Source organism: Daphnia pulex, chromosome 8, assembly GCF_021134715.1.
Source record: "Daphnia pulex isolate KAP4 chromosome 8, ASM2113471v1".
NCBI lineage: Eukaryota > Metazoa > Arthropoda > Branchiopoda > Diplostraca > Daphniidae > Daphnia > Daphnia pulex.
Window position 1 is genome coordinate 8,796,173 of NC_060024.1, and position 60,948 is coordinate 8,857,120.

Sequence of the window (60,948 nt, forward strand, 5' to 3'; positions counted from 1 at the left end):
ATATTTTTTCCCGATATCGATCGCCGCATAATACCAGCATCAAAAATTTCTACAGTACAACAAAGTTATGCCCATCAGTTGATAGTGACACTTTCTTCCCAAATAAGTTCGTGTGTATAACATGTATGTAGGCTATATAGTAGGGGAGAGGGGGCTAGTTGGCAGGTGGGGTAAGTTGGCATTTTGCTAGTTAGACCCCTTACAGACCAAAACAAATCAAGCCTTTTACACCAAATATGAAAGACAACACCAAGATGGCTCATACAAAATTTCAAAAGTATACGACTTCCCAAACAGGAGTTATAGCAAAAAGAGAAAAAAAACGGCAAAAAGTTTTTTTTTTGGTCTCTCAGCACTTTTCATTTTTCGCATAGTATAAAACTCTAAGAGTGTCAGAAAACCCGAGCAAACAAGAATTAATGTTTGTCTTATTTTTAAAAGAAACCCAACATTTCTACATTAAAAAGTTATTTAGTTATCAATTTATTTGTTCGAAAAGCACCCTGTGGGGTTAGTTGGCAGAAATTTTAAGGGGCATGTTGGCATACAGATTTCTCACGAGATGCTGAGTTGCAAGTTTTCAAAATTCGACCTAGAAATTTTGGAGCAATGGAGAATCGTCAGCTGCCAACTTACCCCGTAGGTGGGGCAAGTTGGCAGACTTTTTTTTGCACTTTTTCTCAATTTCACAATTTCGTGTAAATGAACATTGTAAACAAATACAAATCCATAATATTCATAAAGAATTGAAATCTGAATCTGATTCATTCATTTAATTTGCAAAACGTGTGGTCAAAAAATTCAAACAAATTCACAAAAAATGACCCTGCCAACTAGCTCCCCTCTTCCTAGCAGTAAGTAGCCTAGTAGCAGCAGTAGCAGTAAATCTAACTTATATTTTATCATTATACTCCCCATCACTGCTTAATAGGTCTCTACTGTTAATATGTGCAGCTGAGTGAATTTGCATATCATGTAAATGATTACGATATATAAAGCTCGTACATTCCGTCTACACAGAGCACGGCGAACTGCTGATCAAACAAGAGTTCGGATGAAAAGAAAAGGCGACCCCGCCGTGCAACGTGCATATATACGTTGCTTGGGGTTCTATACTCTCGCTTCGCCAGCGCATATATATATATACATACATATATACATACACTGTGCGGCTATAGCAACGGAATAATAAAAAGCAGCATATAAAAAAAAGAGCGTGTTCATTTCAAATTCCAAAAGCCAGCGCGCTAGCAACGGAAAAGTGAAATAGGCAGTCCTTCCCGCGTATGTATGCGCGATGAATAGGCCCTCAATATATATAAAATATAATATACCTACTAGAGTAAATATATATATATCCTACAGCAGGCTATGTATTCGTACTCCGTAGCCTATAGCACAGCATATGAATAATATAAAGAGAGGATATAGCGCGGAACATCAAAGTCTATAATACAAAAACTATATGTAGACAGCATTTGTGCGTCAGATTTCATTTTTGACGCGATAGCCTATAGCGGGCGGGCGACGTGGGCGCGCGTGCTGTCGATATGTTGGTCGACGCGCAGCAACTTTGATATTATATACTATAGCCTACGTATACCGCGGGCAGGGCGGTTGTATAAATGTTATGGACGTGACTTGGTCGGACTTACGTGACTTTGAATTTCAACGTCTATAAACGGGACGTTGGTATATAATAAGGTACGGAAATAGACAGAGCGAAAACGGATAATATTATCAATCCAGTGGCAAAACATCTGGAAAACGTATTATTATATAGTTCCTGTCGCTATATATACACATTTATTGGCGTGATTTTATGCTGGGCTTATTGCGTGGAAATGAATTCAAGTTTCGTAGCAGATATGTGTTCACGCAATACACTGGGCTTTAGCCTATATTTGGTTTCCAAGATCCCGCCCAATTTAAAGTTTAAAAAAAAATCCTGAAAAATTTTGTTGAACTAAAAGATGAATTTTATTTGTTATTATTTTATTATTTCAGGGGAGCAGGGGAATGAAACGGTGAAAATTTGGGGAAATCATGGTGTGACACATCAGCAGTTATTCAATGTTATAATTCAGCACAATTTCAAATGATTTGATTTGACTATATCAGCATAGTTGTAATCATCATCATCAAAATGTTCAACAGCTAGCTGGGTTTTTTTTTGTTCGTATCTGGTGCTGCGTGGAATATTTCAATTTGAAATTTCGATTTTAATTTAATCAAAAAACAAGCGAAAAATGTAAAACATTGAAAAATTTTAGGGGGCAATTTTTTCAATCAAATTTGCTTCGTTATTAGTATATATGTACACTGCGCAATCATTCAAATTGTTTATACGCAAGAAAAGAAGAATTGTTTATCATTATTATTTCTTATATCAAATAAATGTCACTTGATAAAATAGAAAGAGGGAGTGAATTTGAATACACGTTTGATATAATATATTAGAAAACGGGAATGAGCTGGGTCAGGAATAATCAAATGGAATAGTAAATATGAAAATTCACGACATGCAAAGCTTTTTTCTCAAAAGTCAAATATGTATAATTATAGAATATAATAGCTAATATTAGTAGGTATAATGATAAAATAAAAAAGACCCAATTTCTTCGAAGCTGATTTGGGATGGAAGGACTCAACCGCGGTTCACATGTTACAATAATTGTTCCTTTTTTTTTATACACATATAATTATGTATATATATTATTTATATGAAACGAACACATCACACATCGTTTGGGAGTGATATATATGCTGTGGCTGGCCAGGCGGGCAACATATATAAATACCAAGAAGTGTATAATTTATTATTTCGAAAGAAAGAAAAAAACAAGAGAAATAGATATAAAAAAGGGCGTTGCTTTTTGCAGTTTGATAAATGATCCTGCTGCTGCTGGCGATGGACATGCCATGAATATTTCAACACATGAAGATGGTACATGTATAGTGTATGGCTGTAGAGCAGCAAAATTTACGAGTCAAAAGAAATTGATAGCTTTTCATGAAAATAAATTTGACGAAAAGAAAAATTCAAAGAAAATCGAGAGCTAAAAATTAGAATCTTATAATATCTCTGCTTCAATAATTAGAATTGAGAATTGAAATTTCTAATATAGCCATGTTGTAACATCGAGGACGATGGGAGAATCATTTTGGGAAGGCAACAGAGCTGATGAGAGACGATGATCCAAAAGACGAATAAAAAATGACAATGCGAAAGGATGCGGCATGATGTCATACATTCTGCACAGAAACATGGGCAGGGCGGCACCGCACACCATCATAATGATCAATATACATATTTTCAAATTCTATATGATCTATTGTATATTATTATTATTGTTATTATTACCAATAAATATAATAATAAATACACTGACGAATGATGCGTGCTGTATAAATCTACGTGGGGGCAAATAATGTGTGAAGAATAATGAATTTAAAATCAAACCGTTCGGAAATGTTATTATATAAATGAGAGGACAGCATTGTCTTTGTCCTCTAGTTAATCTATATCAATGAAAAGATATATGTACATCGAACGTATTTCGGCGATTGTTGATGATGAATTGCAGTCACGTTTATACTTGTTTTGCTGTTATATCTATCATTTCGTATAATATCTTCTATATTCTTCCCCCCGGAAAAAATGTCGTTTGATTGCACGTTTTGTTAGACAGTGGAGACGGCCTGCTGATCGACTTGGACGCTGATTTGATGTTGATCGAGGAGCTTGTCGGTCTCGGTGGATGCGCTGCCGTTGCCACTGTCGTTGGTGCTGGTGGCGATCGTGGCCGTGGTTACAGTGTGCCCGTAACGCGACAATGAAGGCCGCCGAGACGCTCCCGAATGCTGGCCCATCGATCCTATATATATATATATAAATCCCGGCACACACGCCATAATAATATACACCAGAAAAATAAACGTATATATATACAACTGACATTATATTGCCTACAACAACAACAACAACAGCACAGCAGAGAGAGAAAATAGAAGGGAAAGAAAAAACGTCAACGACTTGGATTTTCCATCAGGGCCGCGCTATATTATACCCCGCCGTGCTATGAAAGCCATCAGCGTGAAACACTTTGATGCTTTTTCTTGATTTCTTTTTCTTTCTTCTTTTCTCTCTTTATTTTTTTCTGCTGGCTAGATTTTCTATATAATAATATAGAGGGAGTGTATACATAGGAGAGTAGGGCCTGTGCTGGTATAGATACATATAATAATACCCCTAAGTGTTTGCTCCGTCTACATATCAACTTGTATGGAGCCTTGATATATCAAACCTTATTTTTTTTTCTTTTCTTATTCGCCATTTCCATAGTGGCATCGGTATAGTGATATAGTCTATAGGCTATACGTCGTCTTCTCATATATAGATTGTGGTGTTGTGCCGTTGTTGTTGTTCCGCTGCTGGCGATCGATATCACCGTATTATATAGCGCTCAGGGCTGTGTGCAAGAGGAGAGCAATATACAACCGCGCCCCGGCCCCAAGGCATCTAATATATAACCTATATACTACTACACAGCACACACCAGCACACACCCAGCACAAGTATATATATAAAAGAAAGGGTTTTCTTTGTCTTGAGAGACTTATATAGACTATATACAGTATATACACACAAGAAGAACATTTGAAAGGTGCTGCACCAAGTGCAAGTGTTTTTGGACGCCGTGAACTTTCGTCGCTGCTCTTTCCATAGGTTATCTTTACACATTCTCAATGCGCTATTTTGCGATACATGGAAATTCACTCGATTGTATACAGCAGAATCGTATAAAAGAAATAATCTACTACTGCTGGGCGTTGTAGACATTAAAAATATAAAAAAAAGAGGGGCTGCTGTACTGGAATCATTTTGTTTATAAAAGATTTGTGTTTATTTTTTATACAATAGGAGACGATCGAGAAACCGATCGTCTTGATATTACGGAAGCGGAATAACGATGCGCAGCGTGTGCTTATATATATATGTGTGTCTGATACAGTATATAGTATATGGGGAAAGTGCTGGCGGTGCTCTGTGTGTGTGTAACGTTTGTTAGTAGTATTGACTAGGCCGTTACACGGTTGACCTTTCTCGCTCCTCCCAAAGCGGCTTAAATGGAAATTGCTTATGCAGCGGTGTAGGCCTATTATTATATCTGGGATTTGCATGGACGCTTGGGCTGTAGCCATCGGTAAATAGCTTATGTATATAAGTATCGATATAAATATCCTTGATTAGTGCGAGGCTGACTTAAGTGGGGGCATATATTTAGAGTGGAATATAAATATATTAGCCTATTATTCAAAATGGATCTCATAGAATAATATACAGCAGGAATATAGTATCTCCCGTTCAAATGATTCTATAATATGTGTAGGCATAAATAAAGTATGTGAATTGAATTCTAGTTAACATCATACACATAAGATATTGGTGGAAAACCTCGATAGAAATGCAATCTAAAGTATTTTCGCGCGATAAAAATTGTCACAAAGTTTGAATTTATTTATAGAAGAGAAATGTTGAAATGCATTTCATAAAGAAAAGCAGGCAGAAGCATCAGCTGGACTACTACGTTATAGAGGCACTGCGGGCGCTGCTGTCTATAGGATATTATAATATGCTGCTGCTGCCTTTGTATATGGGCCAGGACATCGTCCCCATAGGCACAGCAGCAGATGGATTATTCCCATGGGAAATTGGCGTCTATTCACTTAGAATGTATTCTTTTATTATGTGTATATAGATAATCATAAAGGGTATCCACACAGACTTATATAACGGATAATAATAAGCTCCAATAAAAATATATGATCGCGGATTTTTTTTAAAATTAGAATTGATGAGATTATTGATTTATATAATAGGCTGCATAATTATACCTGGCGCGTCTAGATGATGCGGAATGGATACCAGGGACGACTGTCTGCTTCCACTTTTCGTCAAACTGCTGCGCCGACTTCCGCCGGTCGCCTGTTTGGTCGTCACTTCTTTCAGGAGCGACGCGTTGGCTAAACGAGGATTAGGAGTGTTGAAGATCGTTCGATTCTCCCTCCACCTCGCCCTGTTTGTTTTGTTTGTTTGTTTCCAAAAATAATTCAATTTCAATAAATTGCATTCAAATGATTTAATAACAAAAAATAAGCTCATATTTTGTATTCCAGCCAGTACGTCTAGCTAGTATATAATAATACTTAATGCCTTTCGAAATTATGATGGAGTTGACCTACTGAACTATACATATAATAATGTTTTGGGCTAAGATGCTGATGCTCTATATATTTTTATAGGCTTAAGTTTCTCATATATATTCTATAGCTATAGCCATAGCATAAGATTTATATATACCATCATCCCTGCAACTTAATTATTCGCCTTATTTGCTGCAGTGGCTGCTGCTGCTGCCGGGGAGTGGGCTATATAAGGACTTTTGGCTTAAGTTCTACCTGCACTAATGAACTTGCACGTTGAGGGCACAGGCAACGGTTATTAGTGCGTCTCTGTGTGTGCTGTGTTCTCTGCTGTGCATGAATGTATGTGCTATACTATATACTCTGGATCTACTGGAGACTCTCCATAAAGTGTGTGGTGCTCTCTCTCTATACATATATACTGTATGGCCACGTCCTAAATTGGATTACGTAACAATATAGCCGCCTGCTGCCTTTTATTTTATATCTATAGCAGCAGGGCCCTCTTGCTCCTCCCCGTTGGCTCTCTCTGTTAAGACGGAGCATAAAGGTTCATTAATCAGCGGATTCAATTAGATCCATCCAACTTCATCCGCTTGTATAGACTATAGCAGCGCATCAAGACACATCAGCATCATCAGATTTAAACCCATTCGATTTTTAGGCTTGTATAGGATATTTCAAATTTTATTTTGAAGCTATATAAATGGAAAACTTACTTGCTGAAGAGTCGCAGGACGACGCACATGATGATGAACATGAGGATCAACCTTAAATAAATCAAAGTGCAATGAATTAGTTCGATAATGATACAATTAAGTGATAATAAAATTTATTTAAAATAATAATATATACCCGCTGAGTGCTCCGATCATTGTGGGATTGATATAAGTCCCCATGTCGTCCGATATAGCCGTACCTTTTACACGATTGTTATAATAAGAATAATTATTATGTCGGCATTTTCATTCATCCAAATAATAAATTCGTATAAATGATTCCAAAATCTAATTATACACGCAAAGCCCAGCGGAGGATTACATCAAATAAAACATCCCATATTATATAAAGAATCTATACGTAATGTATAATTATGTTAACAAACCGAGAATAACAAACCAAGGATTAACGGAATAATCCCTATATAGCCTATATAGATATCAATATATATAACAAAGGCTATAAGAAACAAGCTGCACTGATTAACACATACAATGTGTCCGGCATCAGAGACAAAAGCCGGACAATGCGGTATATAGATCGGGAACAATGATCGATATATCTTATATATCTATATGTAGCCCCCGCCTACATACTCCACGCGGCCTCCTCACCAGCCATCAGCTTTTGTTCTATCTTTAGTGGCTGAAGTATTAGATCCAACAGGCAGCAGCGGCGCCTTTTTGTTTTATGTATAAACAGCAGCAGACGTCCTATGTATGTGTAGGCTATATATTCCCTCACGCTGCACAATGGGGAATATATAACAAAAGAACCGCAGCAGCAGCATCGCAGCGCAACAACCGCATATATAATGTATTATATGATGTGCTGCTGGATATATATACCTATATACATGGGTGTGTGTGTGTGGTGGTGTGGGCCGGTTGCTGGCCACTCGGCAGCCTCACAGCCGCACACAGCAGCAGCAATATCGATCGTACGGACGAGCAGCATTGCATCACGACCGGGCTTGTATGTACTTTCCACCTCACCGCACATACATTTATAGTCGGCGCGTTAATTTGTGAACGCCAGTTATTCGATTCTTTTTAGATTTGATATACAGTTGATTTTCTAGCATCTTTTGGAATTTTTCGTGCCAAAATTTTTGACTGTAGATATTCGCTTGAATAAGAAGCGACAAGTCAGCAGTAAAAGTCTATATACACATAGCTACGTGTAGATAAAGCGCTTAAAAAGCTAGATCTCTAAGAATCTGTTCAAGTGGATAATTTCTATACGGATGATTGCAACGAATAAAGTTTCCTGTGTCTGTAATGGCGGATATGTATCTATATGGCCTGGATATAATACACGATCATATGAGCAAACGCTGTCCAGGACAGCAGCACAGCGAGGAAACAAGATATAGATCAGCAGCTTTTTCTTTCCCCTGCTGTTATGTATTTTGTGATGAGCAAAGCCAAACAGGAATAAAGTTTCCGGCCAGCAAAGGATCTATTATATAACCTTTATAAACTTGCTCTCTTCAGCAGCAGCATCTTCTTTTCTTTCACCAGCGGGTGGTCGGGAATAAAAACGATTACATATATATCTTGGGGACATCATATAAGATTGTATAACGTTATATCGCGTTGTATAGCGAATGCTGCGCTTTGCTGCATTGAAACACTGTGAGATATATGCTGTGGTGTACAGCAGAATAGTATTTGAAAGCAATATAGCTTTCAAATAGTGAATGGCGCTATAGGCTATAGCCTATTCAGTGGAGCAGCAATAAAGTTGTCAATAGATACCCCGTAGATACATCAAGAATAAGGTTGTATAGCGTTCACTTGGCAATTATAAATCTACCGGAAACTTGTTCAAAAGTCATCATCACATTTTCTGGGAATCTATATAGCTGCGCTAAATTCACTATGGTAACGTTAATATAGGCGAATATAGGCCTGTATAGATTTTAATGTTAAATGACTTTTTGACAGAATTTTATGGAAATGAAGAGGTTTTTATATTTCTACACATATTCTCCTTTGTGTTATATCAGCGCTAGTCAATATTATACTATTGAAATGACTTTTATCGTTAGATATTTAAATAATAGACGAATAAAATAAGCCCTTTATTTAGATGCTATATATATTTAATGCTGTATAAATTCGTATTTCCAGTATATATGAAACGTCTCATCGTTCAGCACGTAGCCATACATATAGGCTATATGTCAAATAAATAAATATTTATATTCTATGGGGATTATTTGATTGAATCATGTTTAGAAAGACTTGTTTCCGCGCCAGCGGCGGTAGCAGCCGAGATTATGTAATATTTCTATATAGCCTACTAGCTGCCGCTGGTCTGTGCATGTTTCTCTCTCTCTAGTCTATCGCTATGCTGCTGCTGCCTTGTTATATGTGATGTCGTGCTGTCGTCCAGACAGCCCGAAAACATTGATCTTCTATCGTCTTCTATTTGTTCCACGGCACGTTGATGCCATAATATAGACTGTTGTCAACTCTCTCTGTCTCTCTCTAGCTCTAGCTCTCTTATTCTTCGCATATACTGTACACACTCCATATACATCAAGAGCTAGAGAGAGAGAAAGAGAGAGAGAGAGAGTAGTTATGAATAGTTTCTTTTCTAGACTTTTCTTTTGTGCATGTCTCGTTGGCGTCTAATAACATGCAGGCAACAAATGCCCCAGCTGCAGCACGTATATGCATAATAGAAGAGGAACCACATAACAACCAGCGGCAGCAGCAGAAGCCCACCATGCAGCAGCTCGCCATCAAACAAACAAACAAACAAAAAAGACGTCACGCAAAATTAGATAATATTATATTTATATTCAGAGCTGACTTTTTCGGATATTTCTTTTCATAGAAATTTTAGAGAGTTGCTCTAGACTTTATAAAGGCTTATATATGTACGTACATGTATACTTTATACTGCTGATCTTTCGATGAATTCTTCGAAACGTAATTAATAATTGAAGCCTCGCATATATAGGCTAATACATATGTTAGATCAATTTGAGGCTGTCTAAACTTTGTATAGAAAATTAAAAGAGTTGCAGGCTGACTTTTATATGCAGATGCTGTTCGTTATTTCGGAGCGACCAACCGCGAATGCGATTCTGAAATTATTCTCGTTTTGCATATAGAATAGAGTCTAGTATGTAGAAACGTCAAATATATCGAGTCACGTAATATATCAAACAAAAGAGAAAAAGACGTCGCGAGAGTAGATCATCAAATAATATATTATATAATATGCGACCGTGTTGAATAGAAACTTACTGGTGCAGACGATATTGCCGCCCATGTAGAAAGTGGCTTTGAAGTCGTAGGCGCACTGGCAGACGTGATCGCGGCACTCCATGTTGCGGTCGCCCTTCTCGCATTGGCCACTGAACGTGCAACTCTCGTTCAACTGCCTCCCTACATTAATATAATAACACAAAACACATTATAGCCAATATAAATGTGATGAGATATAGATCGACTCGCATTTTCTCGCCATTCACAGCACACAGCAGTATAGCATAAATAACTGCAGCAATGCTGCCACCGGCCCCCCGCCCCCTTGCATATATTATATATTACGTAGGCTATATCTTCTATATCTTAGAATATGATACGTGTAGGAATATGGGTGCGTGCATGCGATCCTCGTATCAAGAGATTAGAAAGAAAATAGATGATGCGGTAAGTTGGCGCGATTCAGCGGCGCTGCTCGACAGTCGTACAATCAAAAACGAAACGGAGAGGAAAAAAGCCAAGCACATCAGCATGCCAAAAAATATCGAAATCACGCCACATTCTTTTTTCGGTTTTGTTTGTATACGGCGCTGTGTCGTCCTTTTTTTTCCAACTTTGGCCACGAGATGTGTGTGTGTGGAATTATTCCATGTCTGACGCCATAACCGTATTATAGTCAGGTGGTTAAATGTACATAGAATATAAGAGATTCTATATGAGAGATTTACATCTGTGTGCTACTGTGCTTGATTAATAAAATCATGGAATGCGTGTTTTGAGAATTAATAGATTATTGCATATTATATTAGGCCATCACTGAGACGGTAACAACATATAAGTTTGCATTTGTAGTTCTATTTATATTTGAAGGGGAAAAAACAGTTGGAAAAACTTTGAATTCTTTTATTGAATTTTCCATTAGAACCTTTTTTTTTTTACTTCTCCGGTTGAAATTGTCTAAGCTGTCGAGACTTACGGCTGTCGAAACTTGTATATAGCCTACGTCTGAAGGTGATATCGACCAGCCGGGTGGCAAAATAGGACGTCAAAGGACGCGGACTATTTTATCCTATATCAAAGTGCTATATAATATAGTTGATTTTATATATTCCCCTGTCAATAAATAAAAGGGAATGGTTATTGACGCGGGAATCGTATATGTATAGCCCTACAGCCATTGTCTAATAGGTCCTATATATCGTCTACTCTAAATATATAGCCCGCAGCCCTTTTATATGGCCTTTTAATTGTCAAAGTTTTGGGTTGCTGATTGTTCCCGGCGATCTAACTGCTGCTGCTGTGTATAGCTATATATGGCCGCCGCCCATATAACTCGTCGACCAGCAGCAGCAGTGGCAAGAAAACTTTTGTCCTTTTTGTTTTATATGTATGCCGAGAGTAAATAGAGAAGTTGGACTTTGTTTGTTTTCTTTAGACACATCAACAGCACAGCAGCACCCATGCAAAAGTAAAGGATAGATATATATACAGAGGGTCTATACTTTATAGATAATAGTTTTGATTTCCATCGATTAATTTTCTGTTATTCTAAGAGACATCAAGGACAATTCTAATATTTTTTTTAAAGATTTATTGATGGGAAATATTTATTTGTTCAGCACGTCGATCGATTATTTTCGTTCATTCTTTCAACCGGAGATAGGGCCTACGTACAATACAGCAGGCCGTGATATTGCTACACGCTCGTGACGAAATGAATCCCGTTTTATACAATAATATAAAAGATTATATAATATTATATAGTAAATAATATGTTAGGCTATATATAGGCTGGTATATCTATATCCGAACACAATTTCTTTCGATATATTTCCCAGAACTTTTGTGTGGGACGTTGGATATACCTACAGACAAATCACGCGATGTGTAGCCTAGTAATATCCTAGCCAACGCTTTATATTCTGGCGCGCTGTGTCGGTGATGCAGACAATGCGGCATATACAGACAATTCCTTTTTTATTATTATTTTATTTCTTTTTTTTCAAATATATTTAACTGCTGCTGAACCTATACTGCGGCTGTTTTTGTTCCTATCCGGTTGCTGGCGTTGGCCTACATAGGCAGGCAGCACGCGTAGGCTATATATTTATAATCACCTGCTATGTATAGGTGTACGTACAGTACATAAAATAAAAAGCCTACCGGTTCGTATTATTTGATGGATTGCGCGTAATTATACTATAGGCATTATTATTCTATCAGAGTTTGATATTTACCTTGTCCGCAAAGAGTTCCGCCTTCGACGGGGTGTTCGGGAGTGCAGGCGCAGACGCCACCCTTGCCGGTGTCGCATTGCGAATGAGTCACGAGGCTGCAGTCTTCCAGATTGGAACATTTGTCGCCCAGTCGAAGGGCTGCGTGGTCATCACCACCAAGAAATAATATAAAATAAAAAACAAACAGACGAAAATTGTTATTCAATTTCCAATCATTTTCAGAAGTCAAATATTAAAAATAGACTTTATGCAATCTAATATCAAAAGAAATTAAAACTGCTTGTATACGAATTATAATTGTGCTCAGCAATTTATTTAATCAATAGGCTATAATATTGTCAGTGCGTCGTGATGACGTACATATAGCCTTTATTTATACTTCAAACCCAGCAGACTCTGATGTTACTGACGATTCCTCGGCAATTCCTATTCCAATTCCAAGAACCCACAAACGTTGTGACATACAGCTACGTGTCTATTTACTTGGGATTATTACGTTTGGTCTTCTAACACGAGTATAAATATATAAAGCCTTGTGGCGTTTGTGGCTTGTGGCTATTATTATGGTGGTGGATGCTGCGCTACCGTTTGGCTGTTTCTCACTTGGTTTCTCATTGAATACATAGCATCAGGTTAGCACTCGCTTCATCATTAACACATTATTAACGACGATCGCATCATTAGTGCTGGACGAAAACCCGACCGTGACAATATTATAATCGATTGATCAATAAAGCGAGTCAGACATTTCTGTTAGTACAAAAAAAAAAAAAAAAATCAACACGAGAGACGTCCATGACCATGGCGTCAATTTCGAAATTTCGCCCAGGGGAATATTATCTCAGACATATTATCTCAGACATAAAACACGTTCGACACGTAGACACGAACACGTAAAAAAAAATAAAAATAAAACATAAAAGCTGATGGCCGACGCTGTGTGTATTTTCTCGATATGAAATATATGAATTGTGTGTTTAAGTGGCCGCGTATAGAGTCCCTTTGGGGAACAGGGGGGGGGGGGCCTTCGCTCTGACAGAGTGTCGATAATCGATAAACAACGTCACATCCTCATCCACGACCTATTATATAAAGTATAGGCTATACATTTGATGGTAATATTGAATAGAAATAACGTGTGATATTACTCACTATATAATAGAAACATCGTCGGAAAAAAAAGATTATACAATAGGCAGCGCGATCTATATATATATAAGACAGCTGGATACACCGGGCCAGCGCACACAGCACTGATGTGTTTACGAAAGAAATAAAAGAAAATAACGATTGCTATATATAAGTCAGCTTATATCTCTTGGATTCCGATGACCATGTGACACACCCCTCCCAAAAAATAAAGGCCAGATCCATATAATATATAGACGCTCTGTTTCTTGCCGATTGCAAAATCTCTATACAGCGCTGTGGGCCTTTTATTTAAAAAAATCAAATATATAAAGTTGTCTTTTTATATTTATTTTTTTTTAAATGACAACTCGGTAAAAATAAAAAAATAGACCTGTGCCTAGTATATAACGTAGACCTATATAAGAATCCATATAGGCAACAACAAACAATCAAGAATATTGCTCCAACATACACTTGAATGTATCTAAAGGAAATGGACGGTAGCTGGCGATTGGGTCTGATTTAAAGGCCTACGGGGAGAGGACCCACCAGAGAACTAACGTCTAAGAGGATGAGCTCTTGTTGTGTGCGCGTACAGCAGCAGCAATCGTGATGGTTGCATTCTCACGAGGCTTCCTTCTTATATGTTCTTGTATACAGGCCAGCAGCTATTGAATATCAGGTTCTTTTATATTGTCTAAATGGAAAGGGAAAAAAAATAAAAGTTCTATTCTTTTTGTCTAGACATCACAGAAGAAAAAAGGTCTTGTAGAGAGAGAACACACACAACCGTCCGGCATCTTGATGGAATATATATACTATCTCAGACATTGTGTACTATTTCCCATAGATATAATACAATTCCGTGATCTGCTGGGCTGCTTGGCTGCTGCTGCTGGGCATACAGTATACTTGTTCTCACATCTCTCCTATATCTATATCGGAGAAACTTAATATTTCCATCAGGGAATCAACAAAAAGCGGCCCGGGAAATTTAGACATGGATAGATCTACAGACCAAGAAAATAATTCGATATCCCGGCTATGTAACTAATCAGTCCAGACCCGCTTGATTCGCTGGCTATATAATATTATTGACCGTGTTAATGCGTCTCTATTTACACCGCAGAAATATATATTTAGACATCTGATATATTATATTATAGCCTAATAAATAAATAGAATATTATGTATATAACTTGATGTCTATTTTTTAGCTATGCAATATACTTCGTGAAGGATATTCGCGAAATTGATCGTCAACTCTTGGCGCGTTTTTTACGACTTTGGTATTGAACGCGTTTGATGTGCGCAATAGTTTTTTATTGCGCAACTGATGACTGCGACCTTTTCTGTTTTGATGCACCCGATGACCCTGGCGATATCTCTATTCCGCGCAAGTTATACGCATACACGAATCGTGATAATATGATTATATAGACGTGGAGACACTTGTCGAGATATGAGGCCGCGTATGAGGGCATGAGGCGCATCACTTGGATATTGCCCAATATATAGTTTGCCGGTATAACGTGACGATAAATGGCCAACCGCGAAATGGCGACCTCGCGCATCGGCCATCATAATAATAAATAAATGTTTTATATAGACGCCAATCGATCTATGATGTCTCTATATATAAATCAAGCAATCAACCTAGAAGAGGTCGGAAAAGGTTATATTACATTCTCCCATTACATTAGAGTACGGTACCATTATGGCATAGAATATTTTATATTGGCATATATTATTAGCATTAGGTAATATTGGTCGATGGTTAAATATAGTTTAAGCGCACTAAATCGGGTGTGGCAGTTCTACTGTATAATATTCCTCGCAGTTTTTTATTATTTTATTTTTAGTCAATATTTTGAATGCCTTGTGTAAATATGAACATCCATTACGGTGCGTAAATATAGGAAAGACGCTGGCGCGGAATTACATTATCAGTCGCGCGTCCTCATTTGCATGTATGCAAATGCATCAGTCGTCTCTAATAAATGATAAGCTTCTCTAACGGTGGGAGAAGGAACGAGGAGTCTGCTGACGGAGATGTAAAATAACAAGATTATAACATTATTTTCTAAAAAGAAACAACGCCCAGCTTGCTGATGCGGGAAAAATAAGGAAGCTCGCGGGAAAGCAGAAGAGGGTTGCTTATGCTGCTGATGGAGAGGATGGAAAAGAGGAAACAGGAAACAAGTTGTTGATGGGATATACACATGCGACGAGAAGAGCAGAGCAGAGCGGAGTAAAAAAGCAGAAGATTCACGCCCGCTCGATTAGTCAATATAATAAGCCAGCAAGAGAGAGAGAGAGAATAAAAGAAAGAGAAAAATCTTTTATGTACACGCTCGGCTTCTTACTACGTTTTTATACGCATTTAGATGTATACACAGAAAAAGAAGGAAATCGATGGTCGGAGACCGTGCTGATGTAGGCATACGCAAACAGCTAAATGTATAAATACGCTTCTTTGAATTATTTAAAGTCTTTGAATATTTTAAAATAGAAAATAAAATAAAAATAGCTGTTGTATTTATATACAAACGGAGTTGATGCATCAATCTATAAATCTAATAAGTCCAAAAGCGTTTCTATGGCGACCTTTCAGCCTGTAGTTATATATATAGTTAACAATCCAATTATCATTTGAAATCTCTTGTATGTATATATCGGAGCAGAGCGCGGAGCCGAGAGTCTAATGGCCAAGTCTTGATATCAACTATATAATACATTTGGTTCTGTATATAATAGATAAATATATTATACCAACGGGAGAGGGGATGAGCCTCGATTTAAATGTTTAGGTTATAAAGGACGCGGCCGCGGAGCCAGTCAGCGCATCAGAATAGTCAACTTTTGTATAGTATCATAATGGACGTGATATATATGTATGTCTGGCCGGCTGTCCTTTGCGGTCCATTATTGGCTGAAACGAGCGGATCGCGGAGAACTGGGTGGGCGCGATCCATATCGTCCGCTCGTCGACGACCATCTCTCTATTGCCTGGCAAATAATCCCCGTGAGTGGAAAGTCCTGTTCTATATGGACTCCTTCTTCATTCCGTCCGCAGCTCCATCAAACGTTATATATTCATAGACACTGTCCCCTTATATTATATATGCAAATTAACTGCTAATAATATTAACTATATAGAAGCAATATATGAAGAAATGGATTTTTAAATTTATAATTATATTATATCTATTATATAGAATTCTATGGAACCTTTTGGGGATGGTTTGATCCAGCGCTGCTCCGGCTGTTGTTGATTTTTGGCGACGTTATCGGTGCTGGACTCGGCTGGCCGGCTGGTCGTCGCTGCCGAGTCGGAGGCCATCAGCCAAAAAGATTCGCCATCCGAGTCGTCGTCGTTATCAGATGACGAGTACAAATTGGACAGCGTGGCCAGCGACTTTGGATGACGGCCTCTGGACGACTTGGCCAGCAACATCACCGTCAACAAGACAACAGCCCAGCAGTTATGGTGTCCAATCATTTTTTAATTTAAACTTGGAATTTTCCAACTAAAAATATTTTTTGTTTTTTTCAAATTTCAGGTTCAAACTTAACCGAGTTTCTTTAGTTTTCTATCAGATGTGAACGGCCACTATAACGAGCACACTCGGTGTAGTAAATATTAGCAGAGAAACGGACTGTATGTATAGTAATCAAAAGCCGGGCAGCCCAGCTAGCAGCAGGAGCGGAAACCAACTGGCACGATTTTGAAACAGGAACGAGAGATATACTAGAAAATGTCCAAGAGGAACCTTTCTCCCGTGTGCCTTGGTGCACCAGAGTTGCGCTGCGCGCTGCTTGTGGAGCGCATAGATATATAAAGGGAGTGGCCGGGCGTTGCTACTGTGTGCTACTCCGCACGTTATAGACATTTCGCCCGCTCCCCAGTCGTTCTGTGTATATGTAACAATCTCCCTTTTTCTTTGTACATATAGCTAGTTGGGTTTGCTATAGTGCTGGTACGAAAAAGGGGGTGGTGGGTGGGTGGAATCGATCGATCGGCTGGATAATTTATTCGGCGACGTGAAATTCTTGGCGGCAGATTTGAAAATGTAATAAAGGTACGAAATTTACCAAAAAATGAGACGGAAATTTGAGTAATGTCCTGTGACGGAATATATCGATCGATCGCCAGGCCAGGCCAGGCTCTCTCTGTCTCGTAGCCTGCTTTATCTGTCCAAAATGGAGCGCTGATCGAATTCTCTAAATGTCATCTGTCTGTAGGCGTTCAAGTCGGTTTCTGGGCTTTTGTCTCGGCACACGAAATTCCTCTCCTGATGGAGAGTGGAGACTCTCTTATTCTCGCTTGATCCGCTTGTTATATAACTATGGTGAACTCGAACGGCAATCCGGCTACATCTGCCACGTTCCCTTGACATCAACGTCAATGGTTCAGTTTTTATTTGCGTTTCCAGCAGTCTCTAGCTATACTAAACAGTTGATAAAGGTTGAAGGCGAACGTGGGCAATCGGACAGTTCCATCCATCGCTGGCATTCGATCTTGCATGGATTTGAATGCAAGGGATTGCCCTTTGAATCTCAAACACTTAAAAATAAAAAAAAAGGAGGGAAATTCAAATGTCGAGGGGAGTAGTAGTATAGAAGTTGGTGGGTTGCGTAATGTTTGAGGACGTTTGGATGAATGACAAGCAGCTCTGTCAAACGTTCTGGTGTAACTTTGGCTCGTCATATCCTTAAATGCGCGGATTGAGTGAGCGAGCTGTCTTTTGTGTTTGGTTCGGTTGACGAGGCTCTTTTGTGTGTGTTCTGTTGGGCACGCCTTTCCTGCCAATTTTCCACTTCGTTTCCTCCTTCGAATCAACCAAATTGAGTATAGCCACCTAGCGGTGCTAACCACCAACTCAGAGGAATCACAACAAATAAGAAAAACAACGTCGTCTGGAAAATCGAATCGACCAGAGAAGCTGACAGTTTTGCCAAATTGATCAAATTTATAAACCATTTCAATTTTTTTCGGGATCAAATAAAGTATGGATGTACCCGGTTCTTCTTCCGGTTCTTCGAGCAAGAGAGGCAGAAAATTGAGGCAGTGCAGTGGTGAGATTAGATTCCAGCCAATGGATTCTTTGAGCTCTGTAGAACTAGAAACTATTACTAACAAAGTAGTCTTTGTTTTGTTTGAATTTTGAATTCCAGGTGATTCAACCAAAAGTGACCGTACTGAAGCTTCTTCGGAAAGTGATTTCGATCCCAACGGATCATTCCAGAAAGGGGAAAGTAGCAGGAGGAGATGTGAGAGGCAGAAACAGTCTGGTCTCAAATTTGCAGCTTTGGCGTATGAGAGCAACTATGACGATGGAGAGCACAAGAGTGCTTTCCTGCCGTATCGGGTAACTGTACTGAGCATATTGTACTGAACGAGAGCCTTGATATCACCTAACCATAACTCTTTACTTCCAGCCCAGAACGGTCCTCACCAACCTTCAGAGAGGAAATGTCCAGACAGAAGCAGTTGTTGTCAACCCTGTGCAGTTGAGCTTTCATCAGCGTGCTGGCAAAGGTGAAATCACCAAAGCTGACATAGATGCTGGTAATTCAACTACTTATTTTTTTCTCTCAAAGTGCTAGTGAAACTTCATTTTTTTCGCATGCACAGGCACCAACGACATCAATGGATTGGACGAAAGAGGTTTAACACCGTTAATGTGGTCGTCTGCCTACGGCCAAGTACCGACAGCTGCGCTTTTACTCAAAGCTGGAGCGATTCATTCGATTAAAGGCCCAGATGGCGAAACAGCCATTCACCTCGCCGCAGCTGGTGGTCACACAGACATAATTAGGTTACTGATTGGAGCCGGAGCTTCAGTCAACGAAATTGACGACGTAATTTAAATCAAATGATTAGATACATTTATTTTTTAAAATATTAGCCTCTTTTAACCTGTATATAGAATTCCAACACACCAATGATGTTTGCCGCTTTTGGTAATCATCCGCACGCTCTCAACGAGCTGTTGAACAACGGAGGTGACATCACCATGATTAATCTCAACGATGATTCCGCCCTAAGTATCGCTGTCAAACGATCCAGCAAAGAAGGTTGAAGGAATGAAAGCTTATCTTTATTTATGTTTTATTAAAGTTCTGTTTCTTGAATTATGTTTTCAGCTCAAAGTGTTATAGAAGGCTACCTATTTATGTTACTTCAACCTCAAAACTGAAAGAATTACCATTGCTAGCAAGAATCATTTGGTATCAGAATTCATCATCATCTATAGAATTATCATAAATTTGTTTCGTTTAATCATCATACATTTTCATTGTGAATCCATGTGTGCCAATGTTTTTCACTTGTTACCATATTATTACCAGTACATTTTGTCTACACAGTGTCTTAATGTTTCCAATACAATGTGGTCATGACCACAACTCTTGTTTAATAATGATAAACAATGTTTTTGAAAACTGGTTAGGAAAAGGTTTTGTATTTGCAGAAGTGTCCTTCAATTTCTTCGTTTCTGTGTGCTGATAAAGAGAACATTGTTTCCACGAATAAAAGCATCACCATATTTGTTCTTCAGCTGGCCATTGCTGTATTCCTCGGTCTGCTCCAAAGCAATGTTCATGTAGCCGTCTAGACAAGCCAAGACTCCTAAAAGTATTTCAACATTTTCAGACTGGTAGTTTATACAAGACAAAATTCAACCATGCTTTCGACAACTTTTACCTCGATAATCGACTCCGTTATTGAGTTTAACTACAACCGGGCGACCGATAATTTGCTTCAGAAATTCGTTGGGTGTTTGCCTAGCACTCATTTTCAATTGTAAATGATTGGAGACGTCAAGAAGATTTCAAGTGATTCCAAAATTTTCGAGCCTAGACGAAAAATGTGCGTCTGTTGGCAGTCGTGTCAATGAAGTGTAAAAATCTACCGCTAGATGTGGCCTGCGTCGATTCGATGACGTGATCGGGTGTAATAATCGCCCGTTACGTCGCGCTGGCGTCTCGGCGTTTTTCCGCCGCCAGCCATGTACAACATAAGGGGCCAGATGAAACGAGTAACGTTGTTGTTGGTGTCAGCCAGACGATACTTTCCACTCTGCCTGACCGCTTGACGTCAGAACTTGGCCCCGCCGACGTGAATTGCGCCCCTGTTTCTTTTTTCCCCCTCAAAAGTTGTTTTTTTTCCACCGTTGGACGACGAATCGTTGATTCGTCTGTTTTCAATCGAGTGCCAGAAGAGTGTAAGAATAGATACCAACCGTTCGTCGAGTGATTAAGTGGGACGCGAGCCACGACGACGTTTTCTCTCGAAAAGAAAAAAAAAAAAGACGTTCCCGAGGCCACACAGACGTGTGTGTGTTGCAGAGAATCGTGAAGTACGGCGGGACTGCCTCAGGTATTTTCGGGTCCCGCGCGTACTATAGTGAGTGTTAACCTTGGAGTACCCATTACGCCCGTCAGAGCCAGAGGGCGTGAGTTTTTGAGAGTGTCTCTCTCTTTTTTCTGTGCCTACTACATTGAGTGGCTGTTGTGTGAGTTGTTTTGTGTCTCTTTCACCTTGAAAGCGTGAAAAGGAGAACAGAATTTACCTTGGGATCGCAGCAGCCTTCAGAAGTTTGAGAGAAGTTTAGTGATCTGTGTGCACCACCACAACATCCCTGGGAAAAGGTCCTGGATGGAGACCGAAACTCTGGCACCACTTTTCTGGCGGAGATGAGTGAGGGAGCCAGCAACAATCTGGGTGGTTGTGATCAAGTTGTGGAGGGATGGCGGGCCCCAGCCCTGGCTCGCTAGTCAGCTCTGGCCAGAATGGCTCGCTGCACAATGTCCTCTTCTACCTGCCTCAAAACGGCAATGGCAATCAATTTGCCAATGAGGCCTGTCACAACCAGCACGGTGGCACCCTCAACCACCTCTCCTACATGCAGACATCTCACAACAGGTAAACAATCGCAACTCACTCTGTGACATTCACACATGAAATTCATGACTCGTGTTTTCTGTTGCAGGTACAGGCCTGATCCCGGTCTGAACAAGGTGCACTGCTTTCCGTCAGACAATCCCTACTCCTGTGATAGGGACACAAATGGTTCCTACTGGTCGTACCAGCAGCAGCAGTGGAATCAGTGGAACCAGAATGACTACAATCATTCGGAAAGTTTGGGTTTCAAATCCTGCTGGATGCAGCAGCAGCAACAACAACAACAGCAACAGCAGCAGCCCGTGCAGCAGAGGCAAACAATGCAAAATAACAATCCCAGCTGCATGGCTTTCAATCCTCAGTACAACCACATGCATCAACAACAACAACTGCAGCAGCAACAACAGCAGCAGCAGATGCAGCCACAACAAATGCAGCAGCAACATTTGCTGCAGCAGACGGCGTACCGGAATAACGTCGTGGCGACTGTCACCGTCCAGTCAAGTGCTGGTTCATCACAATCGTCACTTTCCCGGACGCCGTCACGTTGTGATTCGGTCCGGTCAGAGTCGACATGTGAGTCTCATTGTAGCAGCAGTTTGAGTGGTGGAAGTAGCGCCGGAATCGACGACATGACTGGCCAACAGCAGTACGGAATGTATCAGAACTTTTCGTCTCCGGTCGAGCCACAACAACAGCTCCAGCAGCAGCAGCAGCAATTGTATTCGCAACCACATCTCCATCAGCACCAGGAACACGTCCAACAGCAGTTGCAGCAGCAGCAACAACAACAACAGTGTTTCTGGCCGTCTAGTCATTACGATGTGCAACAACAAGAGCAACAGCAAATGGATTACTTTCGTCAACAACAGCAAATGCAACAACAACAACAGCAGCAGCAGCATTACTATCGCCAGCACCAAGTGATTCAACAGCAACAACAATTGCAACAACAGCAGCAAGTGAATTGTTATTGGCCTCGTGAATCATCGCCAGCCATTCATCAACAGCAGCAACAACAACACAGACAGTTCACCTGTGTCAATCCGGTGGCGGATCACCACCCGATTGTCATCGAAACCCCTGCATGTTCCTCGAGTCCGATCGTGGCGGACACAACAACATCCATGATATCATCCTCTCCGCTTCCAGTGACGTCATCATCCTCATCACCACCTGTGACGTCCAATTATAATCATCCGACTACTCCGGATGAATCGATGGAATGTTCAACTCCTCTGGCCGACGCTCCCGTCGCCAACGACGATCCACCTGCTACGACAACAGCCGAAACAACAACGTCAACCGAGGCGGACGAGAGTATGGAATCATCTTCTTCCGAGATTCCCACGCCAACAACAACAGCAGCAGCACAACCAACAGCAGCAGCTGATGATGATGCCAATTCAAATGCTAATGTGAATTCATCATCGATAACCATAGTGAACATTACAACAACGACCAGCGTACCCACCGGTTGGACCCGTGAAATATCCGCCGGAAATGTAATCTACATCAGGTGAGAGGACATATCAAAACCACAATGCGCCGCTCCAACCCCTCAACCAGGTCTTCCTGGTACCCTGATGTATTTAGATTTTCCTAATATATCCCTAGGCTTAATGAACTACTCTACCGTCATAATCGATTATTTAATCCCTGGGTTGTTCCTCCCCACCACCACCCAGCCAGCCCAAGCTCCTAATGGAGCTCAGACGATATTACCATTCGATTACAGGCGATTTACATAGGGAACAAAAAAAAGTTGCTCGAGTCCTCTTTGTGTGTGTGTTCCTGGGAGCGTCGCCCAGGACGACGACGACAACAAATGGGGAAAGAAAAGAAGAAGGAGCTAAAAATACAAGAGAAGAATACAGGAGAGAGAGGGAACTAGGAGGAGGATGCGACGGCGGTTTGATCGATCAATTGACCTCGACTTGATCATCAATAGAAAGAAAAAAAAAGAAGTCCTGGATTACGTTAGTGGGTTCGAGTCTGTCTAACCGCCCAGCTTTATTTTTCCTGTTTGGCCTTTTTTCGCTCTTATTCCTCTTTCTCTCTCTCCCCCCTTGTTGTACACACGTATGTCTCTCCGGCGTTTGTTAGTCGGGAAATAAGGAACACCCCGTGGGGAGTCTCTCTATTTTTCCTTATAACATACATACGCGCTGCACACCTGGTTGACGTCAGACTAGTACCTAAAAAAAATTAAATGAAAAAAAGAGACTGTTGGGTCTATAAGGGGAATACGTTGTGGGGCCGGCAGCCTTTTTTTTATAATTTCCAGTGCAAAGGGGGGCTGCTGCTGCTGTTGCAACTACTATTCCAGGTGTGGTTTAAACAACGAGGAACCCTGAAAAGGGCCCCAAGAAATTTTTCAAACTGAAAAAAAAAATTAGGGGGTCGAAATTGTGAGGGGGGAAATAATGATGGTACCTAGAGAAAAAACATTAAAAATGTATATAAAAATGTAGAGTAAAGAGAAGAATTCATTCGAGAACGATTACGAACTACCGGCGGCGGCTACCAACCCCAAACAACAACCCCCTCCGCATTTCCCATATCCCCTGGTTTTCTTTTAACCCCTGGACTACTACCACATCTACCTCTGGGAGGAAATTATTTTTAAATGTTTTGCCGCTTTAGTAGTCAGCTCCCTATTTTTTTGGGTGTCTGTTGTTGTATTTTTGATTCTCCCCCCTCTTAATCTATTTCGAGACCCGTTTTCCTCGGGGGTTGTAAAATGAAGAAAAAACGACTTTTTTTTTTCTCTTTCTTATTCTGGTTAACTGGTTTCACACGCCAGGATATTTTTCTTTCCTTTTTATTTTTTCCAGTTACGCCGAGCAAATGCGGAATTCCGTTGTGAACGTGTGTGACAGAGAGAAAGAGAGAAAAGGGGGGCAATTGTTGTTGCATCTAGGAAATTATGTATTCCGGATCTTGTCGTATAGCCGTCGAGGTTATAGACGACGAATGTCGTTTTTGTCTCCGGAAACAAGAACCGGATTGCGGTGGATGGATGGAAAGGTTCTTCTAACCCCTGGGTGTGTGTGTAGGGTGGGATGAGATGATTTCCCCCCTCTTTTTCAAGAATTCTGGGCTTGCATCCAGACATCTCAATTCAAAATGTTTTGTGTGTGTGTGTGTCTGTCTTGGATGTTTTTTGGTCTTCTTCTTCTTCGTCATCCCTTTCTCTCGCTTTCTCCCTTTCGCCCATCCTTCTCTCTCTCTCTCTCTTCCGGCTGGGCAACGAATCAATATCTCCTGCTGTGTGCTCTTGTGTCTGCGCGCGGCCGTCGTCGTCGTCGTAAAGCGTCGCTCAGGGAATGCTCAAGACTTGTCTTCCGGATTTATCGATCCGCACCAGAGTTTCTTCTTCTTCTCCTTTTTCTTATCACCCCACCCACTCGCCCACCCGATCCTCCTCCTCCCTCTAGACTCTTTAATCAACCGAATCAATCAAGACGTGATTACGACCTAAATGAATGGAATATTAGTGGCCGTTAATTTACGTTCAAATCTGTTTTTCTTTTTTTTTTCTTTTAGCCTTAATCGCATTCGTGATTTTAATTTCGTTTCGATGAAAATTCAATTATTATTTTTCTTTTTCCTTTGTTGCGTCGAATAGTCCGAGTGGCTGCCGATTGTCGTCGCTGGAGGACGCGGCCAACTACGTCCAGCGCGACGGAACCTGCAAGTGCGGACTGCCTTGTCCGCTCCGACTTCAGCACGTCTTTAATTTCGATCCGTCGGTGAGTTGTTCCTTCTAAAAAACAAAAAAAAACAAATGCCGCCATCTTTATCCTATTTATAAAAATCTCGAATGATCTCCGCGTTATTAAACTTTCTTTCTGTTGGCTATATCGGGTTTATGTATAATACTATAAGTTATAACAATCTTTTTCTGTGTTTCTTTCTTGGAACTGGTCTTTTGTATAATAACGCCGCCGTCTTCGGTTTCATCCTTTGCTCTCCCCACTCACCCCGAAATGAAGAATTTACCTAGATTTTTTCTTTTTTTTTCAAGTTTTGTTATCAAATTAAACCAGAAATTGTGTTGATTTATTTCTTAATTTTTTTTCCTGAATGTGTAGAGTAGAATTTCCCATTTTTTTTTCATTTGGAATTTTTCAAAATTTTTTACGTAGTTAATACAACAAAGAATTTCATCCTCTCCATAAAAAAATAAAATTATTTTTTCTTTTTTTTTTTTTTATTTGGTTGTAATCATCTTTTACGCACTCAAAGTATATTACTATCATTTATCGGTTTTTCGTGACTCTGAAGATTCTTTTTTATGATTGTCTTTTTTCCTTTTCTCCTTCCATCCCTGGGGCCCCCAACTACAACAACAACCGACCGTAACTGAATAACACCCGAATGCGCGGGAGATCTCTGATGGCGTCTCACGACGACATTTCGTGATTTCTTTAACAACAACAACAACAAAAATTGCGCAAAAAAATATAAATTCGAGATGGCGGCGTGCGCGCGCGCGCGTCCTTATTCCTTTGTTTCTTTCTTTCCTTTTCCATCCGGTTGGTGATGGTGTCGTGGCGGTCGGGAAAAAAAAAGACAAAATTGGTAAAGGCGAACGAAAAATTTGTTGGGTGGGTTGGGGGGGGGGTTTACGTGTGTGTGTCGTTTCGTTTTGGCCGCGGACGAAAAAGGAAATGGGAGAAAAGTTGATGAAATTACCGCAGCGATTTGATATCGACGCAGAGTGTCGTCTGCACGACACGGCGCGTGCGTGAATGTCTAGTTTCTTTCTTTTTTTCTTTTTTTTATTATTTTTTCACGACCGATAAAGAGGAGAAGAATGAAAAGAAAAGAACGTCCGGCATTTTATTGATCGCTTTTTTTTGGATTTTTTTCTTTTTCTTTTTTTCCCTCCTCCTTTCCTGTGTGTGTTCGTGTTTGCCCTGGTTGTGTGTTTGTCTTCAGGTGGCGTGCAAAGCCGAGACGTCACTGGACGCCCAGTCATCGACCTGCTGCCACAAACAGTCGCGAGATGTCAGCACGGACAAGGCGGCCCAGGCGACCACAGCGGCGGCAGCGGCGACGGTGACGACGGACAAGGCGGCGAAATCATCGGCCGTCAAACGAAAAAAGAGCGGAAATGCAATGAATAACAAGTCGGGCAAGACCACCAAGACTCTTCCGGTTATCCAGCCACAACAACAACAACAGCCACCCGCTCAGCAGTCTCAACAACAACAACAACCTTTGCTCTTTCGACGTTCTCCGTGTCCCAATGTGGACGTCAGGCAAATTCCGTTGGAGCAGAATCGGCCGCCGGCCGGCAGCCTCTTGCCGCAGGCTCGTTCCACTCAGCCGTCAACAACAACTGGGAACGGACCGACGTTTTTCGATGATCCCAACGCCTATTTGGCCCAGCAAACGGTCCTGTTGCAAAGTAGTTTGCAGAATGGCGGAAACAATTCGGTCCCTACGCCGCCACCTCCGTCGGAACCGCTTCCGGCCGCACCTGCACCACCGCCAGCTTCAACGACGACGACGACAGAAACGGCCGAAGCGGAGCAGACGCAAGAAGAATTGCTGGGCGATTTACTCGACTGCATCCCCGACTCGATGGAGGAAGTTCTCGACAGACAAAAGGACGTGGCGGCCGCTGCGGAAGCTGCCGCTCAAGCCGAAAAGGCGGCCAATCTCATCAAACAAGCGGCTGCCGCTGCAGCCGCAGCCACGGCCCGTCAGCAACAGCAGGCTGTCCAGCAACAACAACAGCAGCAACAACAACAGCAGCAGCAGCCGCCCAGCAAGACGCAAAAATCACCTTCTGTGCCCGTTTCTTTGGCTCCAGCTCCGGCGGCAGTCCGAAGTAAACCTCCGCCATTGGCCATCCGACCGGCCACGCCCGCTTCGGCTGCCCGGTCACGAGCCAGAGCCGCCGAAGCGTCGTCCAAGAGCACCAAGTCAAGATCACCCCGGAGGACTCACCACCAGCCCATCCAGATTCAGAGCAACGCCAAAGTCCTCCAGCCGGCCCAGATGCCTCAACAACAGCAACAACAGCAATTGCAGCAACAACATCAGCAGCAGTTTATCCACCAACAGCAGCAGCATCAATTCTGGCCGGCCCTGTCGACGCCAAACATCGGACCTTTGCGGACGGCCTCATTTCCTTTCGTTTCTTATCATTCGGCCGTCGCTCCGGCGCCGGCCACAGCCACCCCGATCTTCTCGACGGCGGCCCTGAGGCCGGGCAACCTCCCCATGACTTTCCTGACGTCTGCAGCCGCCCATCCGGGCAATCAAGCCCATGCGACCAACGTTTTCAATCAGGGATTGCCGGTGCTGACGACCCGACAGGCCCTGGGGCCGTCCGGTCAAGTGGTCCACGTCCTGACGACTCCCGGCCCCATGTTGGCCGCCGCTCCGATGGCTGCCGAACCTTCCAACGCTGTTCCTATCCTGACTGTCGGCCCGATGAACACCGGACCTCATCCGAACAACCTGGGCAACAACATTAACAGCCGGGGACTGACGCGGACGGGCAAGAAGAGGAAATCAACTCCTCAAACTGTGGCGTCCATTTTGCAGCAAGGCGCCCAGCTGGCGGCCATGACTCAGCATCAGCAACAACATCAACAACTGCACCAACCTCAGCAGCAGCAACAACATCACCACCAGGCGACGACTCTGACGCTGTCGCAGGAGCCGCTGGTCTACAACGTTCAGAATTTCCAGCAGATCCAGCCGCAGCAGACGATTCAAACGTTGGCGCTGATGCCGGACGGTAAGACTTATGTTGTTGTCAATTCACAGCCGGCCCCGGCTCCCCAGCCGACGCATCAGCAGAATACTGGCGGCCATTGGTTGTTGAGTCCTCGCCCTGCCAACATCGCCCCGGCCGGACAGCCCGTCAACGTCTTTTGCACGACCCAGACGGGCCCTGGAGGTGGAACGACGTTCGTTTTGAACGGGGCCAGCGCTCCGACCCACCAGGTCCTTCAACTCCAGGACGGAACGTTAGTCCAGACGACGACGGATCAGTCGAATTTGCTGGCCAATTACGGCGGATTGTTCATCCGCTGTCCGACCACGCCTACCGGTGCCCAGATCTTCAGTACCACCAGTCCAGCGGCCAACGTTCGAACGCTTCCCCTGCCGATTCCCATCGCCCCCGGCCGCTCTCCTGGCCGTTCTCCGGACTCCAGCAGCATCCTGGCGGATGGAGCCATGGTGACTTCTTCGTCGACCACCAACACGGGATCGCTGGTGGCTTGCGGCGAAGCCACTCCGCCTTCGCAAGCGTCATCCGTTTCTTCCGCTTCCCTGGCCGTCCGGACGGCTCATCCATCGCCCGTCGTCCAAAGCAGTCAAATAGATAGTTGCGTCCAGGAAGTCGAAACGGAACAGCAACAGCAGATCCTTCAAGCCAACGCCGAATCTGTCAAGAAGTCGGCCGAATTCAACAACAACAACAACAACAACACTACAGCCACAACGTTGACTACGACCACTGTCCAGCACTGGCTGAAACCTGAAATCATCACCAATGCATCACAAATCGTTGCCGGTTGAAATTTTGACACAAAAACGAAAATCAGGTTTTTAAATTTTTTTCTTTCAATTATTCATCACATCGCGAGAAACTTTGAACGGGAAGTTTCAGATTTTCACGACATTTTGACATAATAAGGAGAGAAGTGGGTTTTTTTAAGGGTTGTGCTTTTTATTTTTGACATTTGCTTGCTTTTTATATATATAGTATAAATATTGAATTTCCCCTGTCGTTAGTTTTTTGTTCCTGGTGGTGTGTCGTTACGAAATGGAACTTTTTTTAAAATTCTTTCATTCGAAAATATTCAAATTTTCATCGAAAAATCATCTCTCTGGTGACGAAACATTGGGAGGGAGGGAAATTTAGGAATTGGTAAACTCATTAAAGACACACCATCAAATATTATACATACATCACATACAGTAATATTATATACATATTATAAATTATGTACATATTGCAGGAAAAAAAACAAAACAATATTTTCTCTTCTTCTTTTCTCTGTCTCTATTTTCATTCTCTTCCCGGTGCGCTGATGGGTTAAATCTCAGAATTAGAAAATCACAATTTCTACAAAATGAATAACAAAACTATTTCGTATATGAAAATATATACCAGTACCTTATACATATATATAAAAAGAAAAACACGTTTGTTTTTAGCTTGTTATATTTCTCGAGCCAATCATCAGCTTCTGATTAGTACTCTTTCTCTCTCTCTATTCTTCTCTTCCTCCTCCCAGTTGCATTTAAAAAATTACTAGTTAATATTAATATTTAGTTTTGTATATTCATTATTACATCACACGTATAGAACTATACAGTACACCGCTGTTTGTTGTTGAATCAATATTTCTTTTCTTGGTTAATATCTCGGGGACGCGCTCCTTTTTTTTTTAATTTCTCCTTTCCTTCATTTGCCTCTGTGTGTTATACATATGCATATAATAACTATTAAAAATATCGCGCGTAATTTGTTTCATTTTTGTGAGAAAAATTGTTGGTTCATTTTTTTTTCTGGGAAAAATTTAATTTTTTCGGAATTGTTTCAACCCACACAATTGAGGAAACGAAATCAAGGGGAAAAAAAACCAGTATACATAATTAATAACGTTTTTAATTATCATGAAATCAATCTTTCTACTCTTTCTTCATGGCTTTCGATGTTTTGCCACGTGATGTAATTCATTAACTATCAGCGTGTGTGTGTGTGTGTAATCTCCAATTTTGTGTTTGAGTGTGAATTTGTAAGAAAAATTTCAAAAAAAAAAAAACCTGTTGTACTAAAAAAAAATATTATATATTCATCAGCTGACTGTGGGCTAGCTTTAAAAAAATCTATATAAAAACTATTAAAAAAAAATTGTTACAAACAAAACTGATGTACCAGAGCGTTCGTGTTCCTTTTGTTTTCTAAAAAAAAAAAATTGTAGTTTTTCAACAACAAGAAAAAACCGGTTCTCTCATCACACACACACACAAAATCTGCTTTTTTTATTTTTTTTTTCTTCTCCAAAAATCTCGTGTGAAAATTTAAAAAATGACTTTTTTTTTTATTTGGAAAAGAGGAAAATGATTTTGATTGTTCACGATTTAACCCTCTCTCCTTATCCTCCTCCTATATATAGAAATGTTTAAATTTTTTTTTTCTATTGTATTTTTTACCGGGGTGATGATATATGATGTTCGTCTGGTTGATATACCAATACAAAACAAAAAAAAGTTGTTTGACAGAAAATTAAAACAAAAAAAGAAAACTTGTTTTTATTGATTCAATTAAAAAATTTTAGAGGCTCCACATGAATAAGATTTAGCCGAGGGCTGAATTTCTCCCACCCTGCTATTTTTAATCATTTATCGGCTGCTATAAAGAGAGATAGGTGAAAAGGTGCACACATCGTGACAAGTTGTTGTGCAGGTGATCATGTCGCTTTACCTCATCCTGGCAGCCTGCTGGTTGTTGCTATCAGATCTCCAAGGATTGTCGTCGAAGGAATCCTGTTTGGGTGGCCGATCGCTGCGAGGATTGATTGAATTACCATCCCGGCATTATAATCACGACAGCAACAATATTACCACAGTTTCGTGTTGCGACGACCCAGTCGTCTGTCATGGCGGATTGGCCCTGAGAAATGAACAAGTCGAGGCTTCGTTGATTATCAACCAGCAGCCCCTTGGCCATTTCGACCTTCAACACCAATACGCCCAGCAACTTGTTCAATCGAACGACCGTGATGCAGCAGCAGCAGCAGCTCTGCAGCAACGCCATAAAAGGTAAACCTTTTTTTACCGCGTTTTCTCGGTGTGCACCTATAAATGTATATATACACGCCTTTTTTAAAAAACATTTGACTTTGTGTGGCACAAGAAACATTTATCCCCGCTTTTATTTTTATGGATTTTTATTATTATTTTTTAAAAGATCTGTTATTAATGGCGGACGCTGCGCTGGAAATAAAATGGCATGTCTGCCCATTCAAGTTCGTTGCTGCCCTGCCAACATGTCCGTATTTTTCCCCATTTCAGCTATTTCGGCCTTGACGGGTATATATCTCGGTTCAATTATTCTTATTTCATGCTGTAAAAAGAAAGAAAAAACACACGACTGATTTTCAGGGGAGCGAGTCCACGTGATTCAACTGCCGCCATTAATTTTGCAGCCCGTAATTTATGGCCGTTGTGAAACAGAGCAGAGCTCCATTTTCGACGCCGAATGCCAACAGGTTGATAAATGATAGGACGCCAATTGATGTGGGCATATTTCTATTGATCATTTATTATTTAAAAAATAGGAATTGACACCGGAAATGATGCACGTCGGTCGAGTCGATCCCGAAACCAGCGACTTGGAATTGTCCAGAGAACCGGTCATGGTGGAAAGTGGCTGCTCGTGTCGCTTCAATCGCCAGCCTCTTGACATTATCGGTCAGTCTAAAACATTTGATGTTGATCACATCGTTTTTTTTACCGTTTGAAAAAAAAATAAAACGTGATTATTTTAACAGATGGCATAGTCATGGACGAAACGATGACTTCATTCATAGATCTCTGGAGCGACTGAATTACAATTTTGAACTTTCACGTTTTTTGTTGTTTGTCGTTTATTATTGGGGAGAGAGAGAAAATAGACTATTTTGTTATGTTTCCGATTTCTTTTTCCGTGTAGCATTATTTATTAATACGACGTGAAAGTCGGTCAGCGTCGCGCATTGTTATCAGCTCGAGTGTGAGAGTGACCGCAAAAATAAAAACAGCTGGGAGAGAAAGCAGATCCACGTCGTTTGTCTAGATTGTTTTTTAATGGCGGGTTACCAGGGTTCGGGAACAAAAAGGCCGTTTCTTTACACAATATAAAATATAATACGTGTCACGTCCTCAATCCGTTAAAAAACCGTAACCGTTTACGACCAGCGTCAGCCATCTAACGGTCAACTAATGAAACTCGTGATCACGTGCGCAGAACAAATTGTCAGGAGTAGCGCCACTTGTGATTGTGTTTTTCCGCCATCACCAAGGCAGCGTTTCTTTTTATTTCCGTGTGTGTGTTGTTGATTGCATCATCTTAGATCTCATTAACACTACTACTCTCCAACGTGGTGTTTTTATTGAATATATTATGGCTTTGTACGGCAATCAGGGACCATCGTCTTCCCAATACTACAATCCAAGTCAACCAACATGTCACAACACACTGTACAATTGCTCTCAACCGTGCGTTGAAGGCTTCTCTTATTGCCTCGATCACATTTCGGAAGATCGAAATGCTCCCTACAGATCGTGCACTTTTGTTTTCTCAAATGGTAAAAGATGTGCCACCAATGTTCTCAAGGGTGAAAGGAGAGACGGGTATGAAAGTGAAGTTTGTGGTTTTCTGTCACATGTTTGATGCTAATCGTTGATGTTGTTTAGGTTGTGCCAGGATCACGCCAAGAGATCGGCCCTGTGCAAAATGAAAACACTCAGGAAGAGGCAGCCCCCAGAATCCCTTGAAACTCTCATAGATGATCTGCAGCACTACAGTGAAGCTGGAAATGAAGAGAAGGCCACTGGAACGCTCAGTTTAATCGAAAAGCTGTCCCTGAATGCTTCCACACAAAAACTGCAAGATTATGCAAGTGAATCAGATAGTGAAGATGAACTACCAACTGCAGAGCAAACCATCAGACAAGAGGATGACTCTGATGCAGAGAGTATTGACAGCGACCAAGATGATCCCTTGAGGTAAAATGCATGTTTTTAATAAGGCCCCAGTCAAATTATCTATAATGACTCATGATTCACTTGCAGGCATGCTGGTGTCTTTACTCCTGAAGAAGTGGTTTTGCTAACCCGCGACAAACTCATCAAATTGCAAGCGCTGTACCTTGACCAATTTAAGCGGTTGCATCACCAATTAAAGTGTGCACGAAGACGTTATCTCAATGGAGTAAAAAGAGAAAAGGAGAACGGAGGTAATAATCCATTCAACTTGATTTGAATTATGTTCCATTCAACTCCTTTTTTTTCGTTTACCAAAGTTGCAAGTGCTCCTTACCCGGATACGCCGTCAGAACGCAGGGCTGTGGCAAAGTTACGAAGTTTACGTCGTTTCCAGCGACATCGAGGCTCTGAGGCATTGCTGCATCATCAATTACAGGAGAAACGCCTCCAAGTAAATTATACTCTTTAACAATTTGTGTGTAATTGATACGAATTCAGTTCCCTCCTATCAGGTCACACAGGGAGTCAATTACAAAGCTCCACCTACCCCCAAGTGTTCCTTCGTCGACTGTGGTATCAAGTGCACAAACCCTGCTGTTCCGCTTACGAAGCATTGCACAAAACACGTTCTCAATGTAAAGATTTTGCCATACCTCAAATTATTCGATTAATTGCTATTGTGATTCATTCGATTAGGATTCGTCGCAAATGTTATTCCGCCCATGTGGGGCTATATTTCACGATAACGAATGCAAGGAACCCGTCATCAATTTCAGCGAGAATACTAGATGTGTCTATCACACAATGATGCCACCAATGATGCTTGTTGAGCAGGTATGTAATTAACCGGATTTTGTTCCAACAAAATAGTTTTTTTTTTCTAAATTATACGTATTATATTTTCAGGACATCTGCGTTGCGTCGCCACTAATTAGCGTCGATGACGAAATAGAGAAGGTGGAAGTGAAAATAGAAGTCGACGACGCTGGACAAACTTGCGGTTAATTGTTTCTATATTTCCCGGGTTACTATTTACAGTTCTCTACACGCTGTAAGGCCATTTCCGTAAACGTTTTGAAACGGTAGAACTTAAATAATAGAACGCTGCTCTGAAAGTTAAAATGAATGGTTGAGAGTGAAATATAAACTTGTGTGAACATAAGCGTAAAATCGTTGGACTGTTGGATAGTTGCTTGGAAAGACTATTCAAAATTGGGCAGTTGAAATCCTGAAAAGTAGCGATGGTGTAAGGCTTGTCTAGCAGATAACCTCTTGTTCGGATCGTATAACATAAGTTTCTGTTTAAGTAAAATTAAAGAATTCATTGGTTTGGTTGCGAACGATAACTTTTTTGTAGAAATGTAAACAAACCATCAGAAGATTGAGGCCATCGCTATCTAATCTTGGAAACATTTCTTCAAAACTGGAACCCGACCATTTGGGGAAAGAAGGCTTAAAATCGGGAAGCTGAGATACTCCTGGCCAGCAGGTCTCGTCAGGTGTCCCCATCGTTCGGAAAATGCGGAAAAGTTGATCAATTTCCGAGTCACCAGGAAACAAGGCAGTACGACCCTTAAGCTAAGGAAATGATTGAATTAATTTTACTTTAAAAAATGTACTGATGAGAAAGCTATTACCATTTCCGCAAAGATACAGCCGATCGACCAGATATCAACAGAGGTAGTGTAGATCTTTGCTCCCAGCAAAACTTCAGGGGCTTTGTACCAAAGAGTAACAACCTCATGTGTGTAGGAGCGTAAAGGGAGACCAAATGCTCTAGCAAGACCAAAATCTGCCAGCTTTAACAGACCATTTTTGTTCACCAAGAGATTCTGTGGTTTCAAGTCCCTGTGAAGTACCCTGTGAGAGTGACAGAAAGCAATACCCTTCAGCATCTGCCAGAGGAAGCTCTTGACTGCTTTGGGTTCCAGACCACATGGCATCGAATCCAACAGTTTCTGCACCAATAAAATTGTGTTAGCTCAGTGAAAATCAAATGTGCAACTTTTAACAACAACCTTCAGATCTTGGTTTAGATATTCAAAGACAAGGTAAATCTTTTTCTCAACATGGACTACATCAAGCAGTTTTACAACATGTGGATGGTCAAGTTCTTTTAAGACAGTAATTTCTCTTATGGCAGTGCTGGGCACTCCTTCTGATTCCCTGTACAACAAAAACGGTTTTGTTATTATGTAGGTTGCACCCCAATGAAAGTAATTGCCATGAGTTGTGGGTGATGTTAACGAGCTGAAAAGTTCAGATAATTGTGTCTGTGATATGTCATGAAAATTAGCACATCACAGATAAAATCATCTGAAATCAAAACTCCCAAAGCATTCTGATGACAAAAACAATGGAATTTACTTACGATTCTAAGCGAATTTTCTTGAGAGCCACAAGTTTGCCTGTTTCAATGTCTTTGGCTTTATAGACTATGCCATATGTTCCTTCACCGATCTTCTCAATCTTCTGAAATTGTTCCATTGCCTCGTGCATTTTGCCCAGCGCCCAGCACAAAGCACATTCGAACTCAAAAATGTGATGTAGACACTGATTACTCTTGATGAGCTGGCTCACTAATGATTAATGAACTGGTTCTCTTCACTTGCGATTTGGGCGACAAAAGGTTTTCCCTTGTTTCCACGCTGCCGTTTCGCGCGTTTTCTTCTCATTCGATCATTCAAGCTTCCCGCTTGGAGGCCAAAAGCTCCGCCTACCGTTTATTTTTATCAATTCACGGTAATTTGACGCAATTATGATCGTTCCTAAAGTTTTTAAAACCAATTTTTTTTGTAAAATTTATTTAATAAATAGTTAATTACATTTACAGTGCAAAAAGTGTAGTATTTATAATTTTGTCTATTTTTACTCATTAGAAGCTAGCAGCATCTAGCGGTCTTGTTAAACAACGACGATTTATTTTTCGTATTTTGCCCTCTTGTCTTATCAACATCCGTGCGGGAGATCTAGTTTCAGTAGTTATACATAGAAATTTTGATTGACGTGTATTTTCAGTCCATTTAAAGTGAATCATTCTCATCTGAAATTATAGCAACGTTTAATTTAATTGAACGTAGTTGAAAACCGTGTAATTCGCCATTCAAGAAAAATAATTGCGCCTTAACGATGCTATTCAGCTTCGTCAGTGTTCCATAATAGATCCCCAGTAATATATAAGAATCTTTATCTGTTGATTTTGTGTGTCAGCTTGTTAAAATAATCTGCGCTGAACATACAGCGTAGCGTGATGAGTGTAGATTCAGGGTATATGGATCAAGCATGTGTGTGGTGTCGTGTGGATATTTTATTGCTTGACGTTGAAGTGTGTATTTTTTGAAGCTCTATGCAACGTGTCAAGTGTTGGGTATACGCAGTCTCAAAAAAACTATGAGGGTTATTCGTCCTAGATTAGTTTGCAGGTGCTTACTTGCATTGTGCGTGCTCATTTTCTTTTACTATGGCTTCATATTGGGTCATTTTGTCAGTTCTACAAGTGCCTTCTCTTCTCTGTGGCTTTCCAAACGTCCCGTAGTGATCCAGGGCGGCGAAGATGCCGATCCGGAAGTTCGGATCAAACGAGATCATGTGAAAAGCATGATGAAACACGCTTGGGACGGATACGTTCAATACGCCTGGGGAGCCAACGAACTCAAACCAATCAGCCGGAAACCGCACATAAACTCGATCTACGGTTCGGCTCCGTTAGGTGCAACCATCGTCGACAGTCTCGACACTTTATTCATTATGGGAATGATGGACGAATTCAATGCAGCCAAAGATTGGGTTGATAACGACATGAACTTGGACATGGCCGACGCTGAATTATCTCTGTTTGAGGTGAACATTCGATTAGTAGGTGGGTTGCTCTCTGCGTTCGCTTTGACTGGTGATAAACTGTTTCGTGAAAGGGCCTTACAAGTAGGAGAAAGACTTTTATCAGCATTCGACGGTGTCTCCGCTGGTATCCCCAACGGTCGGATAAATCTGAGCGCAAACAAGAGCTCTGGTGGCTGGCCGGTCCTGGCTGAATGGGGAACGTTAAGCCTGGAATTTAACTACCTAAGCGACGTGACCGGATCAGGTGTGTTTCGATCGCACATCCGCCGGATATACGAAGAGACCATAAACTTGATGGTCAGCATGGATGGTCTTTATCCTGTCAACATCAGAATGCGTCAAAATAAGACAGGGGACTTTGACGATCGAGTTCATTGGAACAATTTCGATAAATATACACTCGGAGCTGCGGGTGATTCCTTTTACGAATATTTGCTCAAAAGTTGGCTGCAGAGTGGCAAAACAGATGAAACCTCCTTATCGCTGTACCTGCATTCGGTAGGCGGCGTATTCAATAAACTAGTCAGGACTTCGGAAAAAAGCAAATTAACCTACCTGGTTGAAATTGAGCACGAAAGTGTGCAGCACGTAATGGGACACCTAACCTGCTTCGCTGGAGGAATGTTTGCACTTGGTGGTAAGACGTTGAACCAAGAACGACAATTCAAATTGGGCGCTGATTTGACTTCTACCTGTCACCAATCTTACGTCCGATCACCGACTAAACTGGGACCTGAAACATTTGAATTCAACGATCAACTGGAAGCTGAACTTGATAGAAGCAGCGGGGCGAAATATTACATCCTTCGTCCGGAAGTGATCGAATCTTATTTCATCCTTTGGCGTCTTACTCACGACCCACGTTACCGACGCTGGGGTTGGGAAGCTGTTGAAGCAATTGAGAAAAATTGTCGCATTAGCACCGGTGGATACAGCGGATTACATAACGTCGCCAATGTATTACCCACTCATGACGATGTCCAGCAAAGTTTCTTTATGGCCGAAACTCTCAAATATCTGTATTTACTGTTCAGCGATGATAGTCTCATCGATCTTGACCAGTGGGTATTCAACACTGAAGCTCATCCATTGCCAATCAAGGGAGGTGCGAACCCGCTCTACCGACCTGCTGAAGCCAAATAATTTAATAGTCAAATAATGTTTAACGTGTTTGCCAAAATTTGAAAATACAATTCTGTTATCAAATAATATTTCACCGAGTTATTTATCTTTTTACGTTTAAAGTCTATTTTGAAATCATTTTTATCCGATTTGGGAAAAACCCCAGGAAAAACCCTGCAAAAAACGTGCCATTAAAATTTGAACATACAAAGACATTATCACATATTACATTTCAAAAGTTCTTTAAACAGTTAACATTCAAAGTCTACTGATGTTTTTTATTCCATTAGGAAAAACCCAGGGAAACCATATTTTCGATAACACTTCGAGGTTAGATTACATAGCTTACCATCCCTCCATCAGCTGTTCAGTCAGCTGTTATTCTGATTTGTTGACACGATTTTGAGGCAGAAGGTCCCGCGCCCAGCCAAGAGCCAATATTCTAATTTCGCAGTGCATTTCTTTCACATATTTTAATTTCTAAAACTATTCATTGAATCGAACAAAATGTTTAGTATTGCAAAACAGTCTTTTCTGTTTGGAAGGAAACTGGTGAGCATTTCAGTTCCAAGGTATATAGAGCGCGTTAATACAATTGTAGCAGTGCACCATTAATTGGGTTAGATTTTCTCAGTGGAGAAACTAATCAACAATTATTTTTTTTTGCAGAGTTTGTCTTTTACATTCTGGAGCTAGTAGCAATGTGGTAGCCAATGCTTCAGCAGTCAAGTCTGGATCACATGATGGTCAAAGGCAACCTACAGCGAAAATGCCCAAGTTAACTGATGTTGGTTCTCGCACCTTATTTGGTCCAGAACAAGATTCTTTTAGAGAGACTGTGAGGAAGTTTTTTCAAAAAGAGATCACTCCTCATATTCAAGCGTAAGTTTGGTCTTTTCAATAAACTGATGACAGACATTTTACTTGATTTTGCACAATTTTACAGGTGGAATGAGCGTGGGTACACTGATAAAGAAATTTGGGAAAAAGCTGGATCATGTGGAATGCTGGGTATCAACATACCAGAAGAACATGGTGGTATTGGAGGTTCTTTTGCAGATGCATGTATTATAATGGAAGAACAGTAAGTGCAACTGACAACAATTAATATGGTTTTTTACATTTAAATGTTTGTATTTTTCAGAGGCTATGCTTCAGCAAATGGACCAGCCTTCCATCTTCATTCTGATATTATCATGCCTTATTTCAGCAAATATGGAAGTGAAGAACAAAAACAAAAGTATATCCCAGACATGACAGCTGGTAAAAAAATTTCGGCTATCGCCATGACTGAGCCAGACGCTGGAAGGTATATAAAGACATTTACTTTTTATTTCATTGAGCTTCCCCCTTTCTTATTATTATCCTATTGTTTCGCAACGAAAGCGATCTTCAAGGGATCAAATCATTTGCGCGGAAGGATGGGTCAGATTACATTCTTAACGGATCCAAGATGTTCACCACCAACGGGTGGTTAGCCGATGTCGTTGTAGTTGTGGCAGTAACCAACAAAGAAGCGAAATCAGCAGCTCATGGTATTAGTTTGTTCCTCGTTGACGCAGATACTCCTGGATTTAAAAAAAGCTGGCTGATGAAGAAAATTGGCATGGGAGCATCTGTAAGTTTATTTTTTTAAGTTACTACATCACGTGTATAAGTCATCAAATTTCATTTGAAATTACAAGGATACCGCGGGTTTGTTCTTCGAAGATGTCCGTCTTCCAGCCAGTGCGCTGCTAGGAGAAGAGAATAAAGGATTCTATTACCTAATGAATGAATTGCCGCAGGAGCGTTTGACCATCGGCGTTCACGCTTGTGCTCATTCCGAATTCATGTTTGAAGAGACGAAACAGTACGTGATGCAGCGCAAAGCCTACGGCAAAACACTTTCCAACTTGCAGGTTCACGGTCACACTTTGTCATTTACCCACTTGGAGTGCGCGACCCTATGTAATCTCACATTTTTACACAGACGATTCAACATAAACTCGCCGAGATGAAGACCGAGATTTGCGTGGCACGAGCTTTTATCGACCAGTGTATCGCGCTTCACGAAGAGCAACAGCTCGACGCCCAAATGGCTTGTATGGCCAAAATCTGGTACTAGGACAATTTCCCATTGTTTGCCCTTGCCCACAGCGCTGCTGCTCATTCTTCTATTTGCCATTTTATTTTTCTTTCTTTGTTGCCTTTCTAGGGCCTCGGAGTTGGAAAATAAGATTGCAGCCCAATGTTTGCAGTTACACGGAGGAGCCGGATACCTTTACGATACTCCTATCGCTCGCGCTTACCTTGACGCCAGAGTTCAGACCATTTACGGCGGGAGCAACGAAGTCCTAAAAGACCTCATCGCTCGCCAGATCCTAGCGCCTGCCAGGAAATAATAATTGATATTGCAACAGCGCACGGTAACCAATTTTAGTTCAATTGATGTGATCCTGCATTCAATTAGGTTGATGGCTTTACCAGTGAAATCGAGTTTAAACCAGAAACAGAAAACAAACAAAAATCTTCTCCTTAGAGTATTCCCCGGACCGGCTCTTTTCGTCATGCAGCTTCTTCCCCCCTCCAACGGCCATCGCCAGAGGCGGAAACTTCTAGAAACAAAAAATTCAAAAAACCAAAACCAAAAAAAAAAATAATAAAAAAATATATTTCTGCCTTTAAAAAGTGCCTGAAAGAATATAACTTGGACACCCGCTTATCAAGTAAAAGGCTGAAGATGCGAATTCATGTGAACTGGCAAATATTGGCCTTTTAAAAAGAAAAATACTCCCCTCCCCAAAAATGCGAAACTCGTTTTCTCATTCAGGTAGTGAAAGGGGAGGGGAAGTCGTTTCGAGAAATGAAGCCCCACGTGTTTGTCCGCTGTGAGGCGCTGCATGTCTCAATTGTGCTAAAGCGGGAGTCAAATCAAATCTCTTACTTCTCAACGTGCCAGCAGTTGAAAAAAAATTCTTCCAAAATGAAAATTAATCATCGCGAAAATTCTCGTTGACGTCGAAATTCAATGTGATTTGCTTATTAATTGTATTCGTTTATGTGACGCCAATTTAAGTCTCAGTGTCGATCAGTGTAGTCGTTTGTGGGCGGAGCCTGCAAGTCTGTGCGTGTCCTCGTGTGCGGGGCGGGTAAAGCGTGGGGGCTAAGATGGCGCTGCTAGACTCCTCCCCCTTGGCATCGCTGCGTGTGTGTGTGTGTGTGTCGAGAAAAGCCTGCCAACGTTGAATGCCAAGCCATTTCTCGTCTTTCTTCCAAAGCGTAACGTTCCCGTCTGATAGTGCGCGTTTTCTTTTTCAATAATACAGCAGCAGCAGCAGCACCCCAGCTCGGCTGCGCTGCGCCACCCGAAGAGGAGGGGGGGGGAGCCATCAGTTGCAGCAGTACCCCAAGTGGTATGATAGTAGTGTGTGCCTAGTCGCAAGAGTGCGCTTCCTCTGCTTCTGCCCCCAACCAAGCTTGGCCGCCATTGTGAATCCGCGCCCCGATTGAGTAGGGGAAAAATAAAAAAAAGTTTGGGCAACATTTCCTCGACGCCATTGTGAATCGTGGGTGTCGGCACCTCGGGTCCAAAAAAAGAGGAAATTTGTCACGAGTGTCGTCTATCTGTGTGTTGATGACGTGTATGTGATTCTTGTGTCATCGTGAGTGGATTAATTCTTCAGTCAAAACTAAAGAAGGTGAGTTGTGTGTGTGTGTGTGTGTGTGCGAGCGTGGTATAGTATATAGCATAAGGGGCGGGAGCGGCCCTAAAGCTTTTGTTCGCGCGCGACGGCTTCACCACAGTCCACGTCCTTCGGGTGGAAGGGGGGCCACCTCTCGTCGTGCATTTTTCGTTGGCCCGGGTCTGGCCCGGGTTAGATTTTTCTCATTTCAGTTTGTTAATAAAACTCGTGTGTTAAAATAAAAAGCGCGCCCCCTTGCTAGAGAGTTGACATACAGCTCACAAGCCGAGCCAACAACCAAATGTTCTAGACCAAATTTTGTTTCATTTTTTCGAAAGGAAAATTTAGCACAGCCGCAAACAGACAGGCTCATTTCTAGTCACGTGGGGTGGACCCGAAATTATTTCGATTTCTTCTTTCATGTCGCCGAGTTTCTCTTTTTTCCTTCGTTCACGACGACGACAAGAAAAGAAACAACTTTTTTATTTTCCGGTAGAGTAAAGCTGCGTTGGCTGATGCAATGTTGGCTCGTGTAGATTTTTCGACTGCTAGTGTCGGGTGATTACGTTTTTGTGTTTTTAATTTTTCGTGAGTCATGGCGTGTTGTCGGGCAGCAAATGGTGGCGCCGATAGATAGATAGCTGGGTTGGGCTGCAACATCAAATGCGGGCGTTGACTTGGACACACAATAAAAACAGCGTCATATCACCTACCGATTACCGAGCACACGGAACTATTTTCCTAAACATTATTAAGGGGGGAGAAAGTTTCGTTTGACTAAAGTCTTAAGGGAGGGCCTTGACACAAGGGTTTGTTTTCATTTTTACACTTGATGGCATTGAGGCAGCAGTGTAAGGTACATAGACATTCAACCTTGAGTGAGAATGTGTGCTACACAATACCGTAAGACTAGAAAAATCAATGTCTCGGGTTGTTATTAATAATATCCTTGAAGGGGAGAATAACCGGTTCGTGGACTATAGAAGAGTTTTGGGGGGAGAGAGAGTTATTGATCATGTCAAGAATACAGATAGCCCGTGAAATGCGATCAAGGTTTCCCTAGTTGGTATTCTAAAATGCTTCCTTTTTATTTTATTTTATTTTGTTTTAATTGTTGCAGGTTGCTGTAAATTTGGATATGGCTGAAACTGAAGTTGCGTCATCCTAGAAGAGAGGGACGTAAAAATTTGGATCCTAACCAAGGATGGGATCGTCGCCTCGTGGATGGGTCTGCAGCATCGACAGCTTGAGCTGGATCAGCAGCTTGGCTGGATCGGAGCCGACGATGGAGTGGGCATCAACGCCATGAAATGTGCGTCAGTGTCGTTTGTCTACAGCCTCAGCCTCAGTGTCCATTGCGCAGTAGCAGGAAAAGTACCGAGAGCAGCAGCAGCAGCAGCATCATCCAACAGCAATCGAGTCGTCTACTACAAAGTACAAGGGGAGAGAAGAGCAGGTCTGGCCGGCTCGTCTGGTCTCTCGGCGGCCCGGCAGCGAGTGCCATGGCCCCTGCCTTGACTCAGGCCACACCGCATCAGCGCTGTTGCCCGCTCAATAGCAGCCCGAACGTTCCTCCAAGTTTGACATTACTCCCGAAATCATCGCATCATTCGTCCTCGTTAAAAGAGACGCGTGAAGTGTGGCCGTCTCGTTGCTGCGGCACGAACGGACCAGTGACAAAATCAGCAACAACAAACACGACTCGCAAGTGCCGAAAGAACTCGAGTAGCAGTGCGGTGGTAGCGGTTAGCGGCCAAGAAATAGCTCGATCGGACGAGTTGACCAAGAGTCGGGGCGGCGGCGGTGGTGGTGGTGGAGGTGTTGCGGACAGCCAGGGAAACCTGGACCCGCCACCGACCATTGTCAACAAGGCTTTGGCGGCACCCGGGCCGCCCCCGACGATTGGACAAGGTACCGATCTGGCGAATATAATCACTTCGGCTACAGCCGTTGCGCCCAGATCGTCTCCCCCTAGCGGTGGTGGTAGAGGAACAACGCCTTCACTCAACGGGAACGCCACCATGGGGCTGCATCCGACAGCCCCAGGAGATCGAATGGATCTCGACTCACCTCCCATGGTTGTTCAAACTCCCGGCAAGACGCCCGAGTGGACAGCGACCACCACCACGGCCGAGGAATCAAGCCGTGAGGAGACCGAGGACAGCGTCCAGGACATGATCGATGTCATCAAGAGTATGGAAGTCGATCAGTGTACAGATATTGGTCTCACAGTGGCAGAGCAGCAGCTCCTGCGCGATGCGGCTGTTGCCGTCATGGAGGACGCTGCTACCCTTCCGGTCAGTGCGGGACAAACTGCTCCGGCCGTGATCGACAAGGAGGCTGAAGTGGAACGCCGGCTGGCCGAGGCTCGCACCAAACAGCAACAAATTGAAGCGAGATGCCAGACGCTGTTGAGGCGAGCCGGGCGACTCCAGTCGCGCCACGTCGGCCGACACGTGGCCGACCAAGTGGCGCATTTTGTGACGTACGCCAAAGAGACCCTATCAATTGGGGCCAAAGGACGCGGTGGTCATCATGGTGCCGCTGGGTCCAATCTCTACGGATGGGCAGAAGATGGTCGGCTTCCGACGCGCGAAGAAGTCCGTAACATCCCAACGGCCACTTTAGTCAACCTTGTCAGTCGGCTCCAAGCTCCACCCGTTTCCTACCTGAGTAATCGGCGATATTTCGGTCTTACCAAACGCTCGACGGCTCCTTCCACTGGCCAGCTACAGCAGCAGCATAGCACTAACAACAATCAAACAACAGGCCGGCAGTTGAGCAGTCAGATGGCTGAAACTTTGGAAGAGGTGGCCGGTTTGTGGGAGGCTCAACTTCGTTACCTGCAGCGTCATGATGATCCGGACGCTACGGAAAGCAGTTCCGGTGGTGAAAGTGACGACGAAACGACGCCTCCTGCTGTTATCGAGCCGTTTTTGCCGACCCCTACGTCTACCGTGACGAGTACCAGCAACGAAGCGGGAGGAATTCACGATGCTGCTGCAGCCGGTTCTGCTGCTGCCTCTACTTCCAGTCACGCAGGTTCAATTTCTACCCCAGTCAGTGGACCACCAACTCCGGCTCCCAAACCCGTCTCTACGTAAGTATTTACCTATTTACTGCGCACATTTTAGCAATCACATACACGCACAGGGATGATGGCGGCGGCGTTTCCAAGGTAAACGGATCCGAGTTACTTGGCAATTGCAACTAAGGAGAAGAAGAAGAAGAAGAAAGGCAACTAATAACATGTCTAGGCATTTTTGTGTTTGGTGTGGATCGATGAACCTGCCATCTTGGGTCGATGTTCGCCACTCCTTTGGCTTCGTTCGCTCTGCTTTTCTCACAAGGCGTTGCCAAGAAACGAAACTATTTTTATGTCATCTACTAGCATTACTTTGGATCAATACTCTTTTCAGCATCCGCTGTATCAATTTGGAAGAGTAATCCGTCGTCTATAGGAGAGACTAAACACACACAAATATATAATGTCAAATGTTTTATTGATTTTTGGTTCTCAGGTATCAGCGAGCTGCATGGAGATGGGCGCGTGACCGGGCGGCAGTAGCGGCCAGGTGGTCTTGGTTACAGGCGCAAGTGTCGGATCTCGAGTACCGCATCCGCCAACACACGGATGTCTACCGGCAATTACGTGCAGCCAAAGGGCCCGTCCAATTCGCCCCAGCCAACGGACTCACCGGTAGTGCAACACCAACAACAACAACCAGCCCGGTCAAAGCGGAGCCCGGTAGTTGTAGCCCAGATGGAGCCGATGCGGATGCGACTGCTTCTTTACCTTCTTCATCCAGTCGAACTAGACCTTTGGTCAGCATGGCTGGAACCAGTGGCAGCAGCAGCAGCAGTAGCGGAGGATTCCGCCACCGTCGGTTGATAAGAGCGTCGCAAATTCAAGCGGGCAGCGGCCGTAAACCGAGTCGTCATTCGTCAACTGTGCGATGTTGCTGCGTCATGTCGCGTATCTACACGCCGTGCGTGCTGTGCAATGGCAAGAACAACTATTTGCTGCCGGTAGATCCGGATGGCATGACTCTGAGAGAGCGAATCGGCCTGACGGACCGGGGTTTCCATCCAGTTCTCTCGTTGCCGCAAGACATTCCGCTCAGCGCCCACGTGGATTCGCTACTCAAGTCTGGCGACTGGCGACCTCCGCCACCACCAACGTCGTCGCACCAAACTCCGCGCGGAAACATCAACAACCGACGTTCCAGCTCGAAGGCGACGCAGGAAGACGACGCTTTGCTGCTGCCGGCCAAACGCAAATCCAATAACAAGAGGAAGAGCAAGGCGGCCGATGGCGTCAGTGAAGACGGCAAATTGGATAGGAGAAAGGCGTTGATGAAGCGAAGGAAACGCTCGGCTTTGTCGACTGATGTCCAGGATGAAGACAGCGCCTCCTTCCCGTCATCGCCCTACGACACGGGCAGCGTTCCATCAACGCCCGGGCGGCCGGGAAATCATCGTAACGAGCGGAGTTCCGTCTTCCAAGATCTGATGCGACGCCGGACCTCTTACGATATCGACAATATTGTCATTCCTTACAGCATGGCTGCCACGACGCGTGTTGAGAGGCTTCAATACAAGGAGATCCAGACGCCCAAATGGCGCGCAGTCGACGAAGAAGAATTGGCGGCTGCCCAGGTAAATTTGTCTCCAAATTTTGTGATTCTCTTCAAATTTTAATCAATTTTTTTATCCTTGGCGTTTGTAGGAATTGTTGGAAGAGGTTGAGGATGTGAGCGAAGAAGCCTGCATCGCCCGTCACGATCGCTCCGAGTTGGAAGAACGGCGCAAATTTATGAGCTATTTGAAACAACCGGCAGGAGTGACGAGAGGCCGTCGCCGAGTCGATCAGATTGATCGACTCGACAGTCGAGCTGATCAGAGTTCTGGTGCCAATACGCCCGATCCAATGTCACCTATGGGATCCAAAGCCACTGACGGTCCGATGATGGATGTCGACCTTCCCACCGATGTAGATGGCGAACGTGTAGCCACTGCCGACACGTCGACAGCTGACGGATCGTTTACAGCTTCTGCCATCAAAGAACGTCGTAGGACTGCATCACTGACAAAAAGGGATTCCAGTGTCTGGAAGTTTGTCCAAGACGACAATTCCGGCATGTCGTGGGAAATGGACGAGGTGAGTTTCCATGTTTCACTTTTGCATGTGATTTTTCACGCAGCGATGACAAATGCTTTTATCTAAAATGTTGTTTTCTTCTCTCCTATCAGCAGTTTTACACAGTGGCTCCTTACGAACCTCGCCTCTTCCCTCTACCGGACAGCGTTTTCGAGCAGCTGGTTGAGGAGATGCCCCCGGAGGAAGACGATGAGTTGGCATCTTCGGAAGGGGCGGTCCAACGTGCAGGCAAACGAGAAGCTCGATCATCGGAATGTGGCGGGGTTGCTGCCGGCGGTGTTGGAGGAGGAGTGCCGGTCGTTATACCTTCAGGAGCCACACCGACGACCACGACGTCTTCTGTGGACGACGAAGCTGTTACTTTTGTCTCTGAATCGACGAGCTCACCTGGCGCCGACGATCTGGACGTCGACGACGAGGATCCCAACGATCCCGAATGGGAAGGAAGCCAGGGTAGCGCTCCCAGGAGCAAGAAAAGATAACCAACATCGTCACTCTCCAAAACAACAAATTTCGTAGAAGCGAATTGCTAATTCCCCCCCAATATAAATTCCCTTCTTTCACAGAACTACGTAGTATGTCGTAAACAAGCAAAAACAAAAACAAAAAAATAGTTAACTTCCTTAATCGTAGTAACAAGATGGCGGTTGATTTAATTTTTTTTTTTTTAGCTCTTCGAGTACATACACGGAAGAAAAAGACTGAGTATGTGTGATAGAATTTATACATAGAAAGAATGAGAGAGAGAAAGAAAGTAAAAGGTCATTGTAACGTGATTCACAATATTTGCTGTAAATAGTCGCGCAAGGAATTGAAAAAACAAACAAAAAAAATGGATGATTATGTTTGGTTGTCTTGTCACACCGATCTGTTGGCGCAACCTTTATCCGTTTACTCCTCCCCCAAATGTGTGTTTTTTTTTATGATTATTATTTTTTTTTGTTTCCCGTGCTATATAATTGTCAAAGTCACACATCCAATTCTGTTTCCATGTTTACACCTGCTCCCCCTTTTTATTATCTTTTTTTTTCCTCCAAAAACAACAACACAAAAAAAACAGAATTTCGGATCGAATTGCGGGAAAGAAAAGAGTAACAATTAATTCTGGGGCTCTTTCTGCATGGGTTCTTTTGTCACTTAGTTTCAACTCTTTATATCGTTCGAAATTATGAACAGGGAGAGGACAAACGACTCCCGTCGAACAACTGATTATAAATATTTAACCAAGTTCATATTTTTTTTTTCCCCTTCTTATGTGGATTGAATTTCTTTCATGCTGTTCTTTTCCGTCTTGGTCCACGTCTCCTCATCAATGTATAAATATCATACTATTTCTCTCTCGTTTCTCCTCCTCCCCACTCTTGGCATTCATGTTTTTTTTTTCTTCCTGAAAAAACTACAACAAAAAAAATACAGTTCTCCCAGAATGTTCACACACATACGCAGTGTAGATAAAAGATAAAGAACTGTTTAAAGTTTATTTATTTAAGACGACGTAAAATTATGTAAGAGAGAGAGAAAAAAAGACGTATGGCGACGTTGTCTTGATGGGAAAAAACGTGTCTAGTTTTGGAAGGCTCTTGGAAATGAGGGCAATGAACGTGTGCCGAGTCTTCAGGGACATTGGTGAATGAAAGGCATCCACATGAATGTGGATGTACCGGAAATCAGTTTTGTAGAGTGTTGGAAAAGATGACAGGATAAAAATCTACTGTCACTTAAAGGGGTAAACGAATTAAATTGGGGGTAGGGTCATTGAGTACGTGAGCTTTTTCTTTTCCGGATAGCCTCGAATAGTGCGTGACAGCCTCCAACTGTTACATCATTTTTTGGTAGCCTTCAAGCCCCAGAGTATAGTACGTAACGGTCTGCAGAGTCAGCGCCATCGCAGAAGACGTGGGTAAAATACGCGGGACGTTTTGAGGGCACTGTCGATAGTTCTTACTCTGCAATTTTCCTACACATCTGGCACAATTGAGTGGTAAATGAGTTCAAGGAGAGCTATGCGGAATTGGAGTTATCATGTTTACGTGTTTGTGCAGTGTTATTTTGCATCGTTTCGCCATTCCGAGTAACCTAATAGGAGTGCGTCGACAAGGGTGGACTCTAGCGGCTGGCGGGAAAAGCTTTTAGCGTGGTGCCGATAGCGGTCGTTTTCGAGGTCTAGAAAATAGTGTGTATAAAATATGGCTGCCTCGATGGAGGGTAAGTGGGTTTTTACAAAAGAACAATTACAAAATACTCCTTCCCGAAGATGCAACATCGACTACGACAAGGAAATCTTTTACCGGCAACAGGCGGCAACATTAATTCAAGAAATGGGTCAAAGATTACAAGTGTAAGTGTTTCAAGTCGGAAGTTGTTCTCTTCGCACCCCGAACACATTCTTACGTTATCACACATTGGTCGTATTTTGGATTTTAACCATAATGATGCGTGCTTGAACATTTCTGACATCGATTTATCGCTTGCAACAAAAGGTATGGAGTCAAATCACACTGGTTTCTCTGTTTTTTAGGACACAACTGTGCATCAACACAGCCATCGTCTATGTGCACCGGTTCTACATGTTCCATTCCTTCAACAAGTTCCATCGAAATCCAATCTCTTCCTGTGCTCTCTTCCTAGCCGCCAAAGTTGAGGAACAGCCCAGAAAGTTGGAACATGTCATTAGGGTTGCACACATGATTCTCTACAAGGATCAGCGAAACTTGGACATCAACTCTGAGGTATCAAATTCTCATACAAACCATTGTACATTCAAACATCATATTCATTCATTGTTTTGTTTACGTTATCTTCCAGCAATACATTGAACAAGCTCAAGAGCTGATAAACAATGAAAATATCCTTCTCCAGACTCTTGGCTTTGATGTCGCCATTGACCACCCTCACACACAAGTGCTCAAGTGTTGTCAGCATCTATTTAGAGGTAGGTTTTTTCGCTCAAGCTCAAAAGCCCTAGTCGCTTAACTGTAATGTCATTCTTTGGCTTTCGTTTCTTAGCATCTTCAAGCAAGGACATGGCTCAGACCTCCTACTTCATGGCCACTAATAGGTAACTATAATTTTGTAAATGCCCAACTTGTGTTGTTCCTGGAGTAACTAGAGGTGTCATGTTGTGGTAGTTTGCACCTGACCACCATGTGCCTCCAGTACAAGCCCACTGTAGTGGCCTGTGTTTGCATCCACCTGGTGTGCAAATGGTTCAACTTTGAGGTAATAACAAAATTGCACAATTCAAAATGTTATCTAACTGCCTCGTTAACAACTCTTACAATTGAACACCGTAGATCCCACAGAGTGCCGAGGGTAAAGATTGGTTTACGTACGTTGACAAAACGGTGACGTTAGAAATGTTGGACGAATTGACCGTTGAATTTCTGGCGATTTTCAATAAATGCCCGTCGAGACTGCGGAAACGAGTGATGCAACAACCTGGAGTCAATGCTTCTGCCATGACATCGTCGGACAAGAGTGCATCCGGTAGTAGTAGCAAAGACGCGTCATCAAGCCATCCAGATGCTCACAAGGTCAGGAATGAATCTTCCGGAAGCAGCAGCGGAAGCGCTGCTCCCAAACCAGGTAACGATTGAAAAGTTAAATTGGTTGAGATAAATGCTTGATTTGAGCATGTGTTACAGGCGAGAGAGTTCCTCGGCCACATGACCAAAGAAGAGACAAGACTGGCGCCCTCGTCCCTCCTTCTAGTTCGACGGCCAGCGTTCCTGCTGGCCACCGTCCATCTTCGAACAGTGGTCATCCTCCTTCACATTCGAATCGACCTCCGGAAAGTGCGGGGAGTGGTGGTGGTGGTGCAGCTGCTGGCGGTCATCATCACCATCATCACCACCAACAGCAGCAACAACTTCACCAACAACAACTACAGGCAGGACAGGGCCGACCTCCACATCCTCACCAACGGTCGAGTTCTGGTTCTATGAAAGATCCAAAACAGCCTACTGGAAGCAACAGCAGTAATACATCTCACTCTTCATCTTCTCAACAACATCACCAACAGCAGCAGCAACAACAACATCAACAGCAAAGGTTGCAGCAACAACCTGTTCCACCGAGTACATCGTCGTCACAGGTATGATTAATTTTCACATACTCATTATGCTCAGAATATTTTAAATGTATTTAATCAACGTTGTTCAGAGAAAACCGGTCCCTCCGAGTTCAGTTTCCAGCAATAAAGTTCAGCAGCCGTCGAGTGGCGGTAGCAGCAGTGGTAGTTTATTTTCTCCTCCTCGGATCGACCAACAACAACCCGAGCGAAAGCCGAACGATATCAGTAGTAGTAGTAGGAACAATAAGCCATCGACATCGGCCTTTGGTCAAGATTGGCCCGGCAATGGTAGCCTAGTCGGAATGAGCAGCTCAACGGCATCCAGTCAGCAAACGCAAATGAATCTTACTGCATCGCTAGGCTTCAATCTCGATATAGACATTTGCGAAGACCAGGACTCTACATGGGATATTAACTACGGCCTGGAACCCAACAGTCTGCTCGGATCTCCCAATGCGGCGATCGAATCCATGTTGATGAACACCACTCCTGGAGAGGGTGCCAGCACGAGTGGGTTCCAAATGAAGCAGCAGCATCAGAGCCTTTTTAGTATGCTGGCGCCATCACCTAAACTCCAACAGCCTGTGCAGCAACAGCATCATCCGACCAATCCGCAGCTTCCTTCTACGCCTCAGCCGCAAATTACTCCTCAGCAAGTTCAACAGCAGCAGCCGCAGCTGCAACAGCCGCCACAGCTAGTTCAACAGCCCTCATTTCGTGAAAGTTTGTTTGATCTAGGGTTAGATAATGAACCCTTCTCTAGCGTCAAGACTGAAGACGCCATGGCTTGCATCGAGATCAAGAGCACACCTGCAGCAGAAGTCGTAGTTTCTGCGCCCACTGATGGTGGCGATGAAGTTGATCCATCTTCGGGAAAGAAAAAGAAGAAGGATAAGAAGAAGCACAAAAACAAGGATAAAGACCGCGAAGGCAAAGAGAAGGAGAAGAAACACAAGCACAAACATAAAGAGAAGGACAAGGAGAAGGTGCGCGAAAAAGAAAAGTTCAAAGAAGCTGCGGATGGTTCCCGGATCAAGATCGCCGGAGTGAGCCAGTCGCCAGTTGGAGATCAGGCGACGTCGATCAAACCTGTTTTAAAAATCAAAATTCCTAAGGGGCGTATCGAAGGTGATGTTCCTACAACCCCAACCAACGGATCCAGCGATAGTCAGCAGCCCTTGCCGGCAGCTTCGCCCATGGCACCTGGTGGTGGACTCAAGATCAAAATAAGCCGGGAAATGATCAGCAGCAATAATAGCAAAGAAAAGGAAAGCAGTAGGAAGCGATCCAGCACAACCAGCAGCTCGTCGCTGAACAAGACATCCCTTCCGTCGGCCAAACAACCTAAAATGGAAGCCATACCACAACAACAACAATTACCGCAGCAACAGCAGCTGCATCATCCTCAACCTCCTCATCATCAGCACCACCAACAGCAGCAGCAGCAGCATCAACAACATCAGCAGTTTCAATCTGCTGGCTCGGCTGGGCGTCCTCATCACGAACGTAACGGGTCGTCGTCGAACGTAGCTCCGGAAGAGAATCGCCAACGTAGTCATTCGGCTCATCGAAGCTCATCCACCAACATGAACAAGGTAGGCCATTCGTCCATGCAGACGTTTTCGGCTCCTACTGCTAGTACGTCCTCCTCCGGTCCGTCGTCCGCTGCCGCTTCCGCCGCCAATGCCGCTGCTGCTGCCGCCGCCAATGCCGCGAACGCCTACAACCGTGCAGCGGGCGGTTTTCCCTCCTTTGCTCCCACTTATCCTCCACCAGGGTCTATGCCACCGATGGGTCATCCTCCCTTCTATAACCCTTTCCCGCCCGCTTATCCTCCATACCACATGTACGCACCGTATCAGCAAGGGCCCCCGATGCCACCAATGATGAACAATCATATTCACGCAGCTCCTATTCCGCCTTCAATGGCCACTGGAGTATCGGCCGGCATGCCTCCTCTACCTCGAGAGCCTCCCCCTCAAGTACCCCCTCCGCCTCCTCCTCAGCCACACTAGTGTCACGACAACAACAGCGACTCAAAATTTGTTGTTTGCAATTAACCCTCCAAGCCCTATCCATAAGCCAATTTGTTTTTCTTTTTTTTTTGTAACTTTTGGTAGGGTGTGGAGGTGTAACATGATAGGGTGTACCAAATAAAACTCTTTTTTTTTTTCTTAGCGCCATTTTATGTGATAAAAGGAATGTCGAAATATATCTTTCTACCAATTCAAACATTTACGAAGAATTTTTTGGAAAAATTCTTTGCTTCACGTAGACACGGGAGTTCCACATGTTTAAAGGGTTTATACCCAAAGCTTTTTTCCAATCAATGTTCGAGGAAATTTTGGATTTCTTTCCCAGGGTTTAGAAATATTGTAATGAAGCATTGCGTAGTTTTCTAGCGAGGAAGGACAAGTTCGTCTAATCGAATTGAGTTGTCATGGAATAAATGTTTGGATGATTCCATTTCTGCACAAATGACGTTTCCAATGTTTGTAACATGTTATCGTCGTTTAATCCAGTAATTTTTTTAATGCTGGCGCAAAAGCTAAAAAAGTAGATAAAGCTGGATAAGATAAGATAAATTTTGGCATTCCTTAAATCATACTAAGATGGCATCAAGAACTTTGTTTGGTACTTCCTAGATTAGATTGAAAACGTTACGCTCTCCAATTAAGCATCGTTCATTTAATTCCGGCTATTTTTTGGGGGGCATTTTCGTTTTGTGAAGAGTTTATGGTACGATTTCTTCTCTGACTAGCCCATCTCTCCGATTCATTTCCTTGTACATTATATATTAACTAAAGCGAAGATGTGAGCTGTCGTACTGGAAAAGAAACCATAAACTTTCTTGTGTGCTCCTTCCACTGACGCCCCCAAGACCCTTCTACTCTCGAGGCAACAATTTTCCTCCATAACTTTTTTTTTGTTGCTTATTTGATTTTTTCCTCAAAAGACAAAAAAAAAAGAATGAAGCATGTGATGCCGTGAATTCAAAACGGAGTTTTTTAATTATTATTATTCCTTTTTTCACTTCATACTATTACTGCTGCTTAATTTATAACTCAATCTCTTAAAAGAAAGAACGAGTTACGTTTTTGTTTTTTTGGGGGGGAGGTTTATTTGCGTATTTCTTCCTTCTATCATGTGGCTGAAGTCCTCTATTTATTTAGTTATAAATTTGCAGATGGCCATCGGCCTGGCCATGCCTGATTGGTTTCTGCCTCAATGACGGTCCCCTTCTTTCCCCTTCCGGACACACAACATCCAAATGACTCCTTCGGTTTGATGTCGGATTGTCCGAGATTTTTTTTTTTTTTTAGAAAAAAAAAGTTAAAAAGAAACATAACGAAAGAAAAAAAAAAACACATAACAAACATGATAAAAAAAAACAAAAAAACAATATGGGATCAACTGTTAAAGACATTTTCTCGTTGAAGGGAGAAAACGAAATATTCCGAATTTTGTTTTAATAATTTTCAGAATTGCGTGGATTGTTTAGACTAATTTGATAGTAAATATAGGGAAGAAAAACTGAGAAAAAGAATTTAACTTTGTGTGTCTCTTAAGGAAAAGAAAACAAAAAAAAAAGTCACGGCCTTTAGTATGTTTGTATCCTCACTCGTTCTGATTTTTCACATTGGTGAAATGAACTTTTGTTTTTCAGTTTCGTGCTATGTTTGATTGAACTGTGTCCTGATTGGCTCATTGTCTTAAAAAAAACGGGCGGATGTATCCGAAACGTGTCACTTATCCCTTGTCTCGCCTCGAAATTTCTAGGAAAACAAATCTCCCTCCCTTTTCTTCTTCACATTTGTGTTTTTTGGTCTTTTTTGTTTATTTTTTTATTTTTTTTTTGTAAAAAGGAACAACCATATTCAAGAGTTGGTAATAGTTAATTGTATATAAGTGTATCACAACCGACCGCCTCTTGATAATTTTGGTGGCGATTAATCAGAAATGTTTGCAACATTTGCAAGTTGAAATAAACTTTTGTGTGCGTATGTAGGTTATGTTTGATGAATATGAGATCCTATGAGTTGTGAATGGGTGTTAAAATAACGACGAGAAGAAGAAAATACACTCGCGAAGTTTGTCTTGTAGTCAGCATTAATCTGTATTAATTGAAATATAGAAAATTATTTTATTTTTCCTTTTGTCTTGCCACACTCACAACAATAACTTCATTGTTCATTCTTGTTATGATTTCTTCAATGTTACGATTATCAGGTGATTATTACCGCATTTAGGGGTGGTCCGATTCAAGGAAGTCCAGTAAAACTTCTGGATCCTAGAAGATGGAAGCGAACAAGCGACGCTATGTTACCCTTGTGGCCAAAAGGGTAGACAAAAAATTAGAATACTGACATTAAAGCTTCTTTTATATTGATTTATCAAATTATGTACAATAACTGAAATTCTTTTAGTCTTTAAAATTTTGAATATTTCATCTAGGCTTTAATCTGTACATAAGCTAAAAATGTTTAGTAAAAAAATAAGTTGAGTCTCAAAAGAACCGATTTAATGATTTATAGGAAAATAGTTTGCTTAGATGCTGCTGGCTACAAAAAGACTAACGCACTATACGGACGTTGAATGTCACTGAATTTCTTCAACCTTCCCGTTTCAAAAAATTTTAAAATTGAGTAGAGGAATCCAGTGAGGAAATAAGCGACGAAAATGCGGAAAACCACTCGCTGGCCTAACGCTCCGATTCCAGCCCCTAAATCACCCAGTGAGTCATCAATTATTAAAGCAATAAAGAGTTGATAATCCTTAAACTTCTTCATATAGGGTCGTCACAGATCTATAGTCCAAAGTAGGTCGCTGAAATCAATCCTTGAATGGAAGTCGCAGTGGATGTCGTCCCAAGTTGGGTTCCATAGATCATAAAAGATGTCATTGGTAGAATACCAGAAATGGCTTCAATAGACTCGTATACGAGACACAAGTTCGGGTTGGAGATGTTTGTTGTTGTTGAGACTCACTTGGAATTAAAAGCAACTACTTAAACTCAATATATCGAATTCGAAACATACCTAAGATCAGACGTGCGGAGAAGGTAAAAAGGCTAAAGACGAAAAATGGTATCCGCGATAACAGAAGCAGTAGAATTGCTGTTAAACAAGAGATGGTGACCGTCAGTCGGTCAGTCCCATTAAAAACCTGACCCCACCAATTTCTTCCAAGAAAAATCGAACAAATATTTCCCGTGCATACCACCAAGAATCATGTATAAAGAATTTTTATCTAATTGTGCAATAAGCGGCTTTCAAACATTTTTACCCGAGGTGATGCAAACGGCAAGTAGAACGTCCAGCTCGTTATAAAAAATTTCACAAAATTAACTTTTTAAACTAAACTATACCAATACAGAAATTACATTGATGAAATGTTTCCGGTTGTTCTCCTGTTGCCGCTGGATTTGTAACTCATATTTCGCCCTCGTTCGCACATAATCTCCTCCTCATCCATGATAAATAAAGCCACTGGAATCAGGTAAACGGTTAAATGATGCAGCTAAGACAAGTAAATGCAATTTTCGTTACCGCATTTGATTGATGGGTTATCCGATTCAGGAAAGTCTCGATAAACAATTGGATCCTAGAAGATGAAAACGATGCGAGGAAATAACATGAAGCATTTACATTGATCCGATTGATCTATCAATTCACGACAATGATCACGGAATGACGGACAAATAAAACAATTTCTAAAATTGTGTCAATGTTCAACCATTGAGCTAAGCTACCGCTACCATAGCTACCGATGTGTCACTTAATTCCTATTAAACAAGAAACAGAACTAAACGTTTTTGTTAACAATTTACTGAAATTTATTTAATCTTTAAATTTTGGAATATTGCGTAGGTTGTACAATAAATAATCTAAATAAGCAAGTAGAGTCCTTATGCGACCGACTTAATGATGGATTATTATATGGAAAAGCTTAGCTTAGAAGCTGTTAAAATACTATAACGGAGGTTGAATGTCACTGAATTTCTTCACTCTTCAGTCTTGTCAAAGGTAGTGTTAATTTTTTCGTTGGCCCTTGGACGCAGATAACAGATATTAAAGAGAAAATAGAGGAATCCAGTGAGGAAAGCGACGGCGCCTAAAATGCGGAAAACCACTCGCAGGCCGTACGCTCCGATCAAGGCTCCGCCTAGAGAATTTCCGATACCACCCCCTAAATCCATTATCCCCAATAATTAAATCAAAAACATATTGGTGATCCAAAAATTGCCTTCGTTCAGTAATGTGAGTCACTTACCTAGTCCGAAGTAGACCGTTGAAATTAATCCCTGAATGGAGGTCACAGTGGACGTCGTCCCCAGTTGAGTTGCATAGACCATTTGAGATATCAGGGTCAGAGTACCGCTTATCGCTTCAATAGACTCGTACACGAGACACATTTTTGGGTCGGTGATGTAAGAATAGCCTTGGGTACAAAGGGGTCTACTCATTTGAATTTCAAATAACAAACCAAAGACTTGAATAGCTAATTCAACATACCTATCAGACGTACGACGTAGATGAAAAGGGTAACGACAATCAGATTGGGAATACTGAATAAACGAAAAATCGTCTCTGATAGCAAAAGTATCGGAATCGCTGCTAGACAAGAGATAGTAACAGATAGGCCTATTAATGACTTGGTAGCTCCAATTTCTTCCAAAAATAGGAACAAGTAATTTCCCGAACAACTCAACAACATTCCTGAATAAATGTTTAGCTTAATTGAAATTCTTATTTAAACTCTTGATTGCTTTTTATTAGTACCTGAGATGAAGCTAACGGCTAGTAGAACGTCCAACTCGACGATTTTCAACAACGATATCACATTTTTTACCAGTTTCTCCGCCGGAGGTTTAAAATTGAGATCAATCGTTAACATTCCAACAGCCGCAATGCCAAATAATCCAGCAAAAAGAAAGAAAGCCGGCCTGTTGAGGGTAATCAGTTAAAAGCAGGTTTTTGGGTTGAAATAGTAGAATAAGTTACCGAAAATTTTTATCTTTTTCATTTGTACTAAAATGGTCCATCATGGCTCCAGAAATCGGTGAAAAAATTGCAATCCCGATGAATCCAAACATTTTCTGGAAACCAAAATCACCACGGACTTCATTGACCAATACCAAAGAGGCTCCATCAAACAAAGTGGCAGACCCACTGATGAACATTTCAAACACCGATCGAAGTAACAAGTACGTCCAGAATGTGAACTGAGGATTGACGACATCTTCCCGCACTTTGTTGGAACAGATGTCGGCGCGGTTGATCTGGACGATGCACAGCGATCGACAGAATTGCTGGTAGATGGATCGGCGGTTTTCCGTTTGATTGTCTTGAGAATACGCAGTCTGCTGAAGGAGTTTTTGTTTTTGGCCGTAAGAGCTACACTGAAAATGGCTAGCCCTCTGCTCAAACCCGGATTCGTCTTCCCAAACCATCCACTTGACGGGGATGATTCCTGCAGTTTGGTTGCTGTGATCGTTAAATAAATTAAATCCCAGAGTTACGTTGTTTTCTTTCCCTGATCCAGTACCACTTTTGCGATCTAGCTGACAGATACCTTCGCCAGTCAGATTTTGCTGTGAGCATGACATGTCTAGATCCCAGTCGTTAGGGAAAAAAACCGCATCACGAAATTCTTTCCCGATGGGGTCATCTAAAAAGATATGGTTTACAAAAGAAGAGGTGGTTTCTTGGCTTGTTTCAGTGCCACTCCATTCATCCAATTTTTCGCTGTGAAAACACACACTTCCGCACTCCTCCAGTGTCACTGACACATTTATAAAAACGCCGTTTTCTAAATTTGGGCCCAGTTTCAAGTTGCACGGATGTAAATCGAGATCTGTTAACGTAAGTGCCGAGTTTTCGTCGACGCAACCCAGTGACATCGAAATGTTGGTTGGGTAATCCACTGAAATCCTTCCGACTGGAACAAACAAGAACATGAGCGAAGTGATGCTAGCAAAGCCGAACAATGCGCTCAAAAGTACCTGGCCAAAAAAATAAACATTGTTATTAATCGCAATAGTTTACTAAACTATAACTAAAACTAAGTTTAGTCAAATTCTTTGTAGAATATTACCTTGAAATTTCCTATTTTATCAGCGATCATGCCTGTGCAGATAGGGGTCAATACACCGAAGACTGCAGACACGGTGTAAATGGCACCGGTTTCTTCAACGCTGATCCCTAAAGATTTCATATGAATTGCAGCGTAGGGCAATAGAACTCCATAACCTGTCATTTGATTACAAAAAAAAATTGGGAAAATATTCGATTAAGCAAATTTTGTAACGCTGTAGGCTAAAACACAAAGTTTTAAAGTAAATAATATTTGTTACGGTCCCATGGGCGCATTCATCCTCCAACTACTCACCGGAAAAAACAATCAGACTTAGGATTTTGATAGGGATTAACTTGGGTTGTTTCAAATCGTAAATCAGCAATGCCAATCCCTTCTTCTTCTCAATATCTTTGCCATTTTCCGTGTCCAGCTTTTGGTTGTTGTTATTGGTCTCAGAACAATCTTCATCCATATTACTGCTAAGCAATCTATAGGGGTATGATAAAACGAAAAATTATCAAATAAAATGAAAAACAACTGATAATACCTTGCAAATATCTGTTCTGGTCTGAGTTCGGCGGAACGCATAAAAATACTGTCTCCATAAAGCCGTAAATGGGAGCATCATGCGTGAAACGTTTGCTGCCGGGCATAAAATCCTATAAAAAGAAGAAATGCTGAGTCAGTTTTGAGTTGAACGGACGCTGTGACGCAAACTGTTATAAGAATCTATATCTAATAAGCCCCAGGTTACAAGGTGAACAAAAATGGAAAAACCGCAAGGCAGGCAGAAGAATGATTTGCAAAAATTTGTACATGTCATACACGTAAAAGGAAAAAGAAAATCATTGCGTTAACAATTTAAAGATTCTTTTAACATATTGTGAATATGAATATGTTATCAAAGAGTGGAAAACCCCACACTACACTAAGCCAAGCCCTAAGCACAGTAATGTCGTGATCTACGACAAGAAGAATAATTGTGCTGTCTATACTGAAGGTCTGAACCAATCATGTAATGTAACTCACAAAAGTAACAACTTACATTGGCTGGAGACTATGTAACGCCATAGCGACAAAAAGAAAAGGTGATCTCGCTCTGTTGCATCCGCCTTCTAGTGAACGGTTCAAAATATCGGCAAAATATTTCGTTTCTTGGCCTGCTTGTGGGAGGAGTTAGAAGCTATCGAGTAAAACTCCAATAGTTAGCTAAAAGGCAACAAAAGACAACTGCTTTATGCTGTGAACAGAGGGGGGGGGGGCACACGCCCACATGCCATTTTTTCTTTTTACTTCTTTTTTGATTAAGGTCATCAATTATCATCTCACCAAAGGGTGGAAAATAGAAATTATTAGATAAAAGAATATTGCGTATAGAGGAAATATAATAACGTTAATTATTAATGTTATTAGATTCCTTTATTGATTTTGTTGCTAAATTTTATATCGTCTGAAATATACAGTTGACGCAAACACAAAGAAAAGAAGATAGGCTTCAAATCAATTGGAAATCAATTGATTGGAAGGTACAAGAAAGTCAAGTAATTTCTATAAGTTCTGCATTGTTTTTCTAATTCTTTTAATGTTGTCAAGCGACTATTCCTACTTCCAAATCGATATTTATTAGCTCGTCAAACTAATACTCTGATCAGCTTAAGTGGTCCCCAAAAAACTACCAAGAAAACTACCTGCAGTAATAACTGGGAGGCGCTTGAGTTATTTGTGAAGACCCTTCCATCGTCACGAGATGTTTTACGTTTGTTCGACCGGAGCAGTTAAGCCACTAAAAGATCCCAAAATGGAAGATAACGTCAAAATTCTGAAAATGAGGAAAAACAGCTTCAACTGGAG

General features: G+C 42.1%; 11 protein-coding genes and 1 long non-coding RNA gene across 22 annotated transcripts; 8 read left to right on the forward strand and 4 right to left on the reverse strand.

The window, feature by feature from the left end:
- Window positions 1-1,974: 1,974 nt before the first annotated feature.
- Window positions 1,975-17,285, reverse strand: LOC124199727. The gene is made up of 7 exons (XM_046595651.1): window positions 16,751-17,285; window positions 12,389-12,526; window positions 10,191-10,331; window positions 7,063-7,126; window positions 6,927-6,977; window positions 5,899-6,080; window positions 1,975-3,878 (listed from the first exon to the last, which is right to left on the reverse strand). Exons 1-7 carry the CDS (start codon window positions 17,019-17,021, stop codon window positions 3,685-3,687), a joined length of 1,041 nt encoding a protein of 346 aa, XP_046451607.1. The 5' UTR covers window positions 17,022-17,285; the 3' UTR covers window positions 1,975-3,684.
- Window positions 17,286-18,405: 1,120 nt separating this feature from the next.
- On the forward strand, window positions 18,406-19,941 carry LOC124199514 (ankyrin repeat family A protein 2-like). Of its 2 annotated transcripts, none has more exons than XM_046595341.1 (6): window positions 18,406-18,598; window positions 18,698-18,891; window positions 18,962-19,091; window positions 19,158-19,384; window positions 19,453-19,600; window positions 19,670-19,941. In XM_046595341.1, the coding sequence occupies exons 1-6, from the start codon at window positions 18,532-18,534 to the stop codon at window positions 19,720-19,722; spliced, it is 819 nt and encodes a 272-aa protein (XP_046451297.1). In that variant the 5' UTR covers window positions 18,406-18,531; the 3' UTR covers window positions 19,723-19,941. The 2 variants fall into 2 exon arrangements, with proteins under 2 accessions (XP_046451297.1, XP_046451296.1); XM_046595340.1 differs by having other exon boundaries at window positions 18,413-18,598; window positions 18,698-18,897.
- A 546-nt stretch (window positions 19,942-20,487) lies between these two features.
- Window positions 20,488-29,854, forward strand: LOC124199508 (mucin-5AC-like). The gene is made up of 4 exons (XM_046595327.1): window positions 20,488-21,449; window positions 21,517-22,947; window positions 25,060-25,183; window positions 26,376-29,854. The coding sequence occupies exons 1-4, from the start codon at window positions 21,274-21,276 to the stop codon at window positions 28,977-28,979; spliced, it is 4,335 nt and encodes a 1,444-aa protein (XP_046451283.1). The 5' UTR covers window positions 20,488-21,273; the 3' UTR covers window positions 28,980-29,854.
- A 957-nt stretch (window positions 29,855-30,811) lies between these two features.
- LOC124199515 lies at window positions 30,812-32,107 on the forward strand. The gene is made up of 5 exons (XM_046595342.1): window positions 30,812-31,232; window positions 31,381-31,502; window positions 31,575-31,681; window positions 31,751-31,883; window positions 31,964-32,107. Exons 1-5 carry the CDS (start codon window positions 30,883-30,885, stop codon window positions 32,017-32,019), a joined length of 768 nt encoding a protein of 255 aa, XP_046451298.1. The 5' UTR covers window positions 30,812-30,882; the 3' UTR covers window positions 32,020-32,107.
- Window positions 32,108-32,434: 327 nt separating this feature from the next.
- LOC124199512 (KAT8 regulatory NSL complex subunit 2-like) lies at window positions 32,435-34,320 on the forward strand. The gene is made up of 7 exons (XM_046595338.1): window positions 32,435-32,804; window positions 32,868-33,179; window positions 33,246-33,409; window positions 33,476-33,609; window positions 33,671-33,793; window positions 33,855-33,992; window positions 34,065-34,320. Exons 1-7 carry the CDS (start codon window positions 32,575-32,577, stop codon window positions 34,161-34,163), a joined length of 1,200 nt encoding a protein of 399 aa, XP_046451294.1. The 5' UTR covers window positions 32,435-32,574; the 3' UTR covers window positions 34,164-34,320.
- On the reverse strand, window positions 34,154-35,786 carry LOC124199513 (cyclin-dependent kinase 2-like). Its single transcript, XM_046595339.1, has 5 exons — window positions 35,530-35,786; window positions 35,177-35,324; window positions 34,796-35,116; window positions 34,530-34,736; window positions 34,154-34,456 (listed from the first exon to the last, which is right to left on the reverse strand). The coding sequence occupies exons 1-5, from the start codon at window positions 35,655-35,657 to the stop codon at window positions 34,361-34,363; spliced, it is 900 nt and encodes a 299-aa protein (XP_046451295.1). The 5' UTR covers window positions 35,658-35,786; the 3' UTR covers window positions 34,154-34,360.
- Window positions 35,787-36,548: 762 nt separating this feature from the next.
- Window positions 36,549-38,141, forward strand: LOC124200619 (mannosyl-oligosaccharide 1,2-alpha-mannosidase IA-like). The gene has a single exon (XM_046596889.1). The coding sequence runs from the start codon at window positions 36,549-36,551 to the stop codon at window positions 38,139-38,141; it is 1,593 nt and encodes a 530-aa protein (XP_046452845.1).
- A 345-nt stretch (window positions 38,142-38,486) lies between these two features.
- LOC124199511 (long-chain specific acyl-CoA dehydrogenase, mitochondrial-like) lies at window positions 38,487-40,762 on the forward strand. Of its 4 annotated transcripts, none has more exons than XM_046595333.1 (9): window positions 38,487-38,692; window positions 38,790-39,002; window positions 39,067-39,204; window positions 39,265-39,429; window positions 39,507-39,738; window positions 39,806-40,021; window positions 40,093-40,220; window positions 40,318-40,528; window positions 40,642-40,762. In XM_046595333.1, exons 1-8 carry the CDS (start codon window positions 38,628-38,630, stop codon window positions 40,502-40,504), a joined length of 1,344 nt encoding a protein of 447 aa, XP_046451289.1. In that variant the 5' UTR covers window positions 38,487-38,627; the 3' UTR covers window positions 40,505-40,528; window positions 40,642-40,762. The 4 variants fall into 4 exon arrangements, with proteins under 4 accessions (XP_046451289.1, XP_046451291.1, XP_046451292.1 ...); XM_046595335.1 differs by having other exon boundaries at window positions 38,494-38,692; window positions 40,616-40,762; XM_046595336.1 differs by lacking the exon at window positions 40,642-40,762 and adding an exon at window positions 40,581-40,623 and having other exon boundaries at window positions 38,494-38,692.
- A 136-nt stretch (window positions 40,763-40,898) lies between these two features.
- LOC124199509 (KAT8 regulatory NSL complex subunit 1-like) lies at window positions 40,899-48,409 on the forward strand. Of its 2 annotated transcripts, none has more exons than XM_046595328.1 (5): window positions 40,899-41,800; window positions 42,906-44,885; window positions 45,307-46,444; window positions 46,515-46,946; window positions 47,039-48,409. In XM_046595328.1, exons 2-5 carry the CDS (start codon window positions 43,096-43,098, stop codon window positions 47,426-47,428), a joined length of 3,750 nt encoding a protein of 1,249 aa, XP_046451284.1. In that variant the 5' UTR covers window positions 40,899-41,800; window positions 42,906-43,095; the 3' UTR covers window positions 47,429-48,409. The 2 variants fall into 2 exon arrangements, with proteins under 2 accessions (XP_046451284.1, XP_046451285.1); XM_046595329.1 differs by having other exon boundaries at window positions 47,042-48,409.
- A 136-nt stretch (window positions 48,410-48,545) lies between these two features.
- On the forward strand, window positions 48,546-55,121 carry LOC124199510 (cyclin-T2-like). 2 transcript variants are annotated; one of them, XM_046595332.1, is made up of 9 exons: window positions 48,546-49,284; window positions 49,465-49,675; window positions 49,752-49,878; window positions 49,953-50,004; window positions 50,075-50,165; window positions 50,240-50,531; window positions 50,591-51,039; window positions 51,108-52,613; window positions 54,192-55,121. In XM_046595332.1, exons 1-9 carry the CDS (start codon window positions 49,133-49,135, stop codon window positions 54,195-54,197), a joined length of 2,886 nt encoding a protein of 961 aa, XP_046451288.1. In that variant the 5' UTR covers window positions 48,546-49,132; the 3' UTR covers window positions 54,198-55,121. The 2 variants fall into 2 exon arrangements, with proteins under 2 accessions (XP_046451288.1, XP_046451286.1); XM_046595330.1 differs by having other exon boundaries at window positions 51,108-55,121.
- LOC124199516 lies at window positions 54,886-55,980 on the reverse strand. The gene is made up of 2 exons (XR_006876859.1): window positions 55,260-55,980; window positions 54,886-55,133 (listed from the first exon to the last, which is right to left on the reverse strand). It is a non-coding gene; the product is annotated as an uncharacterized LOC124199516 (long non-coding RNA).
- A 267-nt stretch (window positions 55,981-56,247) lies between these two features.
- Window positions 56,248-60,292, reverse strand: LOC124199517. 5 transcript variants are annotated; one of them, XM_046595347.1, is made up of 10 exons: window positions 60,127-60,197; window positions 59,645-59,756; window positions 59,410-59,585; window positions 59,116-59,270; window positions 58,023-59,023; window positions 57,801-57,964; window positions 57,534-57,737; window positions 57,292-57,459; window positions 56,568-56,622; window positions 56,248-56,507 (listed from the first exon to the last, which is right to left on the reverse strand). In XM_046595347.1, exons 2-9 carry the CDS (start codon window positions 59,683-59,685, stop codon window positions 56,594-56,596), a joined length of 1,938 nt encoding a protein of 645 aa, XP_046451303.1. In that variant the 5' UTR covers window positions 59,686-59,756; window positions 60,127-60,197; the 3' UTR covers window positions 56,248-56,507; window positions 56,568-56,593. The 5 variants fall into 5 exon arrangements, with proteins under 5 accessions (XP_046451303.1, XP_046451299.1, XP_046451302.1 ...); XM_046595343.1 differs by lacking the exons at window positions 56,248-56,507; window positions 56,568-56,622 and adding an exon at window positions 56,837-57,207 and having other exon boundaries at window positions 60,143-60,292; XM_046595346.1 differs by lacking the exons at window positions 56,248-56,507; window positions 56,568-56,622 and adding an exon at window positions 56,837-57,207 and having other exon boundaries at window positions 59,410-59,573.
- Window positions 60,293-60,948: the final 656 nt, after the last annotated feature.

Bases quoted from the DNA above. Each gene is read 5' to 3' on its own strand.
- LOC124199515 (XM_046595342.1), top strand. From the start codon at position 30,883: ATGTCGCTTTACCTCATCCTGGCAGCCTGCTGGTTGTTGCTATCAGAT. The intron at 31,233-31,380 runs GTAAACCTTTTT...ATTTTTTAAAAG, and splicing joins CTGCAGCAACGCCATAAAAG to ATCTGTTATTAATGGCGGAC. The intron at 31,884-31,963 runs GTCAGTCTAAAA...TTATTTTAACAG, and splicing joins CCAGCCTCTTGACATTATCG to ATGGCATAGTCATGGACGAA.
- LOC124199514 (XM_046595340.1), top strand. From the start codon at position 18,532: ATGGATGTACCCGGTTCTTCTTCCGGTTCTTCGAGCAAGAGAGGCAGA. The intron at 18,599-18,697 runs GTGAGATTAGAT...TTTGAATTCCAG, and splicing joins AAAATTGAGGCAGTGCAGTG to GTGATTCAACCAAAAGTGAC. The intron at 19,601-19,669 runs GTTGAAGGAATG...TTATGTTTTCAG, and splicing joins CAAACGATCCAGCAAAGAAG to CTCAAAGTGTTATAGAAGGC.
- LOC124199513 (XM_046595339.1), bottom strand. From the start codon at position 35,657: ATGCACGAGGCAATGGAACAATTTCAGAAGATTGAGAAGATCGGTGAA. The intron at 35,325-35,529 runs GTAAGTAAATTC...TTTGTTGTACAG, and splicing joins AAGAAAATTCGCTTAGAATC to GGAATCAGAAGGAGTGCCCA. The intron at 34,737-34,795 runs GTAATAGCTTTC...TCATTTCCTTAG, and splicing joins GCTGTATCTTTGCGGAAATG to CTTAAGGGTCGTACTGCCTT.
- LOC124199509 (XM_046595328.1), top strand. From the start codon at position 43,096: ATGTGCGTCAGTGTCGTTTGTCTACAGCCTCAGCCTCAGTGTCCATTG. The intron at 44,886-45,306 runs GTAAGTATTTAC...TTTGGTTCTCAG, and splicing joins GCTCCCAAACCCGTCTCTAC to GTATCAGCGAGCTGCATGGA. The intron at 46,947-47,038 runs GTGAGTTTCCAT...CTCTCCTATCAG, and splicing joins TGTCGTGGGAAATGGACGAG to CAGTTTTACACAGTGGCTCC.
- LOC124199727 (XM_046595651.1), bottom strand. From the start codon at position 17,021: ATGATTGGACACCATAACTGCTGGGCTGTTGTCTTGTTGACGGTGATG. The intron at 10,332-12,388 runs GTAAATATCAAA...ATATTAATGTAG, and splicing joins CGGAACTCTTTGCGGACAAG to GGAGGCAGTTGAACGAGAGT. The intron at 3,879-5,898 runs GTATAATTATGC...ATATATATATAG, and splicing joins GCATCATCTAGACGCGCCAG to GATCGATGGGCCAGCATTCG.
- LOC124200619 (XM_046596889.1), top strand. From the start codon at position 36,549: ATGAGGGTTATTCGTCCTAGATTAGTTTGCAGGTGCTTACTTGCATTG.
- LOC124199508 (XM_046595327.1), top strand. From the start codon at position 21,274: ATGGCGGGCCCCAGCCCTGGCTCGCTAGTCAGCTCTGGCCAGAATGGC. The intron at 22,948-25,059 runs GTGAGAGGACAT...TGCGTCGAATAG, and splicing joins GGAAATGTAATCTACATCAG to TCCGAGTGGCTGCCGATTGT. The intron at 25,184-26,375 runs GTGAGTTGTTCC...GTTTGTCTTCAG, and splicing joins TCTTTAATTTCGATCCGTCG to GTGGCGTGCAAAGCCGAGAC.
- LOC124199512 (XM_046595338.1), top strand. From the start codon at position 32,575: ATGGCTTTGTACGGCAATCAGGGACCATCGTCTTCCCAATACTACAAT. The intron at 32,805-32,867 runs GTATGAAAGTGA...GATGTTGTTTAG, and splicing joins AAGGGTGAAAGGAGAGACGG to GTTGTGCCAGGATCACGCCA. The intron at 33,180-33,245 runs GTAAAATGCATG...ATTCACTTGCAG, and splicing joins GACCAAGATGATCCCTTGAG to GCATGCTGGTGTCTTTACTC.
- LOC124199510 (XM_046595330.1), top strand. From the start codon at position 49,133: ATGGCTGCCTCGATGGAGGGTAAGTGGGTTTTTACAAAAGAACAATTA. The intron at 49,879-49,952 runs GTAGGTTTTTTC...TTCGTTTCTTAG, and splicing joins TTGTCAGCATCTATTTAGAG to CATCTTCAAGCAAGGACATG. The intron at 50,166-50,239 runs GTAATAACAAAA...TGAACACCGTAG, and splicing joins GCAAATGGTTCAACTTTGAG to ATCCCACAGAGTGCCGAGGG.
- LOC124199511 (XM_046595333.1), top strand. From the start codon at position 38,628: ATGTTTAGTATTGCAAAACAGTCTTTTCTGTTTGGAAGGAAACTGGTG. The intron at 39,430-39,506 runs GTATATAAAGAC...TCGCAACGAAAG, and splicing joins ACTGAGCCAGACGCTGGAAG to CGATCTTCAAGGGATCAAAT. The intron at 40,221-40,317 runs GTACTAGGACAA...TTGCCTTTCTAG, and splicing joins GCTTGTATGGCCAAAATCTG to GGCCTCGGAGTTGGAAAATA.
- LOC124199517 (XM_046595343.1), bottom strand. From the start codon at position 59,685: ATGCGTTCCGCCGAACTCAGACCAGAACAGATATTTGCAAG. The intron at 59,586-59,644 runs GTATTATCAGTT...ATACCCCTATAG, and splicing joins CCAGAACAGATATTTGCAAG to ATTGCTTAGCAGTAATATGG. The intron at 59,024-59,115 runs GTAATATTCTAC...TTTTTTGGCCAG, and splicing joins ATAAAATAGGAAATTTCAAG to GTACTTTTGAGCGCATTGTT.